Source organism: Loxodonta africana, chromosome 11 (genome assembly GCF_030014295.1).
Source record: "Loxodonta africana isolate mLoxAfr1 chromosome 11, mLoxAfr1.hap2, whole genome shotgun sequence".
Taxonomy (NCBI): domain Eukaryota; kingdom Metazoa; phylum Chordata; class Mammalia; order Proboscidea; family Elephantidae; genus Loxodonta; species Loxodonta africana.
The window spans coordinates 7,403,483-7,475,368 of record NC_087352.1 but is presented as its reverse complement, the minus strand read 5'-3'; the positions used below and the strand labels follow the sequence as shown (position 1 = coordinate 7,475,368).

At 44.1% G+C, this 71,886-nt stretch overlaps 2 protein-coding genes and 2 pseudogenes across 3 annotated transcripts; 1 reads left to right on the top strand and 3 right to left on the bottom strand.

Moving 5' to 3' along the window:
- Window positions 1–1,812: 1,812 nt before the first annotated feature.
- Window positions 1,813–7,422, bottom strand: DMRTC2 (DMRT like family C2). Its single transcript, XM_064293716.1, is given in 8 exon segments — window positions 1,813–2,683; window positions 3,601–3,780; window positions 3,783–3,973; window positions 4,677–4,803; window positions 5,338–5,518; window positions 5,802–5,878; window positions 6,144–6,286; window positions 6,375–7,422. Coding segments are annotated over 8 exon segments (1,236 nt in total). The 5' UTR covers window positions 6,599–7,422; the 3' UTR covers window positions 1,813–2,570.
- A 5,306-nt stretch (window positions 7,423–12,728) lies between these two features.
- On the top strand, window positions 12,729–16,844 carry LYPD4 (LY6/PLAUR domain containing 4). Of its 2 annotated transcripts, XM_064293711.1 has the most exons (4): window positions 12,729–13,279; window positions 13,463–13,606; window positions 14,049–14,375; window positions 15,135–16,844. In XM_064293711.1, exons 1-4 carry the CDS (start codon window positions 13,213–13,215, stop codon window positions 15,335–15,337), a joined length of 741 nt encoding a protein of 246 aa, XP_064149781.1. In that variant the 5' UTR covers window positions 12,729–13,212; the 3' UTR covers window positions 15,338–16,844. The 2 variants fall into 2 exon arrangements, with proteins under 2 accessions (XP_064149781.1, XP_010600807.1); XM_010602505.3 differs by lacking the exon at window positions 13,463–13,606 and having other exon boundaries at window positions 12,729–13,318.
- A 17,464-nt stretch (window positions 16,845–34,308) lies between these two features.
- On the bottom strand, window positions 34,309–48,123 carry LOC104847296 (carcinoembryonic antigen-related cell adhesion molecule 5-like; annotated as a pseudogene).
- LOC135232745 (ADP-ribose glycohydrolase OARD1-like) lies at window positions 43,092–68,822 on the bottom strand (annotated as a pseudogene).
- Window positions 68,823–71,886: the final 3,064 nt, after the last annotated feature.

The window sequence follows — 71,886 nt, the reverse complement described above, 5'->3', positions numbered from 1 at the left end:
TACAGGATTTGATAGCATCGGCATGTTATACATAAGGTCGCCATGAGTTGGAGCCTACTGTAAGGCACCTAACCACACAAAAGGCATAGCCAGTGCTTGGTGTGAAAAGCCCTGCCAGGTCTGGCACAGAAAGGGAGGTGGGCTGCAGGGAAATGGGAAGGGTCTGTAAAGAAGGGCCTGCTCCCTGTTCCCTCCCCCAATCTCCATCACTTTATATTTTCCTGGTGATTAACAGCTTGGCTGCTAATCAAAAGGTTGGCAGTTAGAAATCACCAGCCACTTCTTAGAAACCCTATGGAACAGTTCTACTCTCTTCTATAGGGCTGCAGTGAGTCGGAATCGACTGGATGTCAATGGGTTTCAACAGGTCCCCTTCTCATGACACATTTTTTTACTCAGCCAAGCTGTGTGACCTTGATGTACTAGGGACTCTTGGTCAGCCCTGAGTAGCAAGCAGTGTCTTAGCCATGTTCCCTGTCACAATGCTTCCCCTCTTCCGTGACTACGTGGGCTTGGTCATCTGTCACTGGGAGAGCATGGCACAGCAGAGCTTAGGCAGGTCTATTATAACTAGGGGAGGGAAGGAAGGTGTGAAATGGACTTCAGTCTTTTGAAATTTTGCTGTGTCCTGAGAAATGTTGCAGGTTTGTTATGCTGTAATCTATTAGGGAACAAACGAAGCTCACTATCTCAAGGCCCAAACAAGAAAGAACAAGTTGTAGTTGGATGCCATCACTATCAAAGGGATGTAGGTGATACCAGGAAAAAGAATCAGTGATCAGGCATCTCCCTTGAGCTTTCTGTCTGCCCCTTCTAAGGGCGGGGCTGGGGGATTGGGAGTCTCCGGGTCTTCATATCTTTAAGATAGCTCACTAGATCTTCATATATTTGGAATGGTGCAGGGAAGACTCAAGAGCAGAGGAATAAGAAATAAATGCAAGTAAGATATTATTATTACTGAATGATATCTCGAGTAGAAAAATAAAAGACTTGAAAAACCCTCTGGCTCATGTCTGTCTATTGGAGTCCTGAATCATTAAATACTTAATAAAAATTACTTGTGAATTCTTTTGGGGCCTGGACAAGAAGTAGAGACTGTCCACTAATCTTTGCCTAAAAATTTCTCCTTACAACACTTGGGCAAGTCACTTATCTATTTAAGGTTGTTGTCTCATTTGTAAAATGAGAATTATCAGGTATTTTATTACTTCTGTGAGGATATATGTGAAGTGCATACAGGGGGCTCTCAATAAATGACAGTGATGGTCTCTAATATTTTATGGGTCCTTCAAAACTACACACACAAGTCTCTGTAATTCAGGATTAACCCTTGATAAAGACTAACTTTATCCTTCCTGTCCTGATTGGCCTCAGCTTCCCTACCTGAAAAATATGCTAAATTAGCATCAAACTGGCATTCCATTAGCCAAAGCTGGCCTGAAGCTATGTTTCGTTTGGCCCACACAGGATTTAAAGAACACACCCGACATTTGAAAATTAAGATAATTTACACAGAAATCCAGATTTCCAGCTTCTCTTGAAAAACCGGGGGTGTGGCAACAGGGAGCTCACATTCCTGCCTGGCAACAGTTGGCTGGGCCCAGGGGAGGCTGCCCCTTAGGTAGGCATGCACTCTCAGCTTGCCCGAGCCCACAACACCTGGCTTTCTTTACTCATTTTACACAATCTGCTTTTCACTTTGTGGCCCCCTGGAGAGCTGGAAACTGCCTATACTTGGCACATCAAAAAAAAAACCAAACCTGTTGCCGTGGAGTCGATTCCAACTCATAGCGATCCTATAAGACAGGGTAGAACCGCCCCATAGGGTTTCCAAGGACCGTCTGGTGGATACATATTGCCGTAGCTCTTAACTAGGGTTTCCACTTGGCACACAGCAGACGCTTAATTATTGAATCAGTAAATCTTCCATTACAAGCTTCTACCACTCTTTCTTATCTGGACATAATAAGAAATCACAGTTTGTGTTTATTTGTGGTAGTTATTGAATAACTGATTCTCACTTTGGAAAGTGAATTGAACAAGTCCTTTCTGTCAGTCAAGACAGACTGGGCTAGGCTGTGGTAACAAACAATCCCCAAATCTCAGTGGCTTAAAACAACAAAGGTTTATTTCTTGCTTACCCACACAAACCTAGATATAAGATTGAAATATGTTTCAGTTTTCACATGCATGGAGACAGACATAAGAGCAGAGGTACCCACAGAGTCACATGTCAAATAAATGCCCTGGGACATGACCTCATGCAAAAAAAAATCAAAAGCCCATTTAAATACTCATCAGCTTAAATTACACAACTGCCTCTTTAATGGGGATTTAAACAGCCCCCAGGATCCTGGGGGGAGGGGTAAGAGAATATCCACCCGCAGCTAAGGAAATGGCCCCTGTTATTAAAGGAACTGAAGGCTAACTTAACACCTGAAAACTTAAAAAAAAAGTCGAAGCTTCTACTACATTACATTTCATGCATAAATCCTTAAGTACAATACCAAACATGCAGTGCCTGCAGGCTGTGGCCCCCCTGCCCCAGAGAGGCCTCTACCTCTGGATTCCTAGCTCAGGAGAGAGATGGACCCTAGACGCCCAATACGCAGAGCAACGGAGGCGGCTGGGCTGGGTCGGAGAGAGGGGCCAACAGGCTGGAATCCTCTTCCTCCAGCAGCAGCTGCAGGAAAGAAAGGGGCAAGGCCAGGTCATACCCATTTCTCCAGTCCCCTCTTCTCTACACCCCCTTCCACCGGGCCTCATCCTTGCCCACTTGGATTATTGCACAGACCTCCTCCTTGCTGATTTTCCCATCTCCAGTTTTGCTTCCTCCAATCCCTCCATATTTCTCTTTCTACAGCTCAGGGTCTCTGAATATGTGCCTACCTAATTCGGGAACATTCCCTGGCTCCCCTTCTAGCACAGTTGAGTGTAGACCTAAACCCGGCATATCAGAGACTCCTAAACCTCTCCAGCTTTATCTTTCTCTGATCCTCTAGATCAGTTTCCTTACCCACACCATGCCCAATCCCCCATTTGAGTTAGAGAATTCTCAGCCTTCTTTCCCTGTCTCCCTAGGTGTTTCTCATTCCTCAAGTCTCCTTCAGTCCTCTCCAGGCTTGTCACTGTGCCTTGTGGAGGCATCTAGGTTCCCCAATTAGAATGGAAGCTCCTTGAAGACAGTTATCAGAACTTCTCCCAGGCCTGACTCTCATCAGCTCTTCAGCCCCTCTCCAGATTTCAGCAGGCAGTCTGGGCCCACGGAGAGAGCCTTGGCATAGAGTCAGAGATCAGGCTCTGCCATTGTCTTGCTTTATGCCCTTGGGCAAGTCCCTATCTCTCTCAGGGCCTCACTTACCTTGACATTATGGCACTGGACATTTGCTGGTGAGTGCAAAGCTCAATGTGAATAACTCTCAAGTGTAATCCCAGGGGCTAGGCTGAGGAGCTTGGGGGCCTGGGCCTGAAGAGGTACAACCTGCTGACTCTGATCTCCTTGGTTAGTCCCTGCTCACTGTAGTGACCTCCACCACCCATACGTCCCTAGTCCATTGTCTCCCAGGCCCCTACACTGGTCCTGGGGAGGAAACGGGTTACCTGCTGGGCCACAGGGGTGGAGCAGGGAGATCCAGGCAGGGTTAGGGGGGATAGAAGGGGTCAGGCGGGGAGCCTGGGATGAATCTTTCAGCCCCACAAGGGCCTCTGCTGCCTCCCTCTGAAGTTGCCGTTCTGAGGGAGCCGATGTCCAGGACAGGCGAGAGGCTCCAGAGACCTGCAAGGAAAGTGAGAGCAGCATACTGGGAATGCCCACTTCTGTCCATCCTTTAAGTGCTCCCGCAGCCCCTGATTCCTTCCCAGACCCCTGTTCTTCCCTCCCACAGAGTCCTGAATCCCCTTCTTCCTCAGGACCTGTGGCTGTAGCAGAAGAGGGTCTGGGGTGCCACAGGGCTGGAGGATCAGAGTCGAGCATCTAGAAACAAGGAGAGAAGATGCCAGCGGGGTTAAACACAGGGACTGATGCGTACACATAAAGCAGGATTTTGCTTTATCCTGATCTGGGAAGCCGAGTGTCTGTTGGGCCATTAGGTTTTGTGGCCTTGGGTAGGTCCCTTCCCTTGTCTTGGCCTGCTTTGTTTTCTGTCAACTGAAAATCTCTGCCAGCTTTTTCCTCCCAAGGCTACTGTGAGGATTATGGGAAATCATTGGTATCAGTTTTTAAAAACACCTGGAGGGACTGGGATTACTGTCCCTGCCCAGAGTCTGGTTTCCCTCCCCTACAATCCCCCAATCCCCAGGTAATCTGAAGGACTAGCTTGGCCTACCTTTAGGAAGCTTTCTCTAATGCCCTCTGCAGTGCTCCCCATCACAGCCCCCCATTTCAGCAGGCAATTCTACCCCATCTTACATGTTTAAGTGGATGCAATAACCACCATTTGTTCAAGGCCAAGGCCTGTGCTAGGTGTATTACAAACACTATTGCTAATTCTCACAACAATCCAAGAAATAGTGTCCCCATTTTCTGATACAAAAGCAGACTCAGAGAGATAAAGTTATTTGTCCAATGTCTCACAGCTATCCTATTTGTCTGAGAAATTCTCTTCTTCGTCATCCATTATGGCGTCCAGCACAGGGTTAAGCACACAATAAACATACATCTTTCTCTCTCCACTCACGTGCGGGGCAGGCCAGGGGGTCCTTGGGACTCTCCAGAAAGAGGAGCTGTCAGTATCGGGCGAGGTCCTGGGCAGGTTGGGAGGGGCCCATGAGTGGGCAGGCGGAGTGAGGTGCCAGGATCAAAGCCTAATGAGGGGGAAAAAAACAGAGACAACAGCTAGACATTCTTTCCAAAGAACAAAGAAACTGAAACTGATCAAGTCTTTAAATCTGTGTCATTTGCCACACTTGGCTACTGGGCACTTGAAATGTGGAGAATCCTGACTGAGATGTGCTATAGTTCAGTTCTACTCTGTAACATGTGAGGTTGCCATGAGTCAGGATCAATTCTACAGCAATGGGTTTGGTTTTTTTGGTTTGTAAGCATAAAATACTAAACAGATTTCTAAGATTCAGTACAAACAAAAAAGAATGTAAAATTTCTCAATAATTTTTATATTGATTGCATGTTAAAATGATAACATTTTGGATATATGGGGTTAAATAAAATACATTATTAAAAGAAAGCCTAATAAGAGAGAATGCAGAATGTACAGGGGTCAGAGGTCAGATCTTCTGTCCTCCCTCTCCCCACTGTGTCCTTCCTCTTCTCTCTTGATACAGCAGCACGCTGTCCCTCAAATATCTGTTAAATGAACAAATGTTGATTGACCATCTTACCAGGGAAGGGATGCAGAGGGACAGCAGATTCTTGGCAAAGCAAGCGGCACACCACTGGGGGTGGCATGGACAGGCCTGGAGGCAACCAGTGCCCAGAAGCCCAAGGGCCTGGAGGCAGCGGAGTCCAGGGCAAAGGCAAGGCTTCTGGGGGACGACTGAACAGCAGAGGCCCATGTGAGTTCTCCTGAGGAGCAGAGGGTAAGGGATGGAGTCAGGTACAAGGCTGAGCATGGGGACGAGGAATGGGTATGTTTTTAGATATAGGTTGGACCCCAAAACATCAGAGCTGGGAGGACCTTAAAGTTCTGCACCCCCATTTTTGCTCATGGAAGAGAAGTGATTTGTCCAAGATTACAAAGTAAGTCAGGGTCAGGGGTAGGACCCAGATGTCCAGGACACAGAGGAAGGGGTCTGGGCAATGGCTAGGGTGGGAGCCCTTCCCTCTGGGTCCAGAGTCTCCTTACCTTCCCAGGGGGTGTCAGAGCCAGTGGGATTGCCCCACGGGGGGTCTGAGGCTGGGGTGCTATGTTCTCCTTCCCAGCTGTGAGGAACCAGGGAGAGCTTTGGTGAGCACTTTCCCATTCTACTCCCAAACTGAGTTCTTCCCTGCCCGTGGCCCTTTTCTACCCCCATCTCACTCCATCCTCCCAACACCTGATCACATTTCATAGTTGGGGAGGCTGAGCCCAGAGAGTAGAAATACCTTGCCCAAAGTCACACTGCAATCAGTGGTAGGACAGGAACTCTTTTCTCTACTTTTGCTTTCCACACTCAAACCCCTGCCCCATCCCTGGACAGACACTCACGGGGGACCCCTGGTTGAGTGGCTCCCTTCTTGACACGGCTGGCCGCTTTGGGGCTCATCAGTCCCTGAGCCAGGTGCCTCTTTAGCTGTGCCTCCTGCTGCCTACGCAAGGCCACCTGGGCAGCCATGACCCTTCGGCGCTCCCTAAAAGTGGGGGGGGGGTTGTGAGTCAAAGGTCAGCCACTCTTTAGAAGAGGCTTGTCCGCCTCCCTTCCCTGAACCTCATACTCACAAGATTAGGACACACTTGTGACACTCACAAGCCTGGAAGAGGCAGAGGCGCTTGTGTCCCTTGAGGTGGGCAGTGACGCCGTGGTTGCGGCAGCGGGCGCAGGTTGGAGAGCGACTGACAGTTCTCCTGGGAATGAGCTCAGTGCCCTGGGAGGCTCCGGGCTCATCCCCTGTGGCAGAGTCTGAGGGGCAGTGGTGGACAGCAGGCATTTTATTGGGTTCCATGGATCTAGAGTTAGGAGTGGAGGGTCACGATGGCCATGTGGACCCTCCCCTAACCAAACTCTCCACTCCTGGGAGGCTACACCTGAGGTGGTTCTCCATCCCACCCACCATGGACTCAGCTTTCACCCTCCCTTCTCCCTGGACTTCTCCCCTCTTCATCCCTCTACCCTCCTCAGGTATCCTCCTTCCTAGGAGCACTTTCTTCCTAAAAAACCCCTCTCCTCTTTCCTATCTGCCCTTCCTATCCAAAGCTTAGCCTCTTTTGCTCACCTTCAGACTTCCCCACTCATAAATCCCAGCATCAGGCATACTCATGCACTGTCATGCCCCCCACAATTCTTATACCCTCTTTCTACGAGCACCCTTGTTCGCCTAACTGGTATTCCTGGCATCCTCTTCAACACTTATCACCCAACATTCCAGCATTTATTCAATTCCTACAAATATTTTTATGCACCCACACTCGCTTCTATTATTAGTCTCATGTGTGACCTGCAATTCAATTTGCCCATTGTACTACTTCCATCTGGTTTTGTTCTTGGGCCCCTTTTAATCAGAATACTCTCTAGTACCCCCCAGTAATTCCACTATTCTCATGGCTCCCTTGCGCTATTTTCACTAACTTATTCATTCATTCACTCCATAAATGTTTACTGAGTTCCTTTCCTGTGCCAGGCCCTGAAGCCCTCTTCTCAGGCACAGATTCCTCTATTGAACCCACAGGACATCCAATCTTTTATGCAAACCCAAGCAGTTGTTGCGCCCTTTGCTTCATGCTCATTTTCCCACTTACAATTAATTTCATGCATTATCCCTCCCACCCTTTCAGTGCACCACCTCCCCGTGCAGCACCCCCTTTCAGCAGCCACCCCCCCAACCGCTGGCCAGTAGCCCCACCCTACGGTCCCAGGGAGGGGGAGGGGCACGGGAGCGCGCGGAGTTGGGGAGGAGAGGCGAGGGTCGCGAGGAGCTCCACAGGGCCAGAGCTGATGGGAAGGGGAAAGGATGCTGGGGGGGGGGGAGGGCGCGGGTCCAGCGCAATAGAGAAGGGGAGAGGGGACAGAAAGGAAGGGGTGGTGTTCTGCTGCCAGCCCGTGGGTTACCACAACCTCGAGCGGGGTCAAAGTCAGGAAGACGCGATCAAAGCGGGTAAAGAAGTAGCCTGAGGAACGGCTGCGCTCTCGCTGTTTTCCCGCCCCTTACAACAGGGACCAATCAGCTTCAAGCACCGCCTACTGCCATAGGAGGGGGCAGCCAATGAGTTTCAGGATTCAGAACTGACGGCCTGCCCCCTACCTCCCGCTCGCTTCTCTTTAAGCCAGACTATCAGGCCAGCCAATAGCGCGTCGAGTTGAATCTCGCGCCCCTTCCTCCTCCCCAGTGGCTTGCCTTCTCAGATTGTTCCTCCCCTTTTGGAGGAGGTGACCAATGGGGCGTCGAATAGCGCTTCCAGAACCAAGGCTGGCGCTGCCCCCCCGGGAAAGGCCCATAGTGGCCCCGCCCCAGGCGTTGACCTGGGCCTGTCTGCGCAGGCGCACAGCCTCGCCTTTCTGGCCTCGCTGCGTGCGCAGGCCACCTGCTTTCTGCCTCTGAGTTTTCGACTGGGCTCAGTGGCTCTTCCTCGGGGCATCCTGTGTAGACGCTTCCGTTTTCTCATCGCTCCCCTGTGCCCCAACTCCTGATCTACCGCTCTCCTTGTGTGCACCTCCCTCCTGTGATTTCCCATTTAGCTTCCTGGGCCCGTCTTCTCAGGTTGTCTCCGCTCCCTGCATCTCTTTCCTTGTCTCTGATTTTCCTGTCCTCGATTTTCTCTCCCCTTGTCTGTCCTGCTGATTTACAGACCCCATTCCACCCTGTGCCCTGCTCCCTACCTTCCTGGCCCCTTCCCTGCCACCTTTTATCCCCGAGACCTTTCTGGGGGCTCCAGGGGGCTCCAGTCTGGTTTTTCTGTCTTTTTAGCTTTTTCCGGCCTCACTGTGCGACTCCTTCCCGATTTCATCCCGCTCTCAGGGCTCCATCCTGTACTTGTTTTCTCTGTGTATCTCTCATAGGCCTAGCTTCACGTTTTCCCACACCGTCCTCTGTGTGTAATGCCCTTTTATCTGTGCGTCCTGCCCTGTCTCTTTTTCTCTCTTTCACTCTCTGAGATTGTCTCCTTGTCCCCCTGAAGGTCACGTCTTTGTGTTCCTCCCCTCATTCCACTGCCCTTCTGATTGTGCTCTCTCTGCTGGCCCTCCTCTCTCCTCCCCGCAACGTTCCATTCCGTTTGCCCTTCCGTCTGTGTATGGTTTCTCTTTTCAAGGAGTTGCTTTCCCTCTGACCACTCCATCCTTTTCTCCTTGAGGAGTTGAATCTTTCTGGTTGTGTCCCTGTTTGTGCTCACATTGTTGGGTTCTGCCATTTTTGCATCCCAGGCTGGTATGTGCCATTGTTTCTCATTGGCCTAATCCCTTTGTGTGATCCTTCTTCAGCCTTCATTTCCTCTTGCCGTGTCCCATCTTTTCTGGGGGTTTTAGCCCCTTTGCTATAGAGTTCTGGGTGACAGAGCCTGTGTATCTGTGGCATTCTGGGCAGAAAGAAGTGGCACAGTTGACCTCTAGCTGGACTAATGTGCAGGGGAACAGTACTAGATAAAGTTGGAAAGGTTAGAAAGGTGGTTTGGGGCCAATCTGGGGAGGGGCTTGCTGGCCAACTGAAGAGATTGAACTTGATCCTTTAGATACTGAGGAGGGAGACAGGAAAACAGATTTTTTTTTGTCTTTTTTATTGTGATTTCAGTGAAAGCTTGCAGACCAAATTAGTTTCTCATTAAATAGTTAATACACAAATTGTTTTGTGACATTGCAGGAGAACAAATATTTATGGAGAGTTTAGCATATGCCAAGCACTTTATATTATGATTTTGTCAATTCTCACCATGATCCCATGAGATGTATTATTAATCCGTTTTATAAACGAGGAAGCAGGTTCTGAGTTCAACAAATTGTACAAGATCACACAACTAATACCTGGACGAGTAAGGTTTCCAACCTTGGTTTGTCTTTGAGTTCAAAGCCCACTAACTTTGTACCCTCTACATTGTTTTAGTTATTTTCTTTAATCCTGATTCCTCACTTTAATTCCCTGGCCTTCCCATAGGCAGTCATTCTAAGGTGGTTATTGTGTATCTTTGGTTTGTGTTTTCTTGTAAGATGTGTAGCGTTTTATGTGCTTGAATTTTTAATTTATGCAAGTGATATTGTGTTATTTACTATTTGACATCATCAGCACTGTGTTTTTATGATGCATCTTTGTTATGTGTACATCTAACAGTTGCTTCTTACTGCTTCATGGTCTTGGGGAGGGACACTCACATTGCCTCATTTCACCACCACCACCGATAATGTTGCTTCTCATACGTATTCATCGGTAGACCAGGATAGACATTTCTGTTATGTAAAGCTAGGAACAGAATTGGTATCTGTAAACCCAGTTAAACTGAGTATTGCCAGCTTCCTCCCTGCAATGCTGCTGTGGATCCAAAAAACTGCTCAGTACTCTCAACTTTTCTGTTCCTCAGGGTCCAGAAGAAGGTCTTAAATTCCCCCAAGTTATGCCATGAACAGCAGTGCACAAGAGTCCTTATAGCCCTATATATTGAATGATGCAGGAAACATCAAAATAAAATGAAAGGAATGTACAGAGTAACTGTACCAAAAAGGATTGATCGATGTTCAACCATTTCAGGTGAAGGAAGAAGTCCAAGCTACACTGAGGGCATTGGCAAGAAACAAGGCTCCAGGAATAGACAGACTACCAATTGAGATGTTTCAACAAACAGATGCAAAGCTGGAAATGCTCACTTGTCTATGCCAAGTAATTTGGAAGACAGGTACCTGGCCATCCATATATGTGCTCATTCCAAAGAAAGATGATCCAACAGAATGCGGAAATTGTTAAGCAATAACAATATCAGTAAAATTTTGCTTAAGATAGTTCAAAAAGGGTTGCAGCAGTACATCAGCAGAGAACTGCCAGAAATTCAAGTTGGATTCAGAAGAGAATGTGAAGCGAGGTATATCATTGCTGATGTCAGATGGACCTTGGCTGAAAGCAGAGAATACTAGAAATATGTTTACCTGTGTTTTATTGACTGTGCAAAGGCATTGGACTGTGTGGATCTTAACAAGTTATGGGTAACATTGTGAAGAATGGAATTCCAGAACATTTAATTGTGCTTATGAGGAATCTGTGTATAGACCAAGAGGTAGTCATTCTAACAGAACAAGCAGATGCTGCATGGTTTAAAGTCAGGAAACGTGTGTGTCAGGGTTGTATCCTTTCAACATACTTATTCAATCTGTGTGCTGAACAAATCTGAGAAGTTGAACTATATGAAGAAGAACACGGCATCAGGATTGAAGGAAGAATCATTAGCAACCTGCAATATGCAGGTGACACAATCTTGCTTGCTGAAAGTGAAGACGACTTGAAGCACTTACTGATGAAGATCAAAGACTACAGCCTTCAGTATGGTTTACACCTCAACATAAAGAAAACAAAAATCGTCACAACTGGACCAATAATCAACATCATGACAAATGGAGAAAATATTGAAATTGTCAAAGATTTCATTTTACTTGGATTCACAATCAGCGCTCATGGAAGCAGTAGCCGAGAAATCAAATGACATATTATACTCGGCAAATCTACTGCAAAGGACCTCTTTAAAGTGTTAAAAAGCAAAGATGTCACTTTAAGGACTAAGCTGCTCCTGACCCAAGCCATGGTGTTTTCAATTGCCTCATATGTAAGAGAAAGCTGGACAGTGAATAAGGAACATCGAAGAAGAATTGATGCATTTGAATTATGGTGTTGGCAAAGAATATTGAATACTATGGACTGACAGAAGAATGAACAAACCTGTCTTGGAAGAAGTATACCAAGAATGCTCCTTAGAAGTGAAGATGGAGAGACTTCATCTCACATACTTTTGGACCAGTCCCTGGAGAAGGACATCATTCTTGGTAAAGTAGAGGGTCATTAGAAAAGAGGAAGACCCTCACTGAGATGGATTGACATGGTGGGTGCAACAATGAGCTCAGACATAGCAATAATATTGAGAATGGCACAGGACTGGGTAGTGTTTTGTTCTGTTGTACACAGGGTTGCTGAAGTTGGAACTGACTTGACAGCACCTAAGAACACTTCATGAGCATCAGTGCATGAGAGTCTCTATATTCCCACATTCCTGCCAACAGTTACCTTGTCCCAGCTTTCTGATCTTGGCCAGTCTGGTAGAAGTACAGTTAAATAGATTGCATTTCTGTTACGATTGAGTTTGAGCATCTCTTCAAATGCGTGTTAGCTTTTCTGGTTTACTCTTCTGTGAATTGCCTCTTCATATGCTTTGCTCATTTTTCTACCGAGGTTGCTCTCTTGTCAGTTTGCAGGAGACCCTGGCACATTCTTGTCAGTTGAAGACTTTCCATATACTTATCTTATGTCAATTTTTGCATTTCATACTCTTAGAAATTTATCCACTTCATCTAGTTTTCCACATTTATAAATGTAGAGTTGTTCATGACATTGTTATTATTTTTAAGACATTGGGTTCTGTTACTTCCCATTTTTCACTCTATTTAATTTTCATTTTCTCTTGATCAGTTTTGCCAGAAGACTCTTAGCAATCTTTTCAAAGAATGAGTGTTAGGTTTTTAAAGTGATCTTTTCCCCCCTATTTCATTAATTTCTGCCATTATCTTTATTCCATTCTTTTTTTGAGGGGGAGAGGGGAAGGTTGCTTTGTTGCTCTTTTTACAACTTCTTTAGGTAATTCAGGTAATCTTTTAATGCTTCTTGTTTCCTGATAAATTTACTTCTAAGTATTGCTTTAGTTGTGTCCCAGATTTTGACTTGTAGCTTTTTTAAAAAAAAAAAAACTTTTTATTTTGAAACGATTATTGGCTCACATAAAGTTGCAAAAATAGCATATAGAATCACTTGAACCCTTCTTCCTGCTTCCTCATGGGGACATCTTATATAACTGCAGTGTATTAGCAGGAAATTGACACTGGTACAAAACTCTTAACCACAGGTCTTGTTCAGTTTTTATCAGATTTTATATGCACTAATTTGTGTGTGTGTGACATGTTGTGTCATTATTATTCAGTTCTAGATTGTTTTAAATTTCCCTTTTGAACCAAGGGTTATTTAGTAATATGTCAGTTAGCTTCCACACACTCAGGGGTTTTAAGCGTCCTTTGTTATTCTGGTCTCATTGCTTCTGGTGGGAGAACAGCCTGTATAATAGTGATCCTTTGGATAAACGGTGTCCTCTGCGTGCACCATGTTCCAGTGGGAGGACCTGGAGGAAGTGAGAACTGCGCTTTGAGAAGCTTAGGTGGTGGGTGAGGATTAGGTTGGAGGGGAGACTATGGAGATGGGAAGAGCTGCATCCCAGAAGGTCTCAGGGAGGCTATGTCACAGAAGCTAACCCAACCAACTTTCTCTCCAGACAGTGACTCAGAGGCAGGTGGACAGAGAATTCAAGGACTGAGGAGAACCCAGTTTGGGACCTAGACTGAAGTTGGTTCCAGACTGACCTCTAACATCCCGGACCCATACACAAGACCATGGGACTCCAGCATTTGAGCCTTGTGAAGCTGCTTTGCCTCCTAGGAACCGTCTCTACTCTGCCTCGTATGTCACATGGGGTTGGATGTTTTGGGACCCCAGAGGGTGAGGGGTTGGATATCTGGATCCCTCAGGGGACAGGATCTGTGGAGGCTGAGTTCTTGGCTGCCAGTCCTGGAAGCTGGAAGAATCCAGGGGCTGAGGAAGCAGTGCAAGGGGCAGATGACTGGAAGAGCATTCTCTTTCTAGGGGCTGGGGCTCTTTTGTGCTATGAAGCAACAGCCTCACTCTTCAGAGCAGTTACTCTCCATAACTGGTACTGGCATCTGATGAGGAGTATGGTGTGCCAGCTGAGAGAGGGCTGCGAGGAGACACTGCTGTTCATTGAGACAGGTGACGTGGGAGTGGGCTTGATACCTTTCTTTTTGCTTGTTATTTTGCCCCTCTGCACCCAGGGATTCTGGACTGGAGTTCCAGATATTTACCCCATTATACCTTTGGGGCTAACCTCAGGACAGTGGCAGGAGACCCAGATGGTTGTGGCGTGGATTGAATAAGAGGGCAGGATGGAGGTGGGCAGATCCCAATCTGGGGGAGAAGAAAAGCGCAGGGTGAACGGAGAGAGGAGCAGAGGGGCTCCTGTGGTGAGAGGAGTGAGGAGATGCTGACAGAGACCCAGCATTTGAGCCCCGGGTAGCTGCAGTGACCAGGTACTGGGGGTGGGGCAAAGCTGGCCATGGGGCAGGGTGGACACTGGAAAAGCAGGGTGTGGGAGGATGGAGTCTGGGTGGAGCCAAAGACACTGATCAAAGCTCTCGAATCCTCTGCTCCTCAGGGACCAAAAGGGGCGTTGTGGGTTTTAAAGGCTGCACCCCAGCCTTATCTTATCCCCCACAAATCGCTTACCTCGTTTCACCACCTGGAGTGTCCATTGCCTCCTATAGCCGCGTCTGCCGGAGCTACCTCTGCAACAACCTGACCAACTTGGACCCTATTGTGAAACTCAAGGCCAGCGCTCCTTTGTCTATAGAGTTTTCTTCTCATACTTGCCCCACCTGTGTGGGTAAGCACACTGAGGATTGCTTGCCAAATTTTGTCACCACTGAATTTTGCCCCATGGGAGCCTCTGTGTGCTACAGTTCCACCTTAAAATTTCAGGCAGGTGAGAGGAGGAAACTGGTTGTCAAATGCTGACTCTATTTCAGGTGTTGTCTAGTACCTTTATGTCTGTGAGAGAGGCTGGTGGGATCTGGAGGTGGGATTGGGGCTGCAGGGACTCAGGCACATAAATTTCCTGAGGAGGAAGGGGTAAAGTGCCTAGTGCCCAAGCCTTTGGTGGGAGAGCAGTTTCCAGTTTTTGAGGGGCACCTGGAAAGAGGGGCAGGACACGTGAGTCTTTTTTATTTTTTATTGTACTTTAGATGAAGTTTTACAGAGCAAATTTCTCATTAAACAATTAATACACATATTGTTTTGTGACATTGGTTGCCAACTCCACAAGACATCATCCCTCTCCCCTTCTTGACCTCGGCTTCCCTGTTACCTGCTTCCCTTGTCCCCTCCTGCCTTCTTGTCCCTGCCCCTGGGCTGGTGTGCCCATTTAGTCTTGGTTTATTTTATGGGCCTGTCTAATCTTTGTCTGAAGGATGAACCTCAGGAGTGACTTCAGTACTGAGTTAAAAGGGTATCTGGGGCCATAGTTTCCGGGTTTCTCCAGTCTCTGTCAGACGATTAAGTCTGGTCTTTTTTTGTGAGTTAGAATTTTGTTCTACATTTTTCTCCAGCTCTGTCCAGGACACTCTGTTGTGATCCGTGTCAGAGCAGTTGGTGGTGGTAGCTGGGCACCATCTAGTTGTGCTGGACTTAGTCAGGACATGTGAGTCTTGAAAGTATTCCTGACTACCCTCTCTCTTTCTTGCAGGGCATCTCAATACTACCTTCCTCCTTATGGGCTGTGCTCGTGAGTATCAAAGGCTTTTAGCAAATTTTCGGACAATAGGGAGCATCCGAGCGACTGAGGTTCGTAACATCTTGGAGAAGGCCCAGATTGTGAGTGGGGAGCCCTCCAGTCGGGATCCTGCATGTGTCATTCTCTTAGGCCTCCTGCTTACCTTCAGGGACTGACCGTCCAGCTGGACCAGACAAACAGCCTGGCCCCTTTGCAATGATCAAATAAAGTCACAGAGTTGTCCTTTATGCTTTGTTCTGTGGTCCATGAGATTTGTGGAGGCATGGAAGGTGTGAGGAGGACCAGAGTGCCCAGGCAGGTGGGGCCCCATATTGGGCAGCATGCATGGCAAAGATATGAGGGCGGGGAGGGGGGTAGGAAGAGAGGAGGAAAATATCCAGTAAAGTGACAGCATTCTAGGAGGAACTCAGACCTTCCTTTTCCCCTCCCACTTCCTCTGGGGACCTGAGCTCTAGCCTGGGTCCATCCCCTGACTTATGAGATCCTGGCCAAATCCCTTCCCTTTTCTGGGCCTCAGTTTTCTCCTCTTTAAAATGAAGGGCCTTAGGAGTTAGCACTGAGCCTTAACAGGGTGATGTGCAACTTTAAGCCTGGAATTATATTTTCAAAGATCGCCAAGTGTCTATTGTGTTTGTGTCAGATACTGTGCTAGTATTTGAGCTCATGTTTTACATAGAGGTGCTCATTTCATCCTCACAAGGCTTCTTTGAGATGGGTTATTTCCCTTATTTTACAAGGAAGAAACTGGGTCTAGAAGGTTCCCCTCAGATCTCTGTCCCTGCTGAAGGAATTTTACTGGGAAACTTGGAGACCTGAGCTGTTTTCCTCTGCTCGGTAGGTGTTTCTTTATGTATGTTGGCAAATAAGGATGAGAGAGAAACTAGGCAGGACGTGGCTAGTTTTCACCCTAAGTTCAATTTCCTGACTTTGACCTAAGCCATGGTATTTTCAGTTGCATCATATGCACATGACAGCTGGTCAATGAATAAGGAAGACGGAAGAAGAATTGAAGCTTTTGAATTATGGTATTGGTAAAGAATATCGAACATACTGTGGACTGCCAGAAAGACAAACAAGTCTGTCTTGGGAGAAATACAGCCAGAGTGCTCCTTGGAAGTGAGGATGATGAGACTTCATCTCCTGTACTTAAGACATGTTATCAGGAGGGACCAGCCTCTGAAGAAGAACATCATGCTTAGTAAGGTAGAGGGTCACTGAAAAAGAGGAAGACCCTTGAAGAGATGCATTGACATAGTGGCTGCAACAATGAGCTGAAACACAGCAACAATTGTGAAGGTGGTGCAGGACTGGTTAGTTTTTTAATTCTGTTGTACATAGGGTCACTGTGAGTTGGAAGTGACTAGATTGCACCTAACAACAATAACACCAATTATGTATCACTGGTGAGAGAGTAAAGAATTCTCACTGATCCACGTTCTCTCCAACTTTTCAGGCTTTAATTTTAGTAAATCTAGTGAGTGTAAAATGATTTTACATTGTGGTCTGAATTTGTATTTCCCTGATTACTAACGAGATTGAGGTTGTGCTATTTATATATGTATCAGCTATGTTTTCTTTTGTAAAATATCTATTCATGTTTTCTGTAGCCTATTTTTCTATAGAATTATTTGTTTTTCATATTGATATGTAGGAGTTCCTTATGTATTCTTATATATTAATCCTTTGTCACTTGGATGATTTTTCTTCATTTTTATGGTGTCTTTTGAAGAACAGAATTTTAATATAGTTGAATTTATCAATCTTTCAGTTTTATGGTTGGTTTGTTTTGTGTCCTGCTTAAGATATCCTTTCCTGCTAAAAAATTCAGAGATACTTTCCTTTATTTCTTCCAGAAAGTTAGGTTTGGCTTTTTACATTTAAGTTCTTAATCTATGTTGAATTGATTTTTTGTGCATCTTTGAGGTAGAAATCTAATTCAAGAGTGTACTAACATAATAACAAAGATGTTCAGGATACAATAAAACATGATTCATCATACCAAAATCCAGAAAAATCACAATTTGAATGAGAAAAGGTGATCAACTGATTCTGTTCCAAGATGAATCAGACGTTGGGAGGATTTTAAAGCAGTTGCTATAAAAATTTGTCAACAATCAATCAAAATTCTCTTGAAGAAAATGAAAAAATAAAAAATCTTAGCAAAGAAATAGAAGTTATAAAGAAGAACCAAATGGGAATTATAGAACTGAAAAAAAACAATAACAAATAAAAAACTCACTGGATGGACTCCATAATAAAATTAAGATTATAGAGAATAGAATCAGCGAACTTGAAAACAGATCAATATGATTTACTCAGTCTGAAAACAGAGAAAATAAACTAAAAGAAAATGAACAGAGCTCCAGGGGTCTGTGGGGCAATAACAAAAGATCTAACATTTGTATAACGGGAGTACTAGGAGGAGAAGATAAAGAATGTGGGACTGAAGAAGTATTTGAAGAAATAATACCTATAAACTTCTCAAATTTAGCAAAACTCATAAAGCTACAGGTTCAAGAATCTGCGTGAACCCTAAACAGGACAAACCCAAAGAAATCCATATCATTACACATCGTAGTCAAACTTCTGCAAACTAAAGACAAAGAAAAAAAATCTTAAAAATAGCCAGAGCTCCTGAGAGTATGGCCCCTGGACACCCTTTTAGCACAGTAATGAAGTCACTCCTGAGGGTCACCCTTCAGTCAAAGATTAGACAGGCCCATAAAGCAAAACGAGATGGGCACACCAGCCCAGGGCAAGGACGAGAAAGCAGGAGGGGACAGGAAAGCTGGTAATAGGGAACCCCAGGTCAAGAAGGGAGAGTGTCGACACGTCATGGGGTTGGTAACCAAAGCCATGAAACAGTATGTGTACTGTTTAATGAGAAGCGAGTTTGTTCTGTAAACCTTCACCTAAAATACAAATAATAATATTAAAAAAGCCAGAGAAAGGACACATTACCTGTAAAGGAACATCAGTTTGAATGAAAGCAGATTTTGTATGTGAAGCCATGAAAGCCAGAAGGAAGTGACACTTTTTGTGGGATCCAGCCAAAGCGGTGCTGAGAGGGAAAGTTACGGCACTAAATGCTTACATTAGAAAAGAAAAAAAAGTCTCAAAACAACAATCTAAGTTCCTACCCAGGAAACTAAAAAAAGAAGAGCAAAATAAGCCCAACCTTGAAGCAGAAGGAAAGCAGCAATAAAGGTGAGAACCGACATAAATGAAATTAAAAATAGGAAAACAGTAGAGAAAATGAATTAAATCAAAAGCTGGCTCTTAAAAAATCAATAAAATTGATAAACCTCTAGCAAGATTGACAAAAATAAGAAGCAATCATATACAAATCACCAATATCGAGAGTGAAACAGAGGCTATTGCAACAGATTCTGCAGCCATTAAAAGTATAATAAGGGAACACTATGGATAACCATATGCTCATAAATTTGACAATTTAGAAGAAGTGGACAATTATTTGAATACCACAAGCTACCAAAAATCAACTAAGATGAAATAGATAACCTGAATAGTTCTATAACTAGTAAGAAATTGAATTCATAATTAAAAGACTCCTCCAAAGGAAATCTAAAGGCCAAAATGCTTTCACTGGAGAATTTTACCAAATACTCAAAGAAGACACCAAAAGAATGTCTTGAGATGTAAAAGGAAAATTTCATAAATTGGACTTCAAAATTAAAATCTTTTGCTCTGCAAAGGACCTTGTTAAAAGGAAGAAAAGACAAATTACAGATTGGGAGAAAAATTTGCAAATAACATATCCAACAAAGGGCTGATATCTAGGATATATAAAGAACTCTCAAAACTCAACGTTAAAAAAAAAATCCAGTTTGATAATGGGCAAAAGACATGCTCACCAAAGGAGCTATATAGGTGTAAAATAAGCACATGAAAAGATGTTCAGCATCATTAGCCATTAGAAAAACGTAAATTAAAACCACCATGAGAATATTGCTACACGCCTATCAGAATGGCTAAAATAAAAAAAAAATAATAACACCAAATGCTAGAGAGGATGCAGAGAAACTGAATCACACATTGCTGGTGGGAACGTAAAATGGTGCAGTCTCCCTGGATGGTACTTCTGCAGTTCGTTTGAAAACTAAACATGGACTTACCATAGAACCAGCAGTTGCACTCTTGGGCATTTATCCCAGAAAAGGGAAAACTTATTGCACACAGAAATTTATACATAAAGTTCACAGCAGCTTTACTTGTAAAAACCGAAATCTGGAAACTACTCAAATGTCCTTCAATGGGTGAATGGGTGAATGGTTAAACAAACTGTGGTAATCCATACCATGAAATACCACTCAGCAATAAAAAGGAATGAATTATTGATTCATGAAACAACTTGGATGAACCTCAAAGAAACGATGCTGAGTGAACAAAGTCATTCTCAAAGGATACACCCTCCATGATTCCATTTATCCAGTTTCTGAGATAATATAATTGTAGAAATGGAGAGTAGATTAGTGGATACCAGGGAGTAGGTTTGGGAGAGGAAGGAGGTTGTGGCTATGAAGGGGTAAGAGGAGGGAGTCTTGCGATGGTGTAGTTAAGTATCTTGATTATGGTAGTGCTGTAGCATAAAGCTACATACACACACAAATGAGTGCATGTATAACTAGTGAAATCTGAATAAGCTCTGTGGATTGTGCTATGTCAGTTTCTTGGTTTTGATATTGTACTATCGTTATGCAAGATGTATGTGAACACTGACAGAGACTGGGTGAAAGGTGCACGGATCTCCCTCTGTATTTATTTGCAGCTTCCTGACTAGCATTATTTCAAAAGAAAAAGCTTTCAGAAAGGTAGTTCACAGACCTCTGCTGCTGAATGTTCGCTGAAGTGTGCACCTTTGCATGTATGGTTGTACACTGATACCACGTGACTACTTATAGCTTCGGAATTAACAGTAGTAGAATTTTATGGTTTGTGGTTTCTCCACAACAATGTCCGGGACAACAAACTGTGTTTCTCCGAAATCTAGAGAGAAAGTGGGCCAGAAGGACTGTATGCAGGCCTTGGTCCCCCACTTTCTCAGTTCCGCTTTGGCCCCACCCACCTTTTAGTTTTCCAGTGAGGAGATGTATTGGGCTTTTTCTTTTTGCTACCATAAGTCTATTCAAAGTCCGTAAGTATCTTTCTAGACCTGAAACTTGCTGCTTTTTTAAAAAGAGTGGTACAAGTGCTAACCAAAAGGTCAGCAGTTCGAATCTACCAGCTGGTTCTTGGAAACTCCATGGGCCAGTTCTGCTCCATCCTATAGGGTTGCTGTGAGTCCGAATCCACTTGATGGCAGTGGGTTTTTTTTTTTTGGGTTACTGATTTCCAGAATTCTTGCCTTTCACTACCACAAGGCAGGAGTTTCAAACGGGCACACTTAAGTGAGTGAAGTGAGCTGGGGTAAGAAAAAAGGTAGCGGGGGGACAGTGGTGAGCTGTAGGGTGCACGGCCCCTCTAAAGTCAAGGGTTGCCTTGTGGGAATGTAGCTTTATGAGGTTACATGCTTCACTTTTTAAAAAGAAAAACGGGGAACCTGCAATTTTTTGGGAGGTGAAATCTCCTAATTTTGAAATGTTGGAGACTAGTTCAAATTTTTAGAAATCACTTCAGGCCAAACAAAACATTTATGAACTAGATTCAGTTCTTGAGCCTTGGGAGTATGGCCTCTGCTTTAAGCCTCCTTGCTTAATATTTCAGGGAAACCTTTCTAAAATACTGCTTTTCCAATTTTCCCTGTCCAGCTCAAAATGCTCAATGGCCACTTGCAGCCCCATATAATCGTTTAAAGCTATAGACATTTCTTTATTCACTTCTTTGCATTTGACAATTTTGGTATATTGTAATTTTAATGTTATTCAGTTTGAAACATTTTCAAATATACATCGTGATACCCCTTTCGAACCACAGATTGTTTAGGTGCATGTTATTTAATTTCCAAATATTTGAGGGTTTCCTGGGTTTCTTATTGTTACTGATTTCTAATTTATTTCTCTTGTGGTCAGAGAATATACTCTGTATGCTTTCAATATTTTAAAATGTATTTACACTTGTTTTATGACATGTGTAAATATGTCATACCTATTCAACCTGTATGCTGAGCAAATAATATGAGAAGCTGAACTATATGAAGAAGAACAAGGCATCAGGGTTGGAGGAAGACTCCCTTAACAACCTGCGTTATGCAGTTGACACAACCTTGCTTGCTGAAAGTGAAGAGGACTTGAAGCACTTACTAATGAAGATCAAAGACCACAGCCTTCGGTATGGATTACACCTCAACATAAAGAAAACAAAAATCCTCACAACTGGACCAATGAGCAACATCATGATTATCAGAGAAAAGACTGCCGTTGTCAAGGATTTCATTTTACCTGGATCCACAATCAACAGCCATGGAAGCAGCAGTCAAGAAATCAAAAGACGCATTGCATTGGGTAAATCTGCTGCAAAGGACCTCTTTGAAGTGTTGAAGAGCAAAGATGTCACCTTGAAGACTTAGGTGCGCCTGACCCAAGCCATGGTATTTTCAATCGCATCATATGCATGCGAAAGCTGGGCAATGTATAAGGAAGACCGAAGAAGAGTTGATGCCTTTGAATTGTGGTGTTGGCGAAGAATATTGAATATACCATGGACTGCCAAAAGAATGAACAAATCTGTCTTAGAAGAAGTACAACCAGAATGCTCCTTAGAAGCAAGGATGGTGAGACTGTGTCTTACATACTTTGGACATGTTGTCAGGAGGGAACAGTCCCTGGAGAAGGACATCATGCTTGGCAGAGTACAGGGTCAGCAGAAAAGAGGAAGACCCTCAACGAGGTGGATTGACACAGCAGCTGCAACAACGAGCCCAAGCATAACAATGATGGTAAGGATGGCACAGGACCGGGCAGTGTTTCGTTCTGTTGTGCATAGGGTCGCTATGAGTCAGAACCGACTCGATGGCACCTAACAACAACAACAAGTCTATAGTTGTTGCAGGTAGTGCTTATAAATATCAGCCTTGTCAAGGTGGTTGGTATTATTGTTCAGATCTTCTATGTCTTTGCTGATTTTTTTTTGCCCAACTATTTTAATCAACTACTGAGAGAGGAGTTCTAAAATTTCGTGTTATGATTGTGGGATTGTCTGTTTCTCTCTTCCGTCAATACTTGCTTTACATATTTTGAAGCTGTAATTAGGTGCATACACACTTATGGTTATTGTGCCTTCCTGATGAATTGATCCATTTATCATTAAAAAATGTCCCTCTTTATTTCTGGTAGTACTTTTATCTTGAAATAATTTAATCTAGTATTAATATGGCCACTCCAGATTTCTCATGCTTACTCTTTTCATGGTCTATCTTTTTCACTCATTTACTTTTTTTGTTTTTTTAATACAATTTTATTTATTTTGTTGTTGTTGAGAATACAGTATAAACAGCAAAACATATACCAATTCAGCTGTGTCTACATGTACCATTCAGTGACACTGATTATATTCTTCCAGGTGTGTAACCATTCTCACTTTCTTGGTCATCTAGTGCTGCCATAACGGAAATACCACAAGTGGATGGCTTTAACAAAGAGAAATTTATTTTCTCACAGTCTAGTAGGTTACAAGTCCAAATTCAGGGTGTCGGCTCCAGGGGAAGGCTTTCTCTCCCCGTCGGCTTTAGAGGAAGGCCTTTGTTCTCAATCTTCCCGTGGTTGAGGAGCTTCTCAGGCACAGGGATCCTGGGCCCAAAGGGCGCACTCTGCACCTGGTGCTGCTTTCTTGGTGGTATGTTTTCTTCCCTTGTATCTCTTGAGAGAGAAAAAATGGTGTAGGCCACACCCCAGGGAAACTTCCTTTACCTTGGATCAGGAATGTACCTGAGTGAGAGTAGTGTTACGATGCCACCCTAATCCTCTGAAAATAAAATTACAATCACGAAATGGAGGACAACCGTGCAATACTGGGAATCATGGCCTAACCAAGTTGATATACACATTTTTTGGGTGACATAATTCAATCCATGATACTCACCCTCTTTTTCTGAGCTGTTCCTCTCCATTAACACAAAGTCACTGCCCCCTAAGGTTCCTATCTAATCTTTTGAGTTGCTGTTGACAATTTGATTCCATATAGATAGTTCTTAAAGGAGCATGGTGCTCAGGGCAGACATTTTTTACTAAATTTTTTTTTTTTTTTCCTGAACTATTGCTTTAAGAAGACTTCAGGGGATATTTTTGGCTTAAGGTTTAAAGGTTATCTCAGGGCAGTAGTTTCAGGGGTTCATCCAACCTTCTTGGTTTCAGGAAGTCTGGAGTCTATGAGAATTTGAAATTTTGTTCTGCATTTTTCTTCTTTTGATCAGGATTCTTCATGGGCTCTTTGATCAAAGCGTTCAGTAATGAAGGCTGGGTATGATCTAGTTCTTTTGGTCTCATGGAAAAGGAGGCAGTGTTTCTTGGAGGCAATTAGCCACACATTCCATATCTTCCTCCTATTCCTGACTCTCTTTCTTCCTCTGTTGCTCCAGGTGAATAGAGGCCAATTGTTGTGCCTCAGGTGGCCACTTGCAAGCTTTTAAGACCCCAAACACTGCGCATCAAACTAAAAGGTAGAACAGAGACCCTAATCATGTTATTAAACCAATTAACTGGGATGTCCCATAAAACCATGGCCCTGAACCTTGAAACCAAGAAACCAAATCCCATGAAGTTTTTGGTTGTGCATAAACAGCTTCAGCAGTTCTTCTTCTTTTTCGGTTGTTGTTATAAATATATCTATTACACAGTTTTTGCCCATTTGGCTTTTTACAGGTGTATGACTTTTGACAACAATTACAAAAACTGACTGTGCAACCCTACCGTTAATGAGATATTTCCGTCAATGTTAACCCCCCACCCCGCTTCCCCCTCCCTCCTGGCCTTGGAACCACTAATAAACTTTGTTCTGTATACATTTGCCTTTTCTTGTCTTTTTATGTAAGGGAGGTCACACAATATTTGTCCTTTTGTGATTGGCTTATTTCACTCAGCATGATGTCTTCCAGCTCCATTCATTTACTTAAAAAAAATATCTCATTGTGGTTTTGGTGAAAGTTTACACAGCAAATTAGGTTCGGTTTTAACAATTTGTATACATATTGTTCAGTGACATTGATTACATTTTCTACATTGTATCAACATTCTCATTATTTCCATCCTGGTTGTTCTGTTTCCGTTAATCTAGCTTCCCTGTTCTCCCCTCCCTCCAGCCTTCTCATCTTTGATTTATGGTAAATGTTGACTGGTCTCATATAGATTTTTTTTTTAAAGGAGTACAATACTCATGGGTGATATTGTTTATCTTATGAGCTCTTCTATTATTAAGCTGAAAGATGACCTCTGGGAGTGGTTTTCAGTTCAAAGTTTAAAGGATATCTCAGGGCAATAGTCCTGGGGGTTCCTCTAGTCTCTACTGGTCCAGTAAGTCTGGTTTTTTTTTTTTTTTTTTTAAGAATTTGAGTTTTGTTCTACAATTTTCTCCCATTCTATCTGGGACCATCTATTGTGTCCCTGGTCAGAACCAGTTGGTAGTGTTAGCTGGGTACCATCTACTTCTTCTGATCTCAGGATAGATGAGGTTGTGGTTCATGTAGGCAATTAGTCCTGTAGACTAGTTTCTTCTTTGAGTCTTTGGTTTCCTTCTTTCTTTTTTGTTCCAGATGAATAGAGACCAATAGTTGTATCATAGATGGCCACTTGCAAGCTTTTAAGATCTCAGACACTACTTACCAAACTAGGATGTAGAACATAAATTTTATGGACTATGTTGTGCCAATTGACTGAGTTGTTTCGTGAGACTATATTCGTAAGCCTTGAAACCCATTAAACCAATTCTATTAGATGTTTGGCTGTGTCTCGGAAGTATCCATGAGTGTGTCCTCATTCACTTACTTTTAACCTACTGGTGTCTTTGTATTTAAGCATGTCTCTTGTATACAGCACATAACTAAGTCTCGATTTCTTTTATCAATTCTGACAATCTCTGTCTTGCATTTGGGGTGTTTATTTTATTAACATTCGATGTAATTATTAATATGGTTGTGTTTGGGCATACCATTTTATTATTGGTTTTCTTTTATCTGCTATTTTTTTGTTCCTTCTGCTTTTTCTGTGTTTTAAAAAAATTATTTGAATAATTTTTTAAGTTATTCTTAAATTTTCCATTGATTTTTTAGTTGCACTTCTTTGCATTTTTCCCTAGTAGTTTTTAAAGTCCTGTTAAAGTTAATATTGTACCACTTCATTTAAAATGTGGAAACCTGGTGGAGTAGTGGTAAAAAGCTACAGCTGCTGTCTTAGTCATCTAGTGGTGCTATAATAGAAATACCACAAGTGGATGACTTTAACAAAGAGAAATTCATTTCCTCACAGTAAAGTAGGCGAAAAAGTCCAAATTCAGGGTATCAGCTCCAGAGGAAGGCTTTCTTTCTGTCAGCCTTCTCATCTATCTTCCCCTGGACTAGGAGCTCCTCTGTGAAAGCTCCTCTGCGAAGGGACCCCGGGACCAAAGGATGCGCTCTGCTCCCAGGACTGCTTTCTTGGTGGTGTGAGGTCCCCCACTCTCTGCTTGCTTCCGTTTCCTTTTATCTCTTCTAAGATAAAAGGTGGTTCAGGCCACACCCCAGGGAAACTTCCTTTACATTGAAATCAGGGATGTGACCTTAGTAAGGGTGTTACAATCCCACCCTAATCCTCTTTAACATAAAATTACGATTACAAAATGGAGGACAACCACACAATACTGGAAATCATGGCCCAACTAAATTGACACACACATTTTTGGGGGGACATAATTCAATCCATGACAGCTGCTAACCAAAATGTCGACAGATCGAATCCACAAGGCATTCCTTTGAAACCCTATGAGACAATTGTACTCTGTCCTATAGGGTTGATATGAGTTGAAATCAACTCAACAGCAGTGGGTAACGGGTTTTTCACTTAAAATGTGGAAATCTTGCAACTCTGTAGGGGCATATTCTGCCTCCTCCACATCCTTTATAGTTATTTATTACATCTGTATACATCATATACTCCACTACAATGTTACATTTTTGCTTTGAACTGTCATACATGTTATAAAGAATTAAGAGGAAAAAAACAAAAAGTCTGTCTGACGATCCAAGTTTCCATCTGCCTGAAGATTTTCCTTTACCATTTCTTTTAGTTTGGGCCCACTGCCAATGAATTCTTTCATTTTCTTTTATCTAAAACTGTCTTTCCTCCACGTGTCTGTCAGTTTGTCGTACTGTGGGGGCTTGCGTGTTCCTGTGATGCTGGAAGCTATGCCACCAGTATTCAGATACCAGCAGGGTCACCCATGGAGGACAGGTTTCAGCTGAGCTTCCAGACTAAGACAGACTAAGAAGAAGGACCTGGCAGTCTACTTCTGAAAAGTATCAGCCAGTGAAAATCTTATGAATAGTGGCAGAACATGGTCTGATATAGTGCTGGAAGATGAGTCCCCCAGGTTGGAAGGCACTCAAAAGACTGCTGGGAAAAAGCTGCCTCCTCAAAGTAAAGTTGACCCTAATGACATGGATGGAGTAAAGCTTTCAGGACCTTTATTTGCTGATGTGGCACGACTCAAAATGAGAAGAAACAGCTGCAAACATCCATTAATAATCAGAACCTGGAATGTACGAAGTATGAATCTAGGAAAATTTGGGAAATTGTCAACAATGAAATGGAATGCACAAACATCGATATCCTAGGCATTAGTGAGCTGAAATGGACTGGTATTGGCCATTTTGAATCGGACAATCATAGAGTCTACTATGCTGGGAATGACAACTTCAAGAGGAATGGTGTTGCATTCATTGTCAAAAAGAACATTTCAAAATCTATCCAGAAGTACAACGCTGTCAGTGATAGGATAATATCCATACGCCTACAAGGAAGACCAGTTAATATGACTATTATTCAAATTTAAGCACCAACCACTAAGGCCAAAGATGAAGAAATAGAACACTTTTATCAGCTGCTGCAGTCTGAAATTGATCAAACATGCAATCAGGATGCATTGGTAATTACTAGTGATTGGAATGGGAAAGTTGGAAACAGTGAAGAAAGATCGGTAGTCCTTTTGTATTAGCGGGTAATTTTTTGACTTGAACAGAAAACTCTATTTTTTTGGGCAGCACCTCCTGCCTCAGTTTATATATATATATATATATATTTTTTTTTGCTGGGTTGCATTTAGTCTGCATAGTTCAGCAGTAACAGAGGTATGGATAGACAGAGTTAGGGTTCTCCTCTTTGCTTTTTCCTTTCTGGGATTTTTCCACTCTCTGGATTTAGTTTGTTGGATCCTTTAGTCAGAAAGACTGGTTTTTCCACCAGCACACCCACCACCCCAAGCACCGTGTGGACTGCATCTGGCCCCAGGCTTTAAGCTGTGAAAACAAGAACTCACTTCAAAAAAACATCTCCCCTCCAGTGTGTATTCACCACCATAATCTATGTTCTTTTTACTCTCAAGTGCCTTCAGAGAGTTGCCTTTTGTATCAGGCCCAGATTTTATAGTTGTTTTCTACAAATGAGTTGGTTTGGCAGAATTTTAGCCTTTTTAGAAGACTTTGTCATTTGTGTTTATAGCCTGTTGTCCACTGAGGCCTAAATTTAGAAAATTCACCACAATGAAGGCGTCCCTTCTCCTACTAGCTCAGACTGAGTGTCATTTATGTGGCTGACAGCCTCCAGGGTCTCTTGTGTGTCTCAGAGTCTCAGGCTGACAGTTCTGAGAACTACACGTGGAAATTCTTATTCCACATTAGTCTCATTCCCTCCAGGGAGCCCCAGGCCTTCTACCATCATCCCTCCCGTCCACAGGAAGTGCCCACTCCTATCTGAAACCACAAAGCCCTGCCGTGGAATGCCCCTGCTTTGGGAAGAAAAGAGACTGAGGGATTTTCATGGCTCCTCCCTTTCTTGGTGGCTCTCTGATTGCAGGTAGGAGTTTCAGCCTGTGGTGTTTCTGTCCTGCCTCCTTCTCCCATGGTAGTCGGCTTTTTTCCCTATCAGGGTCATGGGGGCTAAAGGCTCAGGCAGAGTTTCTCAACTTGGGTACTCTTGATATCTTGGGCCAGATATTCTTTGTTGTGGGGAACTATCCTGTGCATTGTAGGAGGTTTAGCAGCACACCTGGCTTCTACCCACTAGATGTCAGTAGTACTTCCCCAGTTGTGATAACCAAAAATGTCTCCAGATATTTCCAAATGTCCCCTGGGAGGGGGAAAAACCACCCCTGGTTGAGAACTACTGGCAGAAGACTACATTTTCAGTCTTCTCTTTCCCCCTCCCCTCCTCTCTTCTCTCCTACTCACCTCAGCTCTTTTCCCGCCTTGTGTGAAAGAAGCAGAGATTTCCTGCCTTTCCTAGCCGGCTCCCTTCCTTGATAACTGCCTTCCCCTCAAGTATTCAGGGGTGCAGCATCATGGGCCTTTACCACAGCTCCTTTAATGCGCATAGCCAAAACTCCTTTCCTTCCCATCTGTTCCCCTCCAGGAACAATTACAAACACCCAATCCATGTCTCAAGTGAATCCTTAGGTCCCTATCGATAGTTTTCAAGTTCCCTGGGTGATCCTGATATTTAGCCATATGCAGACCCATTGAGTAATCAGGGGATACTACGGCTCTGTTTCTCGCTTCTCTCTTGAAGAGGGAATGGCAGTTTTTGTAGGTATTGGAGCTCCTGACACAACTGGCTTGAGACTTAGTGAAAAAGGAACCTGGCTGCTGTGGCTTCCCGGGGACCATCTCTGTGGGCTGAGAGAGGGGAGTGAACTTGGCTTTCCACTCCTCATTAGGGTCCCAGGGAAGGGTCTCCTCTCCACACAGGAAGTGTGTGGGTAACTGGAGAGAGGGATGGGCCTTGGCGACACTCTCAGCCCTGCCCATGCTCTTCAGGTGAGCAATGGAACTGGGCTCTGCCCCTGAGATAAGACACTCAGGACCTTGGAGGTCAGGGGTGAGGCAGGAGACAGGTTTCCTGGGGAGAAGACTGAGTCTCTCATTACTTCAGGGGCAGATTTCAGGGAGACACACTCCTCCTGGTGCATTTGGCTGAGCTGTGGGCTCAGGGCCTGTCTATGTCCTCCCTGAAATCCACGGGGCAGCTTTTCCTTGGCCTTCCCAACACCCTCCACCCCGCAACAGAGAAAGTTCAAAGCAGGGAGGGGGAAGGGGCCCCAGAGGCCCCAGGAAAGGGTTGTGTGGGACACAGCCAGGAATTGCTTGTGGTTCAAAGGAAAGAATATCAAGCTCCACGTCTACCTGCTCAGACCAAAGCCAGGCTGTTGGCTCGGGTGAAATCAAGCAGTGTGTGTGTGTGTGTGTGTGTAAGAGAACAGAGACAGACTCCCATATGTGTCCAAATATTGCCCCCTGGAGGGCATGTGCAGCCTTGCAGCCTCAGTCAAACTGGGACCAGGCATCTGATCAGTTCCATGTTATTGCTCCAGCCATTGGGCAGAGATGGACTCTGACCTCCAGCCTGAAGAGGACATCCAGTCACCACAGGACTCCAGAGCACTCTATATCTTCCAGGAGCACAGAAGAGTACCTAGAGTGACCTGGACACAGGTCTTTCTCTCTGAGAACCTGAGTTGGTCATATTCTTTTGAGTCCTTGGAGGGGAGGCCTGGCCAGCAGTCAAAGCTGCCTCAGTGGGAACTATAAGCTACTGGAGAGGATCATGAAGTGTTTAGACAAAGGTGAGTGACAATACGGAATAGAAGTGTCACATTTTCTACTGCATTCTGTGAGGTTTTTTTTTTCTCTTATTTTCCTAATCTATGAGATTCCTCCCGAGTCTGCGGCAGGAGGACAGAAGTCAGGGCTTTAGGGAAAGGCTCTGGGCTGGGAATGGGGCCCAAGTATGGCCCTACAGTCTGTGTGCTGTCCCTGTCAATGCAGTTGTAACCAATATGGGGAAACCATTTCAACAATGGGCTCAAGCATAACAATTATCATGAGGATGGTGCAGGACTGGGCAGTTTCCTTCTGTTGTACGTAGTAGGGTTGTTACGAGTCAGAAGGAACTCAACGGCACCTAACCACAACATTGTTGCAGCCACTGTGTCAGTTCGTCACACTGGGGGTCTTCCTCTTTTTCGCTGACCCTCTACTCTACCAAGCATGATGTCCTGCTCCAGGGACTGGTCCCTCCTGATAATATGTCCAAAGTATGTGAGATGAAGCTTCTCCATCCTCGCTCCTAATGAGCATTTTGGCTGTACTTCTTCCAAGACAGATGTGTTCCTTTTCCCATCAGTCCATAGTACATTCAATATTCTTCACCAACGTAGTTATTCAAAGGTGTCAATTCTTTTTTGGCCTTTCTTATTCATTGTCCAGCTTTCACATACATATAAGGCAATTGAAAACACCGTGGCTTGGGTCAGGCACATCTTTGTCCTTAAAGTGACATCTTTGCTTTTCAACACTTTAAAGAGATTATTTGCAGCTGATTTGCCCAATGCAATGCATTGTTTGATTTCTTGGCTGCTGTTTCCATGGCTGTTGATTGTGGATCCAAGTAAAATGAAATCCTTGACAACTTCGGTCTCTTCTCCATTTATCATGAAGTTGCTTATTGGTCCAGTTGTGAAGAGTTTTGTTTTCTTTATGTTGAGATGTAACTCATAATGAACGCTGTGGTCTTTGATCTTCATTAGTAAGTGCTTCAAGTCCTCTTCACTTTCAGCAAGCAAGGTTGTGTCATCTGCGCAATCAAGTTGTTAATGAGTGTTCCTCCAATCATGAAGCCTTGTTCTTCTTCATAGAGTCCAGCTTCTCGGATTATTTGCTCAGCATACAGGTTGAATAAGCATGGTGGAAGAATTCAACCCTGACACACACCTTTCCTGACTTTAAACCGTGCAGTGTCCCTTTGTACTGTTCAAACGACTACCTTTTGATCTATGTACAGCTTCCTCCTGAGCACAATTAACAACAATAACTAACAATAAAATAGAACAATTATAACAATATATTGTAATAAAAGTTATGTGAATGACAGAGCAGGACAGCGTGAGATTTTATCATACTAGGTAGTCATTTATTTTTGAACCATGTTTGACTGTGAGTAACTGATACTGCTGAAAGTGAAACCAAGGATATATGGGGGAGGGGGGTGGGAGGTACCTGTACATGCTAATTTGCATCACAAGCCAAACCTGAGGAACCTCCAGAAGTAGGGCCATACACTGTGGTGACAGGCTATCAATCTCACTTGCCGGGACTTTGTTGCTTTGTCTGGGAGAGATGACAAGGACTGACCGAGGGCAGAGACAGTGGATGTGAAGACAGGGCAGTGAGGACCCTGGTGACTGCTCAGATGCAGGATGTGAGGAGGAATCTGTGCCTACTCAAGGCAGAGGGAGACTCCTATGAGCACCTGAGTGACCCCCTACACTGGGCATCCTGGGTACTGTGAGTTTGGGGACCACAGCGGTACTGGACAGGGTGGACCTGAGCTCCTGGGAAGGGCAGGGCTGAGTCTATAGGGGTCAGACTTGCCTCCATTGTTTGGGTCATGGATGGGAATGAGGAACATAGGGATGTTTGTGAGGGACCCCAGTCAGTTTCTGTTCCCCTGGGGTGTCACATGAAGAGTAGAGGAGCCCTTAGGGGAAGGCTTGTACCTGGGAGGCATCTTCAGGCCCACTGGTCCCTCAGGAGAACCATTTGCTGTTCTGGGAAGGATGGGTAGATGGCAAAGGACTCTGGAACCAGGCTTAAGGCTCGACCTGGAGAAGCTAGGCAGAGTAGCCCAGGACTATGCTCAGTATACCTGCCCGGGTACTCTGCTCAGGCCCACAGCTCCAGGGGCACAGGCAGGGCTCAGGGAACAGGACTTTGTGCTCAGGGGGCACCAGGCTGAGTGATGGGCTGTGGTTCTAAAGTTACGCACCAGGCTCAGAAGTTAATTATGAAAGGTTCTCACCATGTTGCAGGCAGAGAGGCCTGAGTCTTAGGGGAAGGGAGACGTACTGTGAGGCCAGAGCAGACCCTCAGCCTCCCTTAGGGAACACTCTGGGTACAGCAACTGGTCACGCAGGATATTGCAAAGGATGTGCCAACAACCCTGACATCCAGACCCATGCAATGAGTTCATAATTTATAAATTAGGGACAAGTCATCTTGTTCCTGTAATAACATTCTCACTCGTTGCATCTTTCTTCTATGGAATAGAAATGGGCAGCCTTCCCAGCAGTCACTTCTCATCCCGTCCTCCCTGCTGTGGCACATGGGAGAATCACTGACACACTGTTCGTGGTGCTTACGGTCATGAAATATTATTGATTTCTGAATTTTTGTGTTTCCTTTTTTATTCTTAACAACTGAATATTATTAATAAGGGACCAGGCAAGAAAGACTGGAGGGAGCGTGGAATTGGTCAGGAACAATGAGGACTGCTGTGGACACTATGGCTGTAACTGACACCACAATCAGGATGGCCAAGCCCAGGGAGACTGTGTAGCTTGTAAGAAAAGATGATAAGAAAGACTGAGAGCAGGTGGCTAACAGGTACATGAAGAAATGTTCATGATCATTAACCGTTAGAGACATGGAAATCAAAACTACAATGAGATATACCATCTCACCCCAACAAGGATGGCAGTAATCCAAAAAACACAAAATAATAAAGGTTTGAGAAGTTGTGGAGAGACTGGAACACTTAAACACTTCTGGCGGGAATGTAAAATGGTACAATCACTTTGGAAATCAATTTGGTGCTTCCTTAGAAAGCTGGAAATAGAACTACCATATCATCTGGCAATCTCACTCCTTGGAATATATCCTAGAGAAATAAGAGGCTTCACAACAATAGATATATGCACACCCATGTTCACTGCAGCACTGTTTACAATATCAAAAAGATGGAAGCAACCAAGGTGCCCACCAACAGATGAATGGATAAACAAATTATGGTATATTCGCACAATGGGATACTATGCAATGATAAAGAACAATGATGAATCCATGAAATATAACATGGAGGAATCTGGAAAGCATTATGCTAAGTTAAAATAGTCACAAAAGGACAAATATTGTATGAGACCACTATAATAAGAACTCAAGAAAAGGTTTAAACACAGAAGAAAACATTCTTAGATGATTACGAGGGTCACGAGGGAGGGAGTGAGGGGGTAGTCACTAATTAGATAGTAGACAAGAATTATTTTAGGTGAAGGGAAGGACAACACACAATACAGGGGAAGTCAGCACAACTGGACTAAACCAAAAGCTAAGAAGTTTCCTGAATACAACCAAACGCTTTGGGGGACAGAGTAACAGGGGCAGGGGTCTGGGGACCATGGTTTCAGGGGACATCTAGGTCCATTGGCATAAAAAAGTATATTAAGAAAACTTTCTGCATCTCACTTTGGTGAGTGGTGTCTAGGGTCTTAAAAGCTAGCAAGCAGCCATTTAAGAGGCTGCATCAATTCCAACCCACCTGGAAAAAAGCAGAATGAAGAACAGCAAAGACATAAGGAAAATATGAGCCCAGGAGACAGAAAGGGCCACATAAACCAGAGACTCCATCAGCCTGAGACTGGAAGAACTAGATGGTGCCCAGCTACCACCAATGGCTGCCCTGACAGGGAACACAGCAGAGAATCCCTGATGGAGCAGGAGAAAAGTGGTACATGGACCTCAAATTCTAGTAAAAAGACCAGACTTAATGGTCTAACTGAGGATGGAGGGTCCCCAGAGGTCACGGCCCCCGGATTGTCTGTTAGCCCCAAACTAAAACGATTCTTGAAGCCAACTCTTCAGACAAAGATTAAACTGGACTATAAAATGATACTGGTGAGGAGCATGTTTCTTAGCTCAAGTAGACACATGAGACTACATGGGCAGCTCCTGTCTGGAGGCAAGGTGAGAAGGCAGAGGGGGACAGGAGCTGGTTGAATGGACACGGGAAATGCAGGGTGAAGAGAAGGAGTGTGCTGTCACATTGTAGGGAGAGTAACTAGGGTCACATAACAATGTGTGTATAAGCTTTTGTATGAGAAACTGACTCAAATTGTAAACTTTCACTTAAAGCACAATTAAAAAAAAAAAAAGGAGAAAAAGAAAGACTGAGAGGGGTAACTTTTCCAACCCAACCATGTGTGTTTGTTGGCTAAGGAGTTGTTTAAAGCTAAATCATTGTGTGAACTTTGATAGGTGGTATGAGTTGAATTTACTTGGTGGGCTGGGAGAATGGGGCCACCCAAAGCTAAGGGAGAGGGATCACCACCCCAGTGGGCCTGGAAAGTGGGGATGTACCCCAGGGGTTCAGGGCCTCCTCCAGAGGGAAACAGAGGATTGTTTTCAAGACTTGAAATCTAATGGAATTTGCTGTGTTGGGTTTTGCAGTTACTTGATATCCACGATCCGTTTTTTCCTTTCAATTTTACCCTTTTGGAAGGGGAGTGTCTACCTGTTCCACCATTGTACTTTGGACACAGATAAGTTGCATTCCATGTTTCACAGGTGTACAGGTAGAGAGGTATTTTGCCCCAAGATGTACCATACCAAAAGTCTCACTCATATCTGATTTAGAGGATGAAACTTTGGGCTTAGAGTTGATGCTGAAATTGTGTAAGACTTTTGGGGATGCTGGGATGGAATGAATGTATTTTGCATATGAGAAGGACATGAATATTTTGGGTTTTGGGTCAAAAGTGGAGTGTTATGGATAGAATTATGTTCCTACCCCCCAAAATATATGTTGAAATCCCAACGCCTGTACCTGTGAATGTGGTCCTGTTTGGAAATAAGGGCTTCCTTTTGTTATGTTAATGAGGCCAAATCAGAGTAGCTTGTTGTTGTTGCTTTTAGATGCTGTCCTTGAGTGGGTTCCTACTCATAGCAACCCTATAGGACAGAATAGAGCTGCCCCAGAGTAAAGTTCAAATCTGGTACATTTGAACTGCCTACCTTTTTGGTTAGCAGTCATAGCTCTTAATCACTACACCAGTAGGGTGGGTCCTAAATCTATCCCTTCTGATATCCAAAAAAGCCTGTTGCCCTCGAGTTGATTCCAACTCGTAACAACCCTGCAGAACAGAGTAAAGCTGCCCCATAGGGTTTCCAAGGAACGGCTGGTGGATTTGAACTGCTGATCTTTTGGTTATCAGCTGAGCTCTCAACTACTGTACTACCAGGTCTCCTTCTGATATTCACTAAAGGTAATTTCACAGGTAAATATAAAGATTAGTTTTATTTTTTTTTATAACTTTACTTGTTATGTCGTAGATGATATAAAAGTAAATGCATTAAAAACAATTATAAATATGTGGTATTAGACACTCGAGGTATAAAAAAGTAATTTTTAACAACAACAACATAAAGGAGAGAGCTGTATAGGAGCAGAATTTTTGTTTGCTGTTGAAGTTTGTTGAAGTTAAATTGTTATCAATTCAAACTAGATTGTTACAAATTAAGATTATAGGTTCAATTCCACAGTAACAACTATGAAAATATCTTAAAAAAAAATTGACAAACAGGAAGGGAGAAGGGAATCAAAACGATTCCTTACAAAAAATCAACTAAACGCAAAAGAGAGCAGTACTGGAGGAAATGAAGGGAAAAGGGGGATTAAACACACAAAGAACTAATAGTAAAATAGCAGAAATAAGTCCTTCTGGAGTCCTGGTGGCACAGGGGTTAAGAGCTCAGCTGCTAACCAAAAGGTTGGCAGTTCAAATCCACCAGCTGCTCCTTAGAAACCGTATGGGGCAGGTCTACTCTGTTCTATAGGGTCGTTGAGTCAGAATCGATTCAATAGCAATGGATATCAATAATTACCTAGCAGAAAACACATTCTTCTCCAGTGCACATAGAGCATTCTCCAGAGTAAACCATATGTTAGATCACAAACAAGTCTCAATAAATTAAAAAATGTTAAAACCTTACAAAGTTGATTGGCAAAAAACCAGGCTCCAGGAATTGAGGGAATACCAATCGAGATGTTTCAACAAACAGATGCAATGCTGGAAGTGCTCACTTGTCTATGCCAAGAAATTTGGAAGACAGCTACCTGGCCAAACAACTGGAAGAGATCCATACGTGGGCCCATTCCAAAGAAAGGTGATCCAACAGAATGTGGAAATTATGGAAAATATCATTAATATCATACACAAGTAAAGTTTTGCTGAAGGTAATTCAAAAGCGATTGCAACAGTACATTGACAGGGAACTGCCAGGAATTCAAGCCAGATTCAAAAGAGGACAGGGAACCAGGGACATCATTGCTGATTTCAGATGGATCTTGGCTGAAAGCAGAGAATCCCAGAAAGATGTTTACCTGTGTTTTATTGGCTATGCAAAGGCATTTGACTGTGTGGGTCATAACAAATTATGGATAACGTTGTAAAGAGTGGGAATTCCAGAACACTTCATCGTGCCATGGAGAACCCGTACATAGACTAAGAGGCAGTTGTTTGAACAGAACAAGGGGATACTGCATGGTTTAAAATCAAGAAAGATGTGCAGCAGGGTTGCATTCTTTCACCATACTAATACATATGCTGAACAAATAATTCAAGAAGCTGGACTATATGAAGAACGTGGCATCAGGACTGGAGGAAGACTCTAATATTAGCGACTGTTTTCGGAGCTTCTATGCACCAGGCACAGCGGGAAATACTTCATGTACATCTCATCTGACCCTTCTGTGTCTGGTGAGGGAGGGTGGTATCCTCCCCACTGTGCAGATTTAGACATGTTAGTGACAGAGAGAAGCAACTTGACCTTGAGTACCCTTCTTCCTTTCCCCTCTGCTAAGCCCCCTTCCAGTCCACAAGGCTTTCTGGAGCTGACAGAGCCCCCTCCTTGCACCCTAGGCTGGACCTAAGGTCTGCTCTGAGAAACAAGATCAAGGGAAGGGCACAGTCTACAGGGTTGTAGTGGGCGGGCTTAGGGATAGAATTTGGGATTTGTGTGTGCCCAGGGCAGACAGGCTGGAACTAACTGCTTCCGGCACTGTGGACTTGGGCCGACAGCTGGGCCATGTGGAAACAGAAGTTACTCATAGACAACATTCAGAGTGAACGGGTCACTACAATGGGCTCTCACTGGGTTTCAGGTTCCACACTCATAGGGTTCTGTGTGACACCGTGTAGAGTGAGAGTCTTGTTGTCTAGGGACAGGTCCATCCTGGCACTACTGAGGAGCTTCTGATTGTTTATCAACCACAGGTAAGTTGTGTTCTGTGTCTCAGTTTCATGAGTTAAGGCTCGAGTCCTTGTCCTCCACAGAGTCGGAGGTATTGCTTGCGAAGAAGGGTGTGGGAAATGTTGTCGTACAGCAACAGAGAGATTACTCCATTCAGTGTCTTTGATTACACCAAAAGCATCTTTCAATCAGGGAAGCACCTCTCATCTTTCTGCCAACCCTGAGTCCCTAAAGAATAAGTAGGTCTTTTATTACAATTCAAATGCAAGACAATCTGAGCACTCAGGGAATGTGAGACCCCCATGCTTAACTCTGGAATAATGCGTCATTATTTCTCAGATGTTAATTAAGTAGCAGCATTTGCTTTGGGAAAGTCACAGGACTGGGAGTTAGAGAACACCTGGCACCTCCTCTAGGCTCTTCCCTGATCAGCTGGCTGCCTGACCAACCTCAGTTTCCTCACCTGGAATGTGGGCTTACTGAGGTCCCTTCCAGTTGCACAATTCTATGTTGCTCAGTCCAGTTTTGTTTTCTGCCTTTGGACAAACCCAATGCTATGGTCTTCCCCATTCTTCCCCCTGCTAGCATCTTTGGGCTTCAGGAGCAAAGCATCTCATATCCCCTTCTCTGAAGCCTAATAAAAACAAAAAACAAGAAAACACCCAAACCTACTGCCGTCAAATCGATTCTGACTCATAGGGACCCTATAGGGTTTCCAAGGAGCAGCTGGTGGATTCGAACTGCCAACCTTTTGGTTAGCAGCCAATCTCTTAACCACTGTGCCACCAGGGCCCCTGAAGGCTATTTGTCTAAATCTGAGCAGAGTTAAAGAGATACAATCCTGGGCTATGCACCAAGATGTCTGAGCACCTCTTCCTAGGTTGGTCAGGTGGGAAAAGTCTCCATGTAATGGGTGACATAGACTGGGGGTATAAAATGGCTGGAGAGATTTTTCTCGTCTTCTCAGCTATGGTGCTAATGAGTATGTATAGCATAAGCTTACAGCCCACCTACCTGGACAGGAGGAGACCAGTGGAAGGTAGGCCATCATTGAGTCCTTCATCCACAAAGCCAGTTGGAGGGCTTGTGCGGAAGAGTTCTTTACATCTACAGTTTCCAGAATCTAGGGTGGACTGGCCTGTCATATAACTGTGCCATTCAGGACCCTCACCCATGGCACAAAGTAGGGTGTGCATGGAAAAGTTGATATCTTCACTCAGACAGCTTTTGAGTGGAGGGGACTGCTTGTCTTGTTGTATGCTGTCTGTTTCTTTTTGTAAATAATAAAAGCTACTTTCCATGTGATAATGTGTATTTAGGCACTGACTGGAAGGAAGTGATATTCATGGAGCAGTCCACATTAGTTATTGGTTTCATTTTTCTAATGGCCTCCTGGCTATTATGAAGTCAGGTACACAAGACAGGAACCATTCCCAAAGCCAGCTCTTCAGACAGGGATTGGACTGGACAATGGGATAGAAAATGATTCTGGTGAAGAATGAGCTTCTTGGATCAAGTAGACACATGAGACTATGTGGGCATCTCCTGTCTGGAGGGGAGACGAGAGGGCAGAGGGGGTCAGAAGCAGGCCAAATGGACAGGAAAGAGAGAGTGAAGGGAAGGAGTGTGCTGTCTCATTAGGGGGAGAGCAATTAGGAGTGTATAGCAAAGGGTATATAAATTTTTGTATGAGAGACTGACTTGATTTGTAAACTTTCACTTAAAGCACAATTAAAAAAAAGTTAAAAAAAAAAAAACTGGGTAGAACCTGTGAGTGCCATGCAGTTTTGGCATGTTGCATCTCAGATTTGGCATGGCATCTCTCACTGAGGCCTCCCTTTTCTGGTTATCCTAGACATGAATAATGATGGGACCTCCCATTGTCCTTGAACCCTAAGAGCCCAGACGGTCTAGCCTGGGGACTGGGTGTCATGTACAGAAATTATACTCAGGGAAACCAGAAGCAAGTCCAGTGCTGAGTTCAGTAGTCAGGCTGAGGGGCCATGAGATGGGGGCTGTCCTCCCCAGTCTTCTAATGGTAATTGACAAGAGGCTGTGACCCCATAAAGGGCAGAGCATAGGCCAATGAGTGATCTAAAAAGTACAAAGGCAACAGGCAGGAGCTGGGTGGTTTTGGCAGCAGAACCACGATCTCTGCCCTTGGTCTCTAGTGTCCCTTCTCCCATGACTGAGGGCAGGTGAGGACCCTGTTGATCTTTCCTGAGATACACAAGGATGATTTTACATGCAGAACTGGTGAGTGTTGGAAAGTAGGGGGAGCATGAACTTGGTGAGCATCTGGCCCTCAGGACCATTTGTGTTTGGCAAGTCAGCAATATAAATTCGGCGACATGTTAAGTTTATTCTGTATGCGAAAATTATTATTAATGTGCCGAATGTCTGAGATCAATTGCCTGGAGGAGTGTTTAGAGAACACTATAAGAAGCCCTAGTGGTGCTGTGGCTGCTAACTGAAAGGTCGGTAGTTTGACTCCACCAGCTGCTCATTGGAAACGCTATGGGGCAGTTCTACTCCATCCTATGGGGTTGCTATGAGTGGGAGTCGACTCAACAGCAACAGGTATTTTTTTGGTTTAGAAGGTGTTCTGAGGTCCAGTGAGGATCACGTTATGATCAGAGAGGCTAAAATCTGTTTGAAATCAGGGACTTTCTGGGTAGCGGGAGACAGATGATCCTGCTGAGAGGACGGAATTGATCAGAGAGGAATTTTGAGGTGTCTCCACAATATAAAAGGAAGAAAAATATCAAATTAGTAGAAATGATATGTGCTATGTTAGTAGATTAAAGAAAAGTACCCCGTCGCTAAATCCTGTGCAGAGTCAGGAAAATGGGGCAGAGACCTGACGGAGGATATGGATGCTTTCTTTTCTTTCCTTTTGATCTCAGTAATGATGCCACCAAAAGCACGACTAGAGTTTGATCAGGTCCGTCCTAACTGAGCAGAGTCTCACTGAGAGGACAGTGGCTCATGCATCTCCCATCTGAGAGGACCTCACCTCATGACCATGGTGTTGTGATGAGAAACACACATGCTGTGAAATAGGGAGTAGACCTAGTCCACAGCACATGGTCTGGAAGCTCCTCCCGGAGAAAGGTCTCAGAACAAATGTGGGACTGGGAGCCTCACACCACGGACAAGGACATGAGTCAAAAGTAAAACGGGTAAAATGTGCCTCTGTGCTTTGAGGACTGCAGACCTGTTCCCTCTGCTTTTCACTCCTGGTTAGATCAGTGCAGACTGTGAAAACAAGGAGGTGCATGTCCACCCTGTGTGGCCTGTCCCACGTGTTGGGATCACTAAGGGGAAGAACCCTGGACATGGGCACAGTGGAAGCTTGTTCCCCAGGGGACTTGGGTACATTGGCTGGTGGTGGAGTCCTCCCAGGGGCTGCTGCTTAGACTGATTTCTTTGCCCTTTACTATTGCCCAGGAAGAGTGAGCCTGGCCAGTGTTGGTGGGAAGAGAACAGGACGGTCAGCATTAGTGCCATTAGTGCCATGATCTGGGGAAGCCTTAAGTGGTAGGGGAAGCCGTGGAGAGCAGAGCAGCTCTGGCAGGAATAAAGGAAGAGCAAGATGAGGGACATGAAAAGAGCAGAGAGAACCAGAAACACTGTGGCAGTGATCAGTGGGTATTATAAGTGACTCCACAGACCTCAAGTTCCAAGAGTCTCCACATGGCTCAGAAGAGGACCAGCGCAGCCCTGGAGACCTCACTCGGCCAAGCAGCACCAGAGTCATCGTGAGACCTTGCTCCTGGGGGAGCTTTAGGTCCAGGCGTCAGACAGAGGGAGCACCTAGAGGGACAGGGAACCAGTGTGGACAGAATGTCCTAGGAATCTGCGCCCAGGGTTCAATCTCTGGAGAGATTATGGATTATTGCTTCATTCACTCACCATTCCTTCCTTTCTTCCTTCATCAAAGAGCAGTTGGGAGTTTGTTACATGTTCGATTTGAGTTATTGCACAGTGTGCAGTGGGGAGTGAGAAAACAAAGTCCTTTTCTTTATGCTCCTGGGGAGGGGGGAGGGGAGGGACACCCACACATCAGTAATCAAACATGCAAGTGACTTCAGGTCCAGCGCAGGAGCGTGTGGATTGGCTGCCTCGGGGTGGAGGCCTGGGCATGCCTGGCACTGACTCTGCTTGTTGATGCAGGTAATTTAGTTCTTGAGTAAAAACTGATTAATTCTCCATTTGTTCTCACTCCCCAGATCAAATCTCTCCCTCGGAGCTGGGGATGCCTAAGGAGAAAAGATTGACACATGGCTGCTCTCTGAGACCACAGACACATAATAAGGTCATCTGGGTTGGAGGAAAGGACAGGGTGGTGGCTACAGACACACCTCATTTTGACTCTGATCTGCTAGTCACGGCCTGTGTGACCTAGATTCAGAGATTTTAATCTTCTTGTGCCTCAGTTTCCCCTCAATAACATAGACGAAAGGATAAATGGTATCTGGCTTGCTGGGCTGTCTGTGAATTAACCTTAAAATATTTACAATTACCTGTATAGGAGTGTCTAGATAAATGGCATCTATTATTCTTTGACTCCAAGAAGAGCTCCCTGGGCCTGATCTCAGGTGGACAAGGAGTTGCCAGGAGCCTCTTCTCCCCTTTGCCTTTCCCCTGGGGATGCTGAACTTCCCAGGGCATCTCCTAAATTCCCAAGGATGGTCAGTTAATGGCCTGGGCACTCGTCTGTGTTCTCCATGCTGAGTCTCAGGTGAAGGACCCAGCTCGGCCACTGCCCAAAATAGCTCTTGGGGCTGAGTCCTGGCTGGTAAGCAGCTCCAGGAGCCTTGGGACTCGGGCAGCCAGTAAATTGTTGCTCCCAGTGAGCCACGACCAGGAGGCAGGATCCAACACCGACTACAGGCTCTCAAGAGTCACCGGGAGTCAGGAACCCTGGGACAGGGTCTGGGGAAGGGGCTTCCTAGGGCTGAGCTTCTCTGTGAGGACCCCAGGGTTCCCTTGGGCCAGGGCCTGACCTAGTCCTCCAGGGTCCCTCTCAGGGCCACATTCATGGGGAGGGACCCAGGGGGCTGGACTGGGACTTATCTCCTTCTCCTGAGTTATTTCCCATCTGACTCTACTTCTCTCTGCAGCGAATGTCTGTGGGGTCTGGATTTGGGAAGGGGATTCTGGTCTTTTGAAGTGTGTCTCCCCTGTGAGTATCCTGCACTAAATTCTCAAACTTCAACACGGTGTGTTGTGGCCTGGGCCCAGCAAAGGGTCAGTCTTGTCAGTCTTGTATGAATTAACCCACCCCACGCCCAGAGGTATCAGAGGAATCACTCATGGTAGACACAAATCTGTCTAGCTATTTTTTTCAATCTGAGCATTGTTCTCTATTAATTGTAGGGTGTAGACTTCTGTGTCCTCTTGGGTGACGTTCTGAAACACCAGGGATCCACTGGGGTATATTTTCTCTCGACAGCCGTGGACAACCCCTGGGGTGACTTTTTGATCTCTTTATGACATACGCTGCAATTTCAAGGCTGGGATCTGTTCTTTCCCCGCTGTACCAGTTGTAACCATAAGGATCCTCTGGCAGACTGTGGACAAGTAGAAGGACATCCTTTCCTTCAGCAGCATTGAACAGCGCCGATTCAATGATGAGTTGGGTTGTGATGGATGGGCTTCGGCAGATTAGAAGTGAGACTAGGAAGGAAGAGAGAGAAATCAATCAGCATGTGGATTATGTCCTTTAGACTTGACTTGTGCGTGTGTGTATATACGTGCCCATCTGTCCTCCTATTGGTTGAAGATCAGCAGCATGACCACCATTACCTCAGTACGTCTGAACCTGTTATTTCCTCTTTTTCTAATACTCTCCTCCAGGTGTCTGTCTGCACGGCTCATGCACTGACTGCCCTCAGGTCCCTGCTCACACTAGGTGGCGTCCTTGGGAGCTGCCTTCCCCCGACATCTCATCTACAGACCCTCTGTCTTCACTTTCTGACCTTCCCTGCTCTGTGTCCTCCATGGCGCTTATCAACACCTGACACCACATGCAGGTCTATTTGCTTGCCTGTCTCCCTTTCCTCTAGATGTGAGGTCCATGAGGGCGGGACTTATCTTGTTGTGTGTTGCACCTAAAGTGCCTAGATAGGCCTACAAATAGCTGGAGGATGAATCAGTGATGATTCCTAAGGCCCCTCCAGGTCCTGGTGTTTATTTCCCAGTAAATATAAAGATAATTGCTGAGGTTGATGGGTAAGGGCAAAGTTCAGTGCCCGTGGTAAGATTTTTCCTGGAGTGTCACCCTGACACTTCTTCCTTCTCCTGTGTGCACAGGGGTCTGAAAATCCTGTTAAAATACAGATTGTGATTTGGTAGGTATTATGAATTGGAAGAAGTAGAGCCAGAATGCTCCTTAGAAGCAAGAATGGCAAGGCTATGTCTTGCATACTTTGGACATATTATCAGGAGGGACCAGTCCCTGGAGAAGGACACCATGCTTGGTAGAAGGTCAGTGAAAAAGAGGAAGGCTCTCAACGAGCTGGATTGACACCGTGGCTGCAACAATGGACAGAAGCATAACAATGATTATGAGGGTTGTGCAGCACTGGGCAGTGTTTCCTTTTGTTGTACATAGGGTCGCTATGAGTCAGAACCGACTCGATGGCACCTAACAACAACAGCAACATGAATTGAATTATGTCCACCCAAAATATGGGTTGTAAATCCTAACCCCTATCCTGTGGAAAGAGCCCTGGTGGTACAGTAGTTAAGAGCTTGGCTGTTAACTGAAAGATCGGCAGTTCAAGTCCACCAGCCACTCCTTGGAAACCTAGAGGGTCGCTGTGAGTTGGAATTGGCTTGAAGGCAATGGGTATACCTGGGGAAGGAGCCCTGGTGGTGCAGCTGCTAGCCAAATAATCGGCAGGTTAACTGGTTAACCTGGTTAGTAATGGCCTGACTAGCGACTCTCCTATACTCTAGAAGTGGCATCCAGGACATTCTGGACCACCAGAAGGGCAGGTTAAAACAGCATGATCGGATGTGGCATAGGAAGATGCTGACTGAGGTGAGGTCATGAATCTGTACTCTGCAAGCTGTCCCATCCCCACCCAAATTTATCCAAGCTTAATAATCTTGAAGACCTCAAGGCACACGTTAATGTTGTAATAATCACATACCTTCGACTCAGCATTGCTACAGCTGTCCCTGCATCTGTCTCCTTTGCTCGGCTGCCGTCACCAGGATGGAGCCTGAGCACCTCTCCCACAGCCCCTCACCTGGTGGTGACAGAGGTGGCACTGAGTCCCATTCTGAAGACCCACGTGTGTCAGAAGAGCTAGGGAGTCACCCAGAGCCACACAAGTGATACAGGGTGACAGAATCGGGGCATCAGACACATAGGGCAGCTGCAGCTGGAAGGTCGGGAACAGACCTGAGGAACCTCAGCTGGAAGCACTGAAGCTCTCTCACGTTTGCAGGGAAAGTGCTGGATTCTCAGGAGGAAAGCTTCTCTCCCACTGACTCAGTCTCCTGCAGCTGAGCTGGTGGGCACCTTGCAGCTGCCCATCAGCTGACCACTGCCACCTCCCTGGGATAAGAGCCTCTCCTCACTTCCACCCGCCCTGACTTGCCTGTCATCCTCCACTGTCCCACTCTACAGAGGGGACTCTGGGGACTGTGGATCCAGCTCCTCCTCTGCACCCAGGAGGAGGAGGGGGCCGAGTTCCCCACAGAGAACCCAGCAACAGTGTCCTCCAGATGTGGGGTCAGCACGACCACACACTCCCATGTCCCAGGTCCTGACTCTGGGTCCATAGAGATGCTCGGAGACCCCTGCCCCCCTGGCCCTGAAAATGTGAACCTGGGCCAGGGTAGCTGACACATCTTTCCTGATTCTTCCACGTGACAAGACTCCTTGAAATACCCAAAAGGACTTACAAGTAAGAGATATAAAAGACACCCAGGACAAAATACAATTTGAATTTGAAGTCCTGCTCTGGAATGTTCCACAGCAGCCCTGCCAAGGCTCACGTGCACAGGTCCTAAGTGACAGAGACCTTAGGGCCACAGGCTCACAGCCACTCCCCCAGTGCTCACACATGGGGCAGGGTCTGGGCCCTGAGTGTCCAGCCCACAGCACCCACTATGTCTGGAGGCTGGGGTTGATTCTGGGTCACCAGTCCATGTGGCCATAGTTCTCCAATGTGAAGGTTCTCTCTGAGGCCCCTGATGTCTGCCCCTGGAGCTTCATCCTCAGCAAATCTAGAGAGTGTTTGAGGGTTGAGGGTGGTGCCAGTAAAAGCGGCCCGTGGCTGTGTCTCAGGAAGTGGAGAGGGCAACAAGAGCCCGAGGAAGAGCGTGAGTGCCCTCTAGTGGCTGCTTCCTGTTACAAGAAGGGCAAAAAGGGGCCTGGAAAATTGAGAGACTAGGAGAGACCCGGGACAAACGGAAAGTTCAGACGGACCAGAAGTGAAGAATGCAAGAGGAAGGGAACTGAAGAAGGGGGGCTGGAGGAGGGGGCGTGTCAGAAGAGACAGGAAAGAACAGGGGTGAGGGGCAGGGGTGAGGGAGAGCCTCGGCAGATGCTGGTAGAAGGCAAACAACGGGGTTTTTCAGTGTCTTACCATTGACGTTTTGGGCTGGTCACCTTTTACGGTGGGTCTGTCCTGTGCATTCCTGGGCTCCATCCACTAGATATCAGTGGGGTTACAACCCTCGTTTTGATTGTGACAACCAAAAATGTCCCCAGACATTGCCAAATGTCCCCTGGAGGGCAAAATTTCGTCCCTGTTTGAAAACAACTGATCTACACCAATCTCTATCAGCGAACAGAATGAAATCCTTTACCTCTTGGTAAGAAATCGTATGTGAAGAGGGTAGAAACTGACTTCTTCAATATCTGTGAAAACAGCTTTTAATCAACAAATTGATTCACCTGCTGACGCATATTTAGCAGTCATTAATTTATGGCTGCCTGTAGCTCACCAGGGGAGCCTTGGTGGCGAAGTGGTTAAGTGCTCGGCTGTTAAGTGAGAGGTTGGCCACTGGAACCCACCAGCTGCTCTGCAGGAGAAAGATGCAGCTCTCTGCTTCCATAAAGATTTACAGCCTTGGAAACCCTATGGTGCAGTTCTACTCTGTCCTATAGGGTCGCTATGAGTCAGAATGGACTTGATGTTAGTGGGTTTGGTTTGGTAGCTCACAAGCAGAAAAGGTATGGTTTTTCCAAGGGTCCGTAACCACAAATCAAAATGACACCTGCTGGGTTATATTGCAAAGTAAGATGTGGGAAATCTTGGAGATGTAGGAAAGAAAACATACTGATGAGAACACCACACCCCATGGCATTAGACAGTCCACTCTGATGCTATAGCCATCTTAAGAGGTGTCTTAGCTATGAATGGAAACTCATTTCTATCATTAGAAATAAATGTTTTATCAAGAAGAAAATTATAGCCCAGGAAGTTGCCTTTATTTTCCAAATAGGATCCCTTGGGATTATTCCTTAAGTAAGAATCTGTTCTACAGTGGACTTAGCCAGTGACTGGACGGGGTTGGGTCTGTTGCCAGCACTGCGGGTTGACAGCAGCCCTGCTCTCCAACACTCACCCGCCTCTGAACCTTGGGTGCTTCCTCATTAAGCAGCTCAGGGCGCCTACTTTGGTGTCTTCACCCTTCACCGTCCGATGCTCAGGCTCTGGGCAGGATCTGTTGCCCACTCTTGGGTTTGATATTTACAATTCTGGCCTTTATTTCTGTCCCTGACCCGTATCAACACCGTAACAGGCCCAAATGGTACCTTCTGCTCACGAGCGTGAGGGAAAAGTTCTCAAGAACAATTTGTTTGCCACCACCTTGAACAGACCTCCAAACTTGAGCACTGTCATCAGTTACCCAGCAGCCTTGGCCATTTTTTTTTTAGGACTCCAAGAGAAAGATATTAATTTTTCCATTTTGGTCACTACACATTCCTTGATAAAAATGTAGAACTCAATTTTGTAATTAAAACAAAAGTAAAGTGATCCAACAAAACAAACCGATCAAACAAACAAAAAAATGAAGTACCCCATAATTCTCTCCTAGGGTGAATCTGATGACATAAGGATGTTGTTGTTAGGTGCCATCGAGTTGGTTCCAACTCATAGTGACCCTATGCACAACAGAATGAAACACTGCCCAGTCCTATATCATCCTCACAATCCTCATACTTAAGCCCATTGTTGCAGCCACTGTGTCAGTCCATCTCATTGAGGGTCTTCCTCTTCTTCACTGACCCTCTACTTTACCAAACATGATGCCCTTCTCCAGGAACCGATCCCTCCTCATAACAAGTCCAAAGTATGTGAGATGTAGTCTTGCCATCTTTGCTTCTAAAGAACATTCTGGTTATACTTCTTCCAAGACAGATTTTTTTCATTCTTTTGGCAGTTCATGGTATATTCAATATTCTTCGCCACCACAATTCAAAGGTGTCAATACTTCTTTGGTCTTCCTTGTTCATCGTCCAGCTTTCCCATGGACATATCGATAATACTAAGCAAGTGTACAAATGACAAAAGACGCCAAATTAATTGAAATGTTTTCATCCTCTCTGTAATTTCTCTTAAAAAGCAGAGAATTCAAATCAATGTTGCCACACCTACTGGCCAGCCAAACCAGGTAGCATACTGGAGCAAAAGAGGAGGTCATAGTCCCAACTATCTGGTTACCCTGCTCAATACTGGCCACCTGCTCCATGTCTTCCTGCAGAAAACACAGCAACACATCCCAAACAATCCGTTCTCCAGAGTCTCAGTCCAATCATCAGCCAATGAGAGAAACTACTTCACATGAAACTTCCCTTTGCCCATTTTAAGGTTGGTTTAAGGAGACCTGGCGATGCGGTGGTTAAAATGATAGGCTGCTAAGTGAAAGGCTGGGGGATCAAAACCACCAGCTCCACGGGAGAAAGATGTGGGAGGAATCTGTTTCTGTAAAAGTTTACAGCCTTGGAAACCCTATGGGGCAGTTCTACTCTGTCCTATAGGGTCACTATGAGTCAGAATTGACTTGAGCCAGTGGTCGCCTAGTCCTATGGCCCAGCAGGGATGACACATGAGAACATGGACACATTCAGAAGACTCATTTGTTCAGAGTGTGTACACAGTAGTTTTGAAGTCTGTGACCTCAAATACCTCCTCAGTCATTGTGGGTACATTCTCCCGTTGCAGAGTATCAAGGCCACAACCAATCCTGGTATCTTTCTTCAAAGATGTTAAACTTTATTGATCCTCAACATTCCTGGGCATGGAGAGGTCTATGACTCAATTCTCCAGACAATGGGATTTCATGGCCTCTAAACTTGTCTGTAAGGTTTCATAAGTTGGCTTGTGTGAAGTCCTTTTCTTTGTAATCAAGTAATATATAGATTGCTCATCTCTCTTCAGAACAGCCACTTCCAGATTTTTTGTTGACTTAACAGTACTTGCACCCCTCCAAATTTCTTCTTCTGTTTTTTAAAATTGTACTTCAGATAAAGGTTTACACAGCAAACCAATTTCTCATTAAACAATACACATACTGTTTTGTGACATTGGATGACAAACACATGACATGTCAACACTTTCCCCTCCTCAACCTTGGGTTCCCCATTACCAGCTTTTCTATCTCCTCCTGCCTTCTCGTCCTTGTCCCTGGGCTGGTGAGCTCATTTAGTCTTATTTTGTTTTACGGCCCTGTCTAATCTTTGGTTCCCCCACGAGTCAGTCAGATTGTCATGTATTATGGGGGCTTGCATGTCACTGGGATGCTGGAAGCTATGCCACTGGTTTTCAAATACCAGCAGGATCAGCCACAGTGGACGGGTTTCAGCTGAGCTTCCAGACTAAGACTAGGAAGAAGGGCCACACAGTCTACTTCTGAAAAGAATTAGCAGTGAAAACCTTATGAACAGCAGCAGAATGTTGTCTGATACAGTGCTGGAAGATGAGCCCCCCAGGTTGGAAGGCACTCAAAATATGACTGGAGAAGAGCTGCCTCCTCAAAGTAAAGTCGACCTTAATGACGTGGACGAAGTCAAGCTTTCAGGACCTTCATTTGCTGATGTGACATGACTCAAAACGAGAAGAAACGGGTGCAAACACCCATTAATAATCAGAACAAGGAATGTACAAAGTATGAATCTAGGAAAATTGGAAATCACCAAAAATAAAATGGAACACATAAACATTGGTGAGCTGAAATGGGCTGGTATTGGCCATTTTGAATTGGACAATTAAATTGAATTGGTAGTTGGAAAATATGGCCTTGGTGACAGAAATGATGCTGGAGATTGCAAGTTACAATTTTGCAAGACCGACTTTTTCATTGCAAATACTTTTTTTCACCAACACGAACAGTGACTATACACATGGACCTGGCCATTTCGAATCAGACAATCATATAGTCTACTATGCCGGGAATGGCAACTTGGTGAAAAAGGTATTTGCCATAAAGAAGTCGTTGGTCTTGCAAAATTCTGTCATTCGATCTTCGGCATTGTTTCTATCACCAAGGCCATATTTTCCAACTCCTGATCCTTCTTCTTTGTTTCCAACTTTTGCATTCCAATCACCAGTAATTATCAATGCATCCTGATATGCATGTTCAATCAATTTCAGACTGCAGAAGCTGATGAAAATCTTCAATTTCTTCATCTTTGGCCTTAGTGATTGGTGCTTAAATTAGAATAATAGTCGTATTAACTGGTCTTCCTTGTAGACGTATGGATATAATCCTATCACTGACAGCATTGTACTTCAGGATAGATCTTGAAATGTCCTTTTTGACGATGAATGCATTCACCAACATAAATGGCAGCTATACACATGGACCTCTCCAGAAGGAAATCAAATAGACTACATCTGTGGAAAGAGACAGATGGAAAAGCTCAATATCATCAGTCAGAACAAGGCCAGGGGTTGACTGTGGAACAGACCATCAATTGCTCATATGCAAGTTCAAGTTGAAACTGAAGAAACTCAGAGCAAGTCCATGAGGGCCAAAATACGACCTTGAGCATATCCCACCTAAATTTAGAGACCATCTCAAGGACAGATTTGATGTGTTGAACACTAATGACTGAAGACCAGATGAGTTGTGGAATGACATCAAGGACAGCGTACATGAAGAAAGCAAGAAGTCATTGAAAAGAAAGAAAAGAACAAGACGGAAGTCAGAGGAGGCTCTAAAACTTGCTCTCAAACGTTGAGCAGCTAAAGCAAAAGGAAGAAATGATGAAGAAAAGAACTGAACAGAAGATTTCAAAGGGAGGCTCAAGAGGACAAAGTAAAGTATTATAATGACATGTGCAAAGAGCTGGAGATAGAAAACCAAAAGGGAAGAATATGCTCAGTGTTTCTCAAGCTGAAGAACTGAAGAAAAAATTCAAGCCTCGAGTTGCAATAGTGAAGGAGTCTATGGGGGAATATTTTAAACGACACAGGAAGCATCAAAAGAAGATGGAAGGAATTTACAGAGTCATTATACCAAAAAGAATGAATTGATGTTCAATCATTTCAAGAGGTAACATATGATCAGGAACCAATAGTACTGAAGAAAGAAGTCCAAGCTGCACTGAAGGCATTGGAGAAAAACAAGGCTCCAGGAATTGATGGAATATCAATTGAGATGTTTCAACAAACAGATGCAGCGTTGGAGGTGCTCACTCGTCTATGCCAAGAAATATGGAAGACAGCCTCCTGACCAACTGACTGGAAGAGATCCATTTTTTTGCCTAGACCCAAGAAAGGTGATCCAACTGAAAAAATGTAGAAATTATCAAATAGTATCATTAATGTCACACCCAAGCAACATTTTGCTGAAGATCATTCAAAAGTGGCTGCAGCAGTATATCGACAGGGAACTGCCAGAAATTCAGGCTGGATTAAGAAGAAGACGTGGAACCAGGGATATCATTGCTGATGTCAGGTGGATCCTGGCTGAAAGCAGAGAATACCAGAAGGATGTTTACCTGTGTTTTATTGACTATGCAAAGGCATTTGACTGTGTGGGCCATAACAAATTATGGATAACATTACCAAGAGTGGGAATTTCAGAACACTTAATTGTGCTCATGAGGAACCTGTACACAGATTAAGAGGCAGTTGTTCAGACATAACAAGAGGATACTGAGTGGTTTAAAGTCAGGAAAGGTGTGTGTAGGGTTTGTTTCCTTTCACTATACCTATGCAATCTGTATGCAGAGCAAATAATATGAGAAGCTGGACTCTGTGAAGAAGAAGGGGGCATCAGGATTGGAGGAAGACTCATTAACAACCTGTATTATGCAGATGACACAACCTTGCTTGCTGAAAGTGAAGAGGACTTGAAGCACTTACTAATGAAGATCAAAGACCACAGCCTTCAGTATGGCTTGCACCTCAACATGAAGAAAACAAAAATCGTCACAACTGGACCAATAAGCCACATTATGATAAATGGAGAAAAGGTTGAAGTTGTCAGGATTTCATTTTACTTAGATCCACAATCAACACCCATGGAAGCTGCAGTCAAGAAATCAAAAGACGCATTGCACTGGGCAAATCTACTGCAAAGGACCTCTTTAAAGTATTAAAAAGCAAAGATGTCAGCTTGAAGACTAAGGTGTACCTGACCCAAGCTGTGATATTTTCAATTGCATCATACGCATGTGAAAGCTAGACAAGGAATAACAAAGATCAAAGAAGAATTGATGCCTTTGAATTGTGGTGTTGGCAAAGAATATTGAACATACCATGGACTGCCAAAAGAACAAACAAATCTGTCTTAGAAGTACAACCAGAATGCTCCTTAGAAGCAGGAATGGTGAGACTGTGTCTTAAATACTTTGGACATGTTGTCAGGTGGGATCAGTCCTTGGAGAAGGGCATCATGCTTGGTAAAGAAGAGCCTCAACAAAATGGATTGACACAGTGGCTGCAACAATGGGCTCAATCGTAACAAGGATTGTAAGGATGGTGCAGGACCAGGCAGTGTGCACCAAGCCATTCCTCTGCAGCAAAGACCCGAAAAACTAAGTAAAGCAGATGCAAGGTCAATCCTGGAACCCTAAGTACCAAATGAAGGAATAAACAACTTAATCAAGCACTGAATGGAATAAGAAACTGACAGAAAACAGAGAACGAGGAGAGCTATGGAGTGGAGGTCCCATACCAGCTAATGTGGCTAAGATTCACCATTTTGGGCTACAGCTACCAAAGAACTCAGACAGGGAGTATGGGAAAGCAACTTCACGGGGCTTCCAACAGAAGACAGAACACCCGGTAAAAAAGGATACACGCTTTTCAATCCCACACCCTTCCCTGTTCGAGGCCTATGCCACTTGCCAATTGGCCACGTTTGCTTGGCTGGAGAGATAGCAGCTTACTGCTGCCTGGATTTGCCATCTTGGACCTCAACCACCAAGGACAGGGAGTGTGGGAAGTCAGCTTCATGTAGCTCCCAGCAGGAGACTGAGCACCTGGCACCCGGTAACCAGGGATGCAGGCTTTCCCAGCCCGCATCCTTCTTCTCTCTACGCAGCCTTCACTGCTTGCCAACAGGCCATGGTCGCTCTACTGGAGAGACACTAGCTCACTGCTGACAGGGTCCACCCTGCCTTCACAGCCAGCCTCTTCAGGGCCATTTTTTTTGTTTGTTTCTTGAGATTGTTTTTTTTAACTTTTTTTTTTTGTTGTTGTTGTTGCTTCTTTTTCTCTCCCTTCCTTCCTTTACTTTCTCTGGTACAGCTAGGTCCCTGTGCCATCCCCTCCCCTTCTTGACTGGCTTGATTTTTGTATTTGTTTGCTTTGTTCTTTTTAAATTTTAGTTTAATTAATTAATTTTTTGTTTGTTTTGGCTTTTTTTTTGTTGCATTTCTTTCTCTCCCTTCCTTCCTTTTTTTTCTCTCACCAAGCAAGCCCTGTGTGCCATCCCCTCCCCTTTTGACAGGCTGTGATGTTTTGGTTTGTTTGTTTATCTGCTTGTTTTTTGATATTTATTTTGGCCTTTTTTGTTGTTGTTGTTTCTCCCTCTCTCCGTTCCTTCCTTTGCTTTCTCCTGCCCAGGTACCCCATATGCCATCCCTTCCGGTTCTTGATGGGCTGTGATTTTTTGGTTTGTTTGCTTTGTTCTTTTTTGATGTTTTTTTTTTTGGCTTTTTTAAATTTTTATTTATTTTTTTTATGCTTCTCTCTCTCTCCCTTGGTTCGTTTCCTTTCTCTTGCCCAGCTAACCCCCTGTGCCATTCCCTCCCCTTCTTGATTGGCTGTGATTTTTTTGTTTTGTCTGCTTTGTTCTTTTTTTTTTTTTTTACTTTTTGTCTGTTTCTTCTCTCTCTCTCCTTTCCTTTCTCCCTCCCTGTGCACTGCCCACACCCCTTCTGGAGGGGCTGTGCTGCACAGCTCAGTTGGAGAGCCACTGCACACGTTCTCCCCATGTCTGTGCCACTGCCACTGACTGGCTCCCTCAGTGCCATTTTACTCATTTATTTATTTGTTGTTTGCTTTGTTTTTCTTTCTTTCTTTTGGCATTGTTTCTTCTGTCTTCCTTCCGTCCTTTGCTTTCTCCCATCCATGAGCCCCGTTCATTGCCCCCAACTTCTTGGTGGGTTCTGCTGTACCATCCAGCTGGAGAGCCTCTGGCACATGACCTACCTAGATCTGCACTGCTCCTACAGGCCAGCTCCCTCAGTGCCATATTTTTTATTTTTTCTTTAGAGATCCCCTTTTCCTTCTCCCTCCCACCTAAGCCCTGTGCTGCCTCTGCCCCTTCCTGATGGGCCATGCTGTGCCACCCAGTGAGGGAGACATTAGCTCACCACCACCCCAATTCCACACAGCTGCCAACAGCCGGTACCCCCACCACCATATTTGTTGTTGCTTCTTCGTTTTTTTATTAGTATTTGTTTGTTTGATTATTGGTTTCTTCTCTCTCTTTCCCTTCCTTTCTCCCGCCCACCTAGACTGATATGTCTCCCATGATGCTTCAGCACAGGCCAAGCCACACCGCTTGGCTAGAGAGCCACCAGCACACAGGCCTCACCGGGTCTGCCTGGCCCCCACCTGCTAAATCCTACTGCACAGCCATTTTGTATACTTTTTTCTTACTTCATTTTTTTGCTTTTTTCTCTCCTTTCATCCACTCACTTAGCTCTGCATATCACATCCTCTCCTTTCCCTCCTGCCTATCTGCACCGTGTGCTGAGTGCCACGCCCCCAAATGGTATCCATATGTTTCCCCAGACCCATGCTGCACTGCCCTTCTCCCCCACCCTGTTGACCTCAGTTCATGCCACAAACTACTCATCCTCACCCCTCCACCCTTGCTGGACCTGCCCTGCTGCACCATAGCTGAGTGACCAGCACTGCCCACCTGAACAAGGTGGTGAGAAGTATCATGCACACAGGCGAGCAAGCAACAAAACACACCCAGCCTGCCTGCCCAGACATAACCAAATAAAACAAAAAACCAGGACAAAACAATCAAACCTACAGTCAATAAACAAAGAAAATATTTTTTTTAATGTGTCAAAGACAGCAGGTAATATAAAAACATATGAAGAAACAGGAGAGGATAGCTCCTGAAAGTGACCAAAATAAAACACCAGATGACCTTCTGCTAGGAGAAAAGGCACTGGAACTACGTGATAGGAATTCAGAATTCTAATATTCAGTGTTCTCCAACAGAAGGAGGAAGATGAAGACAAAAATAAGGAAAACATAGACAAAATCATGAAAAAGACAGACAAAACAATGGAAGATATCATGAAAATAATACAGGAACAAAAAGTCAAAATAAGTAAACAACTACAAATCCAATTAGAAAACCCAATATCCAAATTAGAAATCCAAAAGATAAAAAGATTTCAGAAATGGACAGTGCAATGGAAGGTCTTAGGAGCAAATTTTAAACAATGGAAGGCAGAATCAACGAAATTGAAGTCAAATCCTCGGATACCACTTTGTTTGAGGAAAAATCAGAGAAAAATCAATGAACCCCGAGAATGATGTGGGATACAATATAAGGCAAAAAATTGCATGTGATTGGAGTTCCAGAACAGGGGGAGAAAATGGAAAACACAGAGAGGATCATTGAAGATTTGCTGACAGAAAACTTCCCTAATATCATGAAAGATGAAAAGTCCACTACTCAAGGAGTTCTACCAGCCCCCTATAGGATAGATCTCAAAAGAAAAACACCAAGACATATCATAGTCACACTCACTGAAACCAAAGATGAAGAGTTCTGGGAGCAGCTGGAGAAAAACAAAAAGTCACATACAAAGGTGAAACAATAAGACTAAACTCTAATTGCTTGGCAGAAACCATGCAGGTAAGAAGGTAAAGGGATGACGTATAAAAAGTCTTGAAAGAAAAAACTGCCAACCAAGAATAATATATCCTGCAAAACTCTCGCTCAAATATGATGGTGAAATTAGGACATTTCCAGATAAACAGAAATTAAGGGAATACATAAAAACCAAATCAAACATACAAGAATTATTAAAGGGAGTCCTTTGGTTTTTTTTTTTTTTGGTTAGAGAACCAATACCAGACAACAATCTGAATCTAACACCTAAGACAACATCAGGCAGACAGTAACCTAGATAATGAACTCTCAAGAATAAAACAAAACTAAAGAATTTACAACAGGGAACCACATAAGTCAATCTGTAAATGGCAATGTCAGAACAATAAAAGAAGGAATAAATGGTGTAGGTGTGGAACTTGCAAATAGAGAGGAAGTCAAGGCATTATCAAGTAATAAAAGACTGATTTAAACTTAGGAAAAGAGGGGTAAATTTTAAGGTAATCACAAAGTTAACAAATCTGCTCATCAAAATAAAGAAGAAAACAAAGTCTACGTAAACACAAAATGTACAAAAATGAAAAAAAAATACACAAACAAAAGGTATTCAGCACAGAAGAATAAGAGGAACAAGGAAAACATCAGCACCACAAAAAAAGTACCACAAAATAACAGCAATAAACTCACACCTATCAATAATCACACTGAATGTAAACGCACCCATAAAGAGTGACAGAATGGATAAAAAAAAAAAAAGGGACCCATCAAAATGCTGTCTACAAGAGACACACCTTAGAGACAAAGACATAAATTTATTAAAAATCAAAAGACGGAAAAAATATATCAAACAAACAGCTACCAGAAAAGAGCAGGAGTGGCAATACTAATCTCAGATAAAATAGACTTTAAGGCAAAATCCACCATAAAAGACAAACAAGGGCATTATATAATGATTAAAGGAACAACCCACCCTGAAGACATAACCATAATAAATATCTACACACCCAATAACAGGGCCCCAAAATACACAAAACAAACTCTAACAGCACTGAAAAGAGAAACTGATAGTTCCACAATAATAGAAAGAGACTTCAGCACACCATTATCGGTAAAGAACAGAACATCTGGAAAGAAACTCAGGAGAAATACAGAAGATCTAAGACTGCATTCAACCAACTTGACCTCACATATATGTATAGAACACTCCACCCAACAGCAGCAAAGTACACATTCTTTTCCAATGCACATGGAATATTCTCTAGAACAGACCACACCTTAGACCACAAAGCAACCCTCAACAAAATCCAACACATTGAGATAATACAAAGTAAATTCTGTGACCACAACACCATCAAAGTAGAAATTAATAAGAGGAAGGAGGAAGGAAAAAAATCAAATACATGGAAACTGAATAAACCTTGCTTAAAAACCACTGGGTAACAGAAGAAATCTAAGATGGGATCAAAAAACCCCTAGAATCAAATGAGAATGAAGACACATCATACCAAAACCTTTGGAACACAGGACAGGCAGTGCTCAAAGGTCAGTTTATAGCAAAAGATGCAGACATCAAAAAAAGAAAAAATAAAAAAATTAGCTATACAACTCGAACAAATAGAGAACAGCAAAAGAAGCCCACAGCCACCAGAAGAAAGGAAATAATAAAGATCAGAGCAGAAATAAGTGAAATAGAGAACAGAAAAACAATAGAATCAACAAAACAAAAAGTTCGTTCTTTGAAAGATCAACAAAATTGACAAACCATTGGCCAAATTGACAAAAGAAAAACAGGAGAGAATGCAAATAATCCAGATAAAAAATGAAATGGGGGACATTACAACATACCCAACTGAAAAAAAAAAAAAAAAAGGATCATAACAGTATGATGAAAAACTATAACAAATGTGAAAACCTAGAGGAAATGGACAAATTTCTAGAAACATACTACCTACACAAACTAACACAAACTGAATTTGAAAACCTGAACATACCCATAACAAGAGATTGAAAATGTAATAAAAACAACAGCAACAAAAACTCCCAGTAACAACAAAAAGCCCTGGCCCAAATGGCTTCCCTGGAGAATTCTACCAAACATTCAGAGAAGAGCTTACACCAGTACTACTCAAACTATTCAGAACATAGACGTGGAAGGGATACTTCCAAATTCCTTCTATGAAGCCAGCATAACCCTGATACCAAAACCAGGCAAAGACACCACAAAAAAAGAAAATTACAGACCAATATCTCTCATGAATATAGATGCAAAAATTCTCAACAAAATTCTAGCCAATAGAGTTCCGCATCATGTTAAAAAAATAATACACCCTGGCCAAGTGGGATTAGTACCAGTTATGCAAGAATGGTTCAACTTTAGAAAGTCAATCAACATAATCCACTACATAAATAAAAGAATCTTGTGATCATCTCAATTGATGCACAAAAGGCATTTGACAAAGTCCAACACCCATTCCTAATAAAAACTCTCAATTAAATAGGTATAGAAGGGAAATTTCTCAACATAATAAAGGACATGTATACAAAACCAACAGCCAACATCATTCTTAATGGAGAGAGGCTGAAAACACTCCCCATGAGGAGAGGAACAAGACAAGGATGCCCTTTATTACCACTCCTATTTAACATTGTGCTGGAAATCCTAACTAGAAGAATAAGGTAAGAAAAAGAAATAAAGGGCACTCAAATTGATAAGGAAGAAGTAAAACTATCCCTGTTTGTGGATGATATGATACTATACACAGAAAACCCAAAGGACACAATGAGAAAACTACTGGAACTAACAGAAAGATTCACCAGAGGAGCAAGATACAAGATAAACATACAAAAATCAGTTGGATTCCTATACACCAATAAAGAAAACTATGAAAAGGAAATCAGGAAAGCAATACCATTTATAATAAAAAACCCTGAAAAATAAAATACGTAGGAATAAATTTAACCAGGGATGTAAAAGAGCTCTACAAAGAAAACCACAAAACACTACTGCAAGAAATCAAAAGAGACCTATATAAATGGAAAAACACACCATGCTCAAGGATAGGGAGATTTAACATTGTGAAAATGTCAATTCTACCCAAAGCAATCTACAAATATAATGCAATCCTGATCCAAATATCAACAGCAATCTTTAAAGAGATGGAAAAACTAATTATTAACTTTATATGGAAAGGGAAGTGTCCCCAGATAAGTAAAGCATTGCTGAAGAAGAAGAATAAAGTAGGAGGACTTGCACTACCTGATCTCAGAACCTACCATACAGCTACGGTAGTCAAAGCAGCCTCGTACTGGTACAATGGCAGACACACTAATGAAAGGAACAGAATTGAGAACCCAGATGTAAATCCATCTATCTACCTGTGGTCACCTGATCTTCGACAAAGTCCCAAAGTCCATCAAATGGGGGAAAAGACAGTCTTTTTAACAAATGGTGCTATCGAAACTGGATGTCCACCTGCAAAGAAACGAAACAGGATCCATACCTCGCACCATACACAAAATGTGTTAAAGACCTAAATATAAAACCCAAAACTATAAAGATCATAGAAAAAAAAAAAATGTGGTCAACTCTAGAGGCCCTTATACAAGGTATTAACAGGATACAAACCATAACTAACAATACACAAACACCAGAAGATAAGCTTGTTGTTGTTGTTGTTGTTAGGTGCCGTCGAGTCGGTTCCGACTCATAGCGACCCTATGCACAACAGAACGAAACACTGCCTGGTCCTGAGCCATCCTTACAATCGTTGTTATGTTTTAGCTCCTTGTTGCAGCCACTGTGTCAATCCACCTCGTTGAGGGTCTTCCTCTTTTCCTCTGACCCTGTACTCTGCCAAGCATGACGTTCTTCTCCAGGGACTGATCCATCCTGACAACATGTCTAAAGTATCTAAGACGCAGTCTCACCATCCTTGCCTCTAAGGAGCATTCTGGCCGCACTTCTTCCAAGACAGATCGTGGATCCAAGTAAAATGAAATCCTTGACAACTTCAGTCTTTTCTCCGTTTATCGTGATGTTGCTCATTGGTCCACTTGTGAGGATTTTTGTTTTCTTTATGTTGAGGTGTAATCCATACTGAAGGCTGTGGTCTTTGATCTTCATTAGTAAGTGCTTCAAGTCCTCTTCACTTTCAGCAAGAAAGGTTGTGTCATCTGCATAACACAGGTTGTTAATGAGTCTTCCTCCAATCCTGATGCCCCGTTCTTCTTCATAGAGTCCAGCTTCTCGGATTATTTGCTCAGCATACAGATTGAATAGGTATGGTGAAAGAATACAACCCTGACGCACACCTTTCCTGACTTTAAACCAATCAGTATCACCTTGTTCTGTCTGAACAACTGCCTCTTGATCTATGTAAAGGTTCCTCATGAGCACAATTAAGTGTTCTGGAATTCCCACTCTTCGCAGTGTTATCCATAGTTTGTTATGATCCACACAGTCGAATGCCTTTGCACAGTCAATAAAACACAGGTAAACATCCTTCTGGTATTCTCTCCTTTCAGCCAGGATCCATCTGACATCAGCAATGATATCCCTGGTTCCACGTCTTCTTCTGAAACCGGACTGAATTTCTGGCAGTTCTCTGTCGATATACTGCTATAGCCATTTTAAATGATCTTCAGCAGAATTTTCCTTGCGTGTGATATTAATGATATTGTTCTATAATTTCCACATTCGGTTGCATCACCTTTCTTGGGAATAGGCATAAATATGGATCTCTTCCAGTCAGTTGGCCAGGAGGCTGTCTTCCATATTTCTTGACATAGACGAGTGAGCACCTCCAGTGCTACATCTGTTTGTTGAAATATCTCAATTGATATTCCATCAATTCCTGGAGCCTTGTTTTTCTCCAATGCCTTCAGAACAGCTTGGACTTCTTCCTTCAGTACCATCAGTTCCTGATCATATGGCACCTCTTGAAATGGCTGAATATCGACTAATTCTTTTTGATATAATGACTCTGTATTCCTTCCATCTTCTTTTGATGCTTCCTGCATCGTTTAATATTTTCCCCATGGAATCCTTCACTATTGCAACTCAAGGCTTGAATTTTTTCTTCAGTTCTTTCAGCCTGAGAAACTCCGAGCATGTTCTTCCCTTTTGGTGTTTCATCTCCAGTTCCTTGCACATGTCATTATAATACTTTACTTTGTCTTCTCGAGAGGCCCTTTGAAATCTTCTGTTCAGTTCTTTTACTTCATCAATTCTTCCTTTTGCTTTAGCTGCTCCACGCTCAAGAGCAAGTTTCGGAGTCTCCTCTGACATCCATCTTGGTCTTTTCTTTCTTTCCTGTCTTTTCAGTGACCTCTTGCTTTCTTCATGGATGATGTCCTCGATGTCATTCCACAATTCATCTGGTCTTTGGTCACTAGTGTTCAATGCATCAAATCTATTCTTGAGATGGCCTCTAAATTCAGGTGGGATATACTCAAGGTCATTTTTGCGCTCTCATGGACTTGCTCTGATTTTCTTCAGTTTCAGCTTGAACTTGCATATGAGCAATTGATGGTCTGTTCCACAGTCGGCCCCTGGCCTTGTTCTGACTGATGATATTGAGCTTTTCCATCATCTCTTTCCACAGATGTAGTCAATTTGATTTCTGTGTGTTCCATCTGGCGAGGCCCATGTGTATAGTCACCGTTTATGTTGGTGAAAGAAGATATTTGCAATGAAAAAGTCATTGGTCTTGCAAAATTCTAACAATTGATCTCTGGCATTGTTTCTGTCACCAAGGCCTTATTTTCCAACTACTGATCCTTCTTCTTTGTTTGCAACTTTCACATTCCAATCACCAGTAATTATCAGTGCATCTTGATTGCATGTTTGATCAATTTCAGACTGTAGCAGCTGATAAAAATCTTCTGTTTCTTCATCTTTGGCCCTAGTAGTTGGTGAGAAAATTTGAATAATAGTCATATTAACTGGTCTTCCTCATAGATGTATGGATATTAGCCTATCACTGACAGCGTTGTACTTCAGGATACATCTTGAAACGTTCTTTTTGACAATGAATGCAACACCACTCCTCTTCGAGTTGTCATTCCCAGCATAGTAGACTATGTGATTGTCCAATTCAAGATGACCAGTGCCAGTCCATTTCAGCTCACTAATGCCTAGGATATCGATGTTTGTGCATTCCATTTCATTTTTGACAACTTCCAATTTTCCTAGATTCATACTTCATACATTCCAGGTTCTGATTATTAATGGATGTTTGCAGCTGTTTCTTCTCATTTTGAGTCATACCACATCAGCAAATGAAGGTCCTGAAAGCTTTACTCCATCCATGACATTAAGGTTGACTCTACTTGGAAGAGGCAACTCTTCCCCACTCATCTTTAGAGTGGCTTCCAACCTGGGGGACTCATGTATCAGACAATGTTCCGCTGCTATTCATAAGGTTTTCACTGGCTAATGCTTTTCAGAAGTAGACTGCCGGGTCCTTCTTCCTAGTCTGTCTTAGTCTGGAAGCTCAGCTGAAACCTATCTTCTATGGGTGACCCTGCTGGTATCTGAATACCAGTGGCATAGCTTCCAGCATCACAGCAACATAGAAGCCCCCATAGTACGACAAACTGACAGACACGTGGGGGGAAGATACGCTAGGTAACTGAAATCTTCTAAAAATGAAGGAGTTATGCTCATCAAAAGACTTCACCAAAAGAGTAAAAAGAGAACCTACAGAGTGGGAAAAACTTTTGGCTATGACAAATCCGACAAAGGTCTAGTCTCTAAAATCTATAGGAAAATCCAACACCTCTACAACAAAAAGATGAGTAATCCAATTTAAAAGCATGCAAAGGATATGAACAGACACTTGACCAAAGAAGACATTCAAGCAGCTAACAGATACATGAGGAAATGCTCGCATTCACTAGCCGTTAGAGAAACGCAAATCAAAACCACAATGAGATACTATCTTACCCTGACATTTCTGGCACGAATCAAAAAAATAGAAAATAACTAATGCTGGAGAGGCTGCGGGGAGGTTGGAACTCTTATGCACTGCTGGTGAGAATGCAAAATGGTACAACCATTTTGGAAAACAATATGGTGCTTCCTTAAAAAGCTAGAAATAGAAATACTATATGATTCAACAATCTCACTCCTAGGAATATACCCTAGAGAAATAAGGGCCATTACACGAATAGACATATGCACACCCACTTTCATTGCAGCATTGTTCACAATAGCAAAAAGATAGAAACAACCTGAGTGCCCATCAACAGATGAATGGATAAACAAACTGTGGTACATACACGCAATGGAGTACTATACAATGATAAAGAACAATGATGAATCTATGAAACATCTCGCAACATGGATGAATCTGGAGGGCATTATGCTGAGTGAAAGAAGTCAAGCACAAAAGGACAGATGTTGTATGAGATATAAACTTGTTAAACGGTTTACAGATGAAAAGGTTTACATACAAAAAGAAACAATCTTTGATGGTTACGAGCAAGGGGAGGGTTGGGAGGAAAAAACACTAAATGGACGATAGATAAATGGTAACTTTGGTGAACGGTAAGACACCATACTGGGGAAGCCAGCACAATCTGTACAAGGCAAGGTCATGGAAGCTCCATAAAAACAAAACCAGACCCATTGCCGTGGAGTTGATTTTGACTCATAGCGACTTTAAACTCCTTGAGGGACCAAATTACTGGGCTGTGGGGACCATGGTCTTGGGGAACATCTAGGTCAATTGGCATAACATAGTTTACGAAGAAAATGTTACTACATTCTACTTTGGTGAGTAGCATCTGGGTTCTTAAAAGCTTGTGAGAGGCCATCTAAGATACTCAACTGGTCTCACCCTGCCTGAAGCAAGGGAGAATGAAGAACACCAACGACACAAGGGAAAGATTAGTCCAAAGAATTAATGGACCACGACTATCACAGCCTCCACCAGACTGAGTCCAGCACAACTGCGTGGTGCCTGGCTACCATCACTGACTGCTCTGACAGAGATCACAATAGAGAGTCAAGGACAGAGCTGGAGAAAAATGCAGAACAAAATTCTAACTCACAAAATAAAAAAAGGACCAGACTTACTGGCCTGACAGAGACTGGAGAAACTCAGAGAGTATAGCTTCTGGACACCATTAGGGCTCAGTACTGAAGTCAATCTTGAGGTTCACCCTTCAGCCAAAGATTAGACAGGCCCCTAAAAAAAATGAGACTAAATGGGCCCACCAGCTCATGGGTAAGGACGAGAAGGCAGGAGGGGATAGGAATGCTGGTAATGGGGAACCCAATGTCGAGAAAGGGAAAGTGTTGATATGTTGTGGGGTTGACAACCAATGTCACAAAATAATATGCTTATTAATTGTTTAATGAGAAACTACTTTGCTCTGTAAACTTTCATCTAAATTACAATAAAAAAACTAAAAAAAAAAGAAATTTGGAAGAGTGCAAGAACTGTTAAGTCAACAAAAGTAATCTGGAGAAGTGTTCTGAAGAGAGATGGGCAATATATATACTATTTGATTACAAAGAAAAGAGTTTCATACAAACCAACTTATGAAAACTTACAGTTTAGAGACAATGAAATCCCATTGTCTAGGGAAGGGAGTCACCGACCTCTCCATGCCTAGGAATGTTGAGGTCAATAAAGTTTAACATCTTGGAAGAAAGGTACAGGATTGGATGTGGTCTTGATGGTCTGCAATGGGAGAATGTATCCACAAGGATTGAGGAGGTGTTTGAGGCAACAGACATCAAAATTACTGTGTACACACTCTGAGCAGATGAGTATTCTGAAGGTGTCTGTGTTTTCCTGTGTCATCCCTGCTGGGCCATAGGACTAGGCAACCCACTGCCTCAAGTCAGTTCCAACTCATAGTGACCCTATAGGACAGAGTAGGACTGCCCCATAGGTTTTCCAAGACTGTGAATCTTTCTGGAAGAAGACTGCCACATCTTCCTCCCACAGAGCTGGTGGTTTCGAAACTTCGACCTTACAGTTAGCAATCCCTGTAACCACTGTGCCAGCAGGGCTTCTTACGCAGACCTTAAAATGGGCAAAGGGAAGTTTCATGTGAAGTAGTTTCTCTCATTGGCTGATGATTGGACTGAGACTCTGGAGGACGGATTGTTTGGGATGTGTTGCTGTGTTTTCTGCAGGAAGACAGGGAGCAGGTGGCCAGGATTAAGCAGGGTAACCAGATAGTTGGGCCTATGACCTCCTCTTTTGCTCCAGTACGCTACCTGGTTTGGCTGGCCAGTAGGTGTGGCAGCATTGATTTGAATTCTCTGCTCTTTAAGAAAAATTGCAGGGAGGATGAAAACATTTCAATTAATCTGGCGTCTTTTGTCATTTGTACACTTACTTGGTATTATTGATATGTCCATGGGAAAGCTGGACGATGAATAAGGAAGACTGAAGAAGAACTGACACCTTTGAATTGTGGTGGCGAAGAATATTGAATATACCGTGAACTGCCAAAAGAATGAAAAAATCTGTCTTGGAAGAAGTACAACCAGAATGTTCTTTAGAAGCAGAGATGGCGAGACTACATCTCACATACTTTGGACTTGTTATGAGGAGGGATCGGTTCCTGGAGAAGGACATCATGTTTGGTAAAGTAGAGGGTCAGTGAAGAAGAGGAAGACCCTCAATGAGACGGACTGACACAGTGGCTGCAACAATGGGCTCAAGTATGAGGATTGTGAGGATGATACTGGACTGGGCAGTGTTTCGTTCTGTTGTACGGCACCTAACGACAACAACATACTTATGATATCAGATTCATCCTAGAGAGAATTATGGGGTACTTCGGGTTTTTTTTTTTTTTTGATTGGTTTGTTTTGTTGGATTGCTTTGCTTTTGTTTTAATTACAAAATTGAGTTCTACCTTGTTATCAAGGAACTTGTAGTGAGAAAAATGGAAAAATAAATATCTTTCCCTTGGGGCCCTAAAAAAAATGGCCAAGGCTGCTGGGTAACTGATGACAGTGCTCAAGTTTGGAGGTCTGTTCAAGGTGGTGGCAAACAAACTGTTCTTGAGAACTTTTCCCTCACGCTCGTGAGCAGAAGGTACCATTTGGGCCTGTTACGGTGTTGATACGGGTCAGGGACAGAAATAAAGGCCAGAATTGTAAATATCAAACCCAAGAGTGGGCAACAGATCCTGCCCAGAGCCTGAGCATCGGACGGTGAAGGGTGAAGACACCAAAGTAGGCGCCCTGAGCTGCTTAATGAGGAAGCACCCAAGGTTCAGAGGCGGGTGAGTGTTGGAGAGCAGGGCTGCTGTCAACCCGCAGTGCTGGCAACAGACCCAACCCCGTCCAGTCACTGGCTAAGTCCACTGTAGAACAGATTCTTACTTAAGGAATAATCCCAAGGGATCCTATTTGGAAAATAAAGGCAACTTCCTGGGCTATAATTTTCTTCTTGATAAAACATTTATTTCTAATGATAGAAATGAGTTTCCATTCATAGCTAAGACACCTCTTAAGATGGCTATAGCATCAGAGTGGACTGTCTAATGCCATGGGGTGTGGTGTTCTCATCAGTATGTTTTCTTTCCTACATCTCCAAGATTTCCCACATCTTACTTTGCAATATAACCCAGCAGGTGTCATTTTGATTTGTGGTTACGGACCCTTGGAAAAACCATACCTTTTCTGCTTGTGAGCTACCAAACCAAACCCACTACTATGGAGTCCATTCTGACTCATAGCGACCCTATAGGACAGAGTAGAACTGCCCCATAGAGTTTCCAGCGCTGTAAATCTTTACAGAAGCAGACAGCCATATCTTTCTACAGAGCAGCTGGTGGGTTCCAACCACCAACCTTTCGGTTAGCATCCGAGCACTTAACAACTGCACCACCAGGCTTCCCTGGTGAGCTACCCATTAACTCGTTGCTGTCGAGTAGATTCGGACTCGTAGCGACCTTATAGGACAGAGTAGAACTGCCCCATAGAGTTTCCAAGGAGCATCTGGTGGATTCGAACTGCCGACCTTTTGGTTAGCAGCTGTGGCAACTTCACCACTATGCCACCAGCTACGGGCAGCCATAAATTAATGACTATGCCTTCAGCAGGTGAATCAATTTGTTGATTAAAAGCTGTTTTCACAGATATTGAAGAAGTCAGTTTCTACCCTCTGCACATACTATTCCTTACCAAGGGGTAAAGGATTTCATTCCGTTTGCTGATAGGGATTGGTGTAGATCAGTTATTTTCAAACAGGGACGAGATTTTGCCCTCCAGGGGACATTTGGCAATGTCTGGATTTCATTCCGTTTGCTGATAGGTATTGGTGTAGATCAGTTATTTTCAAACAGGGACGAGATTTTGCCCTCCAGGGGACATTTGGCAATGTCTGGAGACATTTTTAGTTGTCACAACCAAAACGAGGGTTGTAACCCCACCAATATCTAGTGGATGGAGGCCAGGAATGCACAGGATAGCTCGGCAGTAAAAGGTGACCAGCACAAAACGTCAATGGTAAGACACTGAGAAACCCTGTTGTTTGCCTTCTACTAGCGTCTGCCGAGGCTCTCCCTCACCCCTGCCCCTCACCCCTGTCCTTTCCTGTCTCTCCTGACACGCCCCCTCCTCCAGCCCCCCTTCTTCAGTCCCCTTCCTCTTGCATTTTTCTCTTCTAGTCCGTCTGAACTTTCCTTTTGTCCCCGGTCTCTTCTAGTCTCTCAATTTTCCGAGCCCCTTTTTGCCCTTCTTGTAACAGGAAGCAGCCACTAGAGGGCACTCACGCTCTTCCTCGGGCTCTTGTTGCCCCCTCCACTTCCTGAGACACAGCCAGGGGCTGCTTTTACTGGCACCACCCTCAACCCTCAAACACTCTCTAGATTTGCTGAGGGTGAAGCTCCAGGGGCAGACATCAGGGGCCTCAGAGAGAACCTTCACATTGGAGAACTGTGGCCACATGGACTGGTGACCCAGAATCAACCCCAGGGCCAACTCACTGGGCAGGAACATGCCTCCAGACATAATGGGTGCTGTGGGCTGGACACTCAGGGCCCAGACCCTGCCCCATGTGTGAGCTCTGGGGGAGTGGCTGTGAGCCTGTGGCCCTAAGGTCTCTGTCACTTAGGACCTGTGCACGTGAGCCTTGGCAGGGCTGCTGTGGAACATTCCAGAGCAGGACTTCAAATTCAAATTGTATTTTGTCCTGGGTGTCTTTTATATCTCTTACTTGTAAGTCCTTTTGGGTATTTCAAGGAGTCTTGTCACGTGGAAGAATCAGGAAAGATGTGTCAGCTACCCTGGCCCAGGTTCACATTTTCAGGGCCAGGAGGGCAGGGGTCTCCGAGCATCTCTATGGACCCAGAGTCAGGACCTGGGACATGGGAGTGTGTGGTCCTGCTGACCCCACATCTGGAGGACACTGTTGCTGGGTTCTCTGCGGGGAATTCAGCCCCCTCCTCCCCCTGGGTGCAGAGGAGGAGCTGGATCCACAGTCCCCAGAGTCCCCTCTGTAGAGTGGGACAGTGGAGGATGACAGGCAAGTCAGGGCGGGTGGAAGTGAGGAGAGGCTCTTATCCCAGGGAGGTGGCAGTGGTCAGCTGATGGGCAGCTGCAAGGTGCCCACCAGCTCAGCTGCGGGAGACTGAGTCAGTGGGAGAGAAGCTTTCCTCCTGAGAATCCAGCACTTTCCCTGCAAACGTGAGAGAGCTTCAGTGCTTCCAGCTGAGGTTCCTCAGGTCTGTTCCCGACCTTCCAGCTGCAGCTGCCCTATGTGTCTGATGCCCCGATTCTGTCACCCTGTATCACTTGTGTGGCTCTGGGTGACTCCCTAGCTCTTCTGACACACGTGGGTCTTCAGAATGGGACTCAGTGCCACCTCTGTCACCACCAGGTGAGGGGCTGTATGAAGGCAGAGGCCTGCCCTCCCTGGTCAGATGTGGGAGAGGCGCTCAGCCTCCATCCTGGTGGGGGCAGCCAAGCAAAGGAGACAGATGCAGGGACAGCTGTAGCAATGCTGAGTCGAAGGTATGTGATTATTACAACATTAACGTGTGCCTTGAGGTCTTCAAAATTATTAAGCTCGGATGACTTTGGGCGTGCGATGGGGCAGCTTGCAGAGTACACAGATTCATGACCTCACCTCAGTCAGCATCTTCCTATGTGGCATCGCATCATGCTGTTTTTTGCCTGCCTTTCTGGTGGCCCCCAAAGTCCCAGATATTGCTCCTAGAGTACAGGAGAGTCACTAGCCAGGCTGTTACTAACCAATTACGTCTATCTTACTCATTATCTGTGTTCAAACCAAACCCAACCCATTGGGGCTGAGTGGATTCTGACTCATAGTGACCCTATAGGACAGAGTAGAGCTACCCCATATAGTTTCCAAGTAGCAGCACGTGGATTCGAACTGCTGACCTTTTGCTTCACTGCGGAGCTCTTAACCACTGGGGCCCCCAGGGTCCCATCTGTGTTAAGTTGTGATTAATTGCATGCGTTTTACTGGTGCAAGCAAAAATGAAAGTAATTCAAATTGCATTTTGGTCTGAGTATCTTTTGCGTCTCTTACGAAGCTTGAATATATTAAAAAACGAAACCAAATAAAATCCACCATTACCAGGCTACTAACAGAAGCAAACAACCCTTTACTCAAAAGACTGATTTTCCATCTAGGATACTCTACTGGTCTCACCCCTTCTGGGAGCAAGGAAAAATGAAGAAAACTAAAGATACAAGGGTAAGATTAGTCCAAAGGACTAATGGACCACATCTACCACGGTCTCCACCAGACTGAGTCCAGTACAACTAGATGGTGCCCAGCTACCACCACCAACGACTCTGACATGGATTACAATAGAGGGTCGCAGACAGAGCTGGAGAAAAATGTAGAACAAAATTCTAACTCAAAAAGAAAGACCAGACTTGCTGGCCTGACAGAGACTGGAGAAACCCTGGGAGTATGGACCCCAGACACCCTTTCAGCTCAGTAATGGGGTCACTCCTGAGGTTCACTCTTCAGCCAAAGATTGAACAGGCCCATAAAACAAAACAAGATTAAAGGGCACACCAGCCCTAGGGCAAGGACTAGAGGGCAGGAGAGAACAGGAAAGCTGGTAATAGAGAACACAGGGTTGAGAAGGGAGAGTGTTGGCATGTCATGGGGGTGTTAACCAATGTCATACAACAATGTGTGTACTGACTGATGCGAAACTAGTTTGTTCTGTAAACCTTCATCTAAAGTTCAATTAAAAAAAAAGACTGATTTTCTCTTCTCCCCTCAGACGCCATTTCTCCACACATAACAGTGAACGATATTAGGAACCACTGAAATATGTACAGGGGTGACTATTGAAAGCCTGAAATTATGCATCTCATATCACTCATATGGAAACCCTGGTGGCATAGTGGTTAAGTGCTATGGCTGTTAACCAAAGTTCGAATCTGCCAGGTGCTCCTTGGAAACTCTGTGGGGCAGTTCTACTCTGTCCTGTGGGGTCGCTTTGAGTTGGAATCGACTCGACGGCATTGGTTCTGGATTGGATCACTCATATTACTCTCTCATGGAGTCAATGACTGCTAGTCTTTGAGGTCCCATGGCCACCCATGTCCTTGATCCTCAGCCTCACTGTGGAGGTCCTGTGCTGATATAAAGGGGAAAAAATGACAGCAACACTGTTTTTTGTGAGAACTGCTATGGTCTAAAGAATATTATCAGTTGGCCCTCATGTCCACATTCTGGAAACCCTTGTTGTCTCAGGTTTCTAGAACGTTAGACCTCTGAGGTACTTCCCTCACTCTGTCAATATCCAAGACGACAAGTTTAAGGAGTTCTTCCAGATGTACCTAATTTAGTGCAAGTTTCTGAAGATCCCGTATCCTTGTATAATGACATGCTTTTCAGAAAATGATGAAAAAGGTCCAGTATCACTTGGACCAAAGAGTCATTTTGGTCATGGACTACTCAGCTGCTTTATTTCTGACTACAACTCTCCAACCGCTTTTTAAAAGTTTGCATTTTTCTGTCAACTCCCTAACGTTTAACACCATAAGAGTGTATCAACTGTCCTGTGTCACTCACCACCAAAGGGCTGGGTTGAGGGGTTTTACAATTTGTTATATGTTCCGTCCTCATACTCAACTTTATATTAAGAGGAAGTCTTTCCAGGTTCCCCTCCAAATACCTGACCACTTCCAGATAATATCACTCTTTTCCTGGTTCCGAGATTTGTTCTTTATGAAGCGGTGGTGGTCAAGTGGTAGAATTCTTGCCTTCCATACAGGAGACCTGGGTTCAATTCCCGGCCAATGCACCTCACATGTAGGCACCACTCATGTCAGTGGAGGCTTGTGTGTTGTTATGATGCTGAATGAGTTTCGGTGGAGCTTCCAGACTAACACAGACTAGGAAGAAAAGTCTGGCAATCTACTTCTGAAAATCAGCCAGTGAAAACCCAATGGACCCCCATGGTCTGATCCATATTTGACCTTGGGTGTGATCCAAGACTGGGCAGCGTTTCATTCTGTTGTGCATGGGCTCGCCATCAGTCAGGGCCAACTCAACAGCAGCTAACAGCAAGCTTGTTCTTTAGCTGTTGCTTTGGAAATAGTTTCCCAGTTCCTTTGCTTGTCTAAACTCAGATGTTCTGGGCTAGCATCCACAGGACAGACTCCCTTACTTCCATACCTAGCACCTGGGAAATCTGCCGCAGGCAGCCACTGGGCTCCCCACTTAACCCAGATAATGGAGTCAGACAGGGGGTAATAACATGTGGCATTGTTTTCTATGAGGATAATTGCATTAGGAGATTCCAGGCTATAAATTTCCCTGTTTATACCTTTACATGAACTTTAGATGTTGGGTAGAATGGAAAAAAATATATATACACTCCCAAATTCTCTGCGTCTCCCTAAGTCAAAGAATAGCCGTGAAAGTCCATGAAAAATGTCTAAATCCTAGGCTTTAAAAAAAAAAAAAATAGGCAGGGTTTATTTGGTGTTATTATGGTCAAGATTTAACAAAAAGAAGAAATAAAGAAGACTGTAATCTGAGATTGGAAACCCTGGTGGTGTAGTGGTTAAGAGCTGTGGCTGCTAACCAAAAGGTTGGCAGTTTGAATCCACCAGGCCCTCCTTGGAAACTCTCTGGGGCAGTTCTATCTAGCCTGACCTATAGGGCCGCTATGAGTTGGAATCAACTCGAGGGCAATGGGTTGGGTTTTTTATGGGTATAATCT

Excerpts from the sequence above, each read along its gene's own strand:
- LYPD4 (XM_064293711.1), top strand. The coding sequence starts at position 13,213 with ATGGGACTCCAGCATTTGAGCCTTGTGAAGCTGCTTTGCCTCCTAGGA. Across the intron at positions 13,280-13,462 it reads AACCGTCTCTACTCTGCCTC|GGGCTGGGGCTCTTTTGTGC; the intron begins GTATGTCACATG and ends TTCTCTTTCTAG. Across the intron at positions 13,607-14,048 it reads ACTGCTGTTCATTGAGACAG|GGACCAAAAGGGGCGTTGTG; the intron begins GTGACGTGGGAG and ends TCTGCTCCTCAG.